Source organism: Hippoglossus stenolepis, chromosome 11 (genome assembly GCF_022539355.2).
Source record: "Hippoglossus stenolepis isolate QCI-W04-F060 chromosome 11, HSTE1.2, whole genome shotgun sequence".
Classification (NCBI taxonomy): Eukaryota; Metazoa; Chordata; class Actinopteri; order Pleuronectiformes; family Pleuronectidae; genus Hippoglossus; species Hippoglossus stenolepis.
The window spans coordinates 15,905,378-15,960,179 of record NC_061493.1 but is presented as its reverse complement, the minus strand read 5'-3'; the positions used below and the strand labels follow the sequence as shown (position 1 = coordinate 15,960,179).

The following is a 54,802-nucleotide window of genomic DNA, read 5'->3' as shown; positions in this document are numbered from 1 at the left end:
TTTGCTGAAAATTTACACACAAACTAGCATACATTTATGTAAAAGTTTTAATATAGTATTTTGACTTGCCAGTGAGTATTTCCATAGTGTAGTAGTATCAATTTCAAACAGGTTAAAGATCTGAATGCCACTTGCAACACTTCTTTCTTTGTAAACACACACAAGGCCAACATGAACATTGCTAAGCAGTTAAATTATGTACACATGTATTAACTCACACTTTTTTAAAAAATGTGTATAACTTCTTATAAAACGAGTAGAAATCCCCTCTGGGAGCTGCTTAACCAAAAAGCACAGACATTCAGTGATGCTCTTGAACGCAACTCGCTCTGTCCTCGGGGCGCACGGCCCACTGTTGCCTGGCAACCGCCGCCTAAGATTGACAGAAACTCCGGTTGATTCATTCGGAGAAAAACTTTATTAACAAGCAACTTTTTCCAAACCAGACTCAGAAGAAGAGCGAACACAAACCATGACAGACACCAGACCCCAGAGCTGTGGAGACTGAACACTGTGACCACACCAGTAAGTTGATAGACAGACAAATGTCGCTTTCACTTTCCGCCATGACAAAGACCCCCCCCTTCCCCCCCTCACCCGAGCTCATTAATTAATCATCAGCCACGTTAATTAAACGTTAAGTTAACGTTAAGCTAAGAGATCCGGGGATGAGTGAAGGTATCAGCTGCTGACGTTACCCAACTTTGTGAGGGAGTTTTGAGTGAGTTACGATATGTTCTGATGACAGATGGTGATGGAGCTCAGATGATGTGGGTCAACGTGTCTGTGCCTTTCCACAGGCAGGTGAACGGATCTGGACCCGTCCATAATAACATCCACACTCTTAGCGGGGAAGCTGCAGCGATGCCAGACGTGGAACCGCTCAGATATCCATCCAGAGAAGGACGACCGAACCAACAAGGTGAGGGAAGCAACTAGTTAAGGTTAAGTTTAACCGACTCAGCTATTGTTGTTTAGTGACTAGTGATGCTAGTTATAAATAAATCAACTTAATCCTCACACACCTCAGCTGTTAAACTTGATTCATAGTGAGAAATGATGTCTGTGATGTAACAGATATGACAAATTGACATTCTTACTAAAAAACAAATATATATATATTTATATATATCACAGAATCTCGAGAAATGAGACGAAACACGTCCAGCAGTTGAGTTGGTAATTGTAGAGGTTATGAGAGATAAATAATTGAATGTATTCAACCCAATTATCCCCTTCAATATAATTGAATAATTATTATATCAAATCTATGACACTTACTGTCTTCCCACTACATATATATGGATGAAAATATTTAATAAATTATGTAAACAATCAATAAGCTGATTAAAAGTAACATAGTAAGTGTGCTTTCATTTTCCAATATTGCTGTGGCACAAATTCTCTCTCTTAACTGAAATACGATGAATATTTTTCCTCAAATTTAGTTTTTTTAACTTCAACATTTCTCTCAAATCATTGACTTTCTCTCATTTTAAAGAGCCAGATAATAATAGACTGACCTGAGCTATTTTAAATTCCACCATATCGACCAGGGCTATATATTATATATAATATAATTTTCATTAATTCCAATGTAACAAAAGTTGGGGAGACATAGGGGGAACGTATTTCTGGTTTTAATGTTCTACCTCAGATTTTTCAAATGTGTAGCTGTATATCAAGTGTTGGTCATTCTCTGCTGATAAAGAAGAGTTTAAAACCACAACCGTCACTCAGGAGCTAAATTCAGTAGCTGAATCTTTTGGCCATACAGTACAAATGTGCACATAACAAACTGACCCCTCTAGTTGCTATGTTATGATACCGAACCATGTTGAAGACATAACTGTGTAATCTATCACTGTCATAATGGCAGGCGATTGGCCATCACACTCACATGGGCCTTCCTCTGTGGCTATAATACACCCTGGCATTATATCAAGCTAATTTAGCCCACCGCTGACATATTCCCTTACCACTTTGCTGCCCCACCTGGTTCTTTCAGTGTGTATTATTCATCTGAACTGCTCAGCAACAGATGGCCTTTATTTCTGGTCCCCCCCTCGGTGTTCTCTCTTCTCTGCCCCCTGCATTGGTCTGACTCAGCTCACTCACTGGTCATTGGACTAATTAACGGAGAATAATGGTTCTGTGTGTCAACTCAGCTGGGAAGGCTTCAACTAGTTCCAAATAAAGACTTTGTGACCGACCCTTTCCTTCCTGATTAGAGTATGTATTTGTCTGCAGGTCCTCTACAGTTTTTGGTTGTAGCTCCACTGGATGGTATTGGCTTTTTAGTCAGTGCAGAAAAGTGCAGGTAAGGGGCAGAGTAACTAACTACTACTAGTAACTACCTCACAAATGTGATGCTGTGCATAAAAGCTGCCAGACCACACCAAATGTCACTGTCATATGTTCGGCAAGACAGGTATACAAATGTCTGGTGTGATGCTTGAAGATGTTGTTTTGGACTGGCTCTTTTTCCCCCCTGGTAGTGGACCCTACATCCAGGGTTGGTCCTCACCCTGCAAAGTTGAGTACAGGTGAAAAGAAGTTTGGACTTGGATTGGTCAGGTACAAGGAAACACCAATCAACAACGACATTGGAGCAAATTTGAGTTGCTGCTCATACTTTTTAACCATCTACATTTTGGGTACATACTTATGGGATCGTATTGCTGCCTCGCTGGAAAAATAAAAAAAAAGATCAGTATCACGTTATGATGTGATAAATTAACCCTAACCCTATACTATTTAGCACCAAACGTGGTTCCCCTATGATTACAGGTCGGAGAACCACTATTATTGCTGTTTATCATTATCTTTTAGTGTATAAAACTGACACTATGTTTATTTAAACAGGATTTTTCAAAGAACAGACTTGTCTGTTTTTTTCCTACCTTTTTATCTAATAGTGTTTATGGTAGTGCATACTCTTAGTTGAAATAAGATACAGTATAGTGGGCTCACTGCCACCAACTAATTGCTTGCAAAAATTAGTACAGCAATCTGCACATTCATGTGTATATTGTAATACTGCACCACTGTTGTTTTATTACCCTTTTCCTCAGCCAGATGGCGTCCTTTCACCACTAAGAAATGAGCCCTTGGGTTTGTCTTGAGATGTTCAGTTTTGTTCCACTGACGCCTTTAATACATTGCAGTCAATGCAAACTGAATCACAGAGAAAGAAAATATCCAAAGAACATCTCACAGCTAAACACATTGTCCTAATAACTTTTCAAAATAAAGTTAAAGAAGTACATTGAGTCTGTTTTTTTATGATTTGCTCTTCATTAATTGAAGGTGTGTTAAAGGTTATTTACAATATATGTCAGGGTAATTGTGCCATTAGGTAAAGTCAAACTTCAAATATGGTTGTCGTGTCTTTGCTTCTCTTAAAGCTTTGTTTGTGTTCCTCAAGATCAAGCAGATCTTCAAGTCGTTTGCTCTGGTCGACGTCGCACTTGTGCTTTGCTCAACAGTCCCTCACCATGTGTCAACAACGCTATTTACCACATGCAAGAGCTGAGGATGGCTGTGGAGAATTGGTGTCAGCAGGTAAACTGATGTCAGATGCGATCAAAACCAAACATCCTGATAAGAGTAAAAATCTATCCTTTTGTTCTTGTGTGGAAAATGTCCGCCGCCCCAGATCGACCAGGACAAGCACCAATACAGCAAAACTTCAAGGTGAAGTCTTGAAAGGTTTTCATTTCCTGTCAGTTGTATATTTTAAAAAGTACACAAGTTTAACTGCTTTTTAACAGATTTCAACGGAGAGACTCGGGCACCGAATCAATGATGTCTACAGAGCTGTTCGTCGAAGGCTTCGCGATTATGGCAAGAGGTGAATATATATATATTTTTTATTCTGGCATAGAGAAGCACACACTGGTCCTAGCATCCATGCAGACAAAAGAGCAGCACATACTGGTAGAAGGTAGAATAGTTTGGATGACGTTTCATTCCCTGTAGCATTGGTTACATCACTGACAGTAATGGAGTCGCAGCTACCGGTTCACACCTTTTCGTGTCAATAATTACCAATTATTATTATTATATGCTGCCCAGTTTTCAATTACGCGAATGAAATTCAGTGGATGAGGTTTCTGTTTACCTGCACTTGGTCAATTTATGTTAGCATAGCTTTGCAAAACAGTTAATTGAATAGAATGCAACGATATAATGCATTACGGTGTAAAGTTTTCCCCCCTCTAGAAAGTTCTCCATTATCGCCACTATTGAAGAACATAAATGACGTCCTGGGAGAGGTGGTGGGTCTGATTGAGCGGCTGGAGGCTGATCGGCAGTACACAGAGGAAGCTCTCCACAAAGAGAAGAGGAGAAAGAGATTTCTGGAGAGTAAAGTTGAGAGAGTTTCACTGGGGAAGCAACAAGAGCATTCCTCTGTCGTCCAAAAAGGTCGGTAAAGATAAGATGGTTTGTCATCTCCTCCGGGGACCTGTTCCTTGTGAAGTGTTGTGATCTTGTTCTCCTGCACCTCAAACTTCACCATTACTCCACTAATGCTTTTCTAGAGCATGAGGCTTGCAACAGAGACATCAGTGAACTGAAGTGGCAGCTAAAATGGGAAAAAGAGAAGCTGGACATGCTCCAAGAGAAACTATCAGACACAGAGGTGTTGAACCAGCATTTACACGAGGACATCACCTTTGCCAAAAAACAAACACCCATTGTGAAAGAGAACCTGGACCTCCAGAGAACCGTCATTAATCAAATCAACACTGCACAAGCAAAGGTAGATTCTAATTTGATTTATTCTGTTGCCATGTTGATAAAAGCTGGTAACCTGTTATTGTAGGGATGTGGATGCGCTTTTGCAAAAATTAGATGGCAAACATTTACTATAATAGTTTGAGTCCCATTGTGTGAAACTGCACAATGCATTTGTTTGGGTTTTATTCTCTTTTACAACCAAACACAACAAGGTTCCTACACAGTCTCTTTATATGTTTTTTTCAGATTTCAACTGTACTGTCGCTTCATACACACTCGTTTCTCCCTCGCACACTTCCTCTATCTCACTCACCCACTCGCTGCTTTTTAACTCTTTTTCTTGGCACCAGGGATTGTAATAGTTTGTTGGTTTGTTCATCCAGTGTCCATCCAACACTTTTAGTCTGGCGTAAAATCTCTATTTTAACAATTGACTGGACCGACATTAAATTTGGTTCAGACGTTCACCGTCCCCAGACAATGAGTCCTAATAACTTTGACTTTTCTTTTAGCTTTTCTTCTTTTTCAATTCTTTAATTTCTTACAGGATGCATTCAAATTTAATGACCTGACCTCAGCTGTATTTTGAGCTTAATGTTAACATGGAAATATTGTATTCTGTGTAAGTTTATTAGTAGAGAGAAGAAACAGAGGGATCAATATGACACAGCTCAATTTTAACCTGAAAATTTAGCATTTTCATTCTTTCTAAATGAGACAACAGACTGTTTTTTAATCGCATATCATCAAGTCATCGGCTCGAAAGTTCAAATGTGGATCCTAAAAATCAGCCTAACTTAAGTCCAGGGTTAATAGCTAACCATGGGCTAAGAGACAATATAAAAACCCTTTAGTGTATAGCCTCTGTGTTGGCTTGAGGGAGGGAACAGCTATAGGATTGAGAGTATTTAGTGTCAGCAGAGTTTTATAACAGGACATTTAGGAAATTGTTCATCACCTCTTACTCTTTTTTTTTTTTCAGGCTGATGATGTAAACTCAAAAACACAAAGTGATCTCCTGATGGTCCAGGAGGAGTTTAAAAAGATGGAACTGGAAGCCAACAATGAGAAAATATCATTGGACCATATCGTGTTGACGATGGAGACTCAGCTGGCAAACACATTGTGAGTATCGTCCGAACTGTGGTGGAGAAAAAACAAGTTTACTATTAGAGTAGTACAGAGAAGACAGGAGAAATCATTCTTCAGATCTTATTCAGCATCATCAGTGGCTTTCACTGTAAAAACATAGGGCCCAGTTTGAACTCTCACATTAGTGCAAAGGAAATTTCAGAAACCTATTTTGTTTTCATATTAAAAAACATTCAAAAGAGCATCTTATCATATGTAATTTTCATTTACAGCATTTTTATTCATATGTATGTCATGGCCATGGAGAGCACTTGTTTAGGACTGGTCGGCAGATGTCTGAATAAAACAGGACCGTTTAATCAGCATTCTGAATCAGTGCACAAGCGTATATTATTAAAATATAAATATATATTAAATTGCTTGTATCCATAGAAACCCAGACATTTGTTAAAAAGCCTACACAAAAGTGTAGGTGTCCTGATAACCAAAATAATGGATTTCGTATTGTTTTAACAGTAATATTTTAAATGTGCTGTGTGATAAATGTGATAAAGCCAAGATCAGGTGATGATCCATATAAAATTATGTTATAAAACTAAAAGCTCATCAAAAAATTCTTTACTTTTACAGGTGTCATGATGTGTTGTAAAATATAATTTTACATAATTTGATGTACCTTGTTGGTTGTGGTGTCATCACTATCATTGGTAAAACATGATAGCAATGCATTGTGGGTCAATGTGTGATTCTTAATATTCAACCAACAGTTAAATAACTAAAGACACATTGTTTTTCTCTCCAGGGAAGATTTAAACCAGATGACGACGCTTGAGAAAAGTCTATGTGCTGAAATAGATGTTGCTGAAAAGACAGTTGCTCTTACAGAAGACAAGTGTGCAGCCTTGAAGCAACGTATCCCTGAGATGATGGAGCTGGAGAAAACTGAGACAGACCGGGTAACTTATATTGGCCATATTTACATTTTTCAGAAATGTAGCTTTTATCGTGATGTAAAAGTTGTCAAAAATCTAATTTTTTCATTCTCTTATTACAGATTTTTCAATTGAAATGTCAAATTGAGGATGAAAGGCAAAAGAATAAGAAATTAAAAGAGAAAGTAATGGCATTGCAAGAGGATATCGAGAGATCTGTAAGTATCGCAGCATTAAAAAGTCACATCTCCTTATAACGTCAGTGCTGCTTCTGCTACTTTACTTATGTGTTTCCTGAGAGTTCATCGAGTAGAGCGAAGCATGCAACTGCCGACGTTGAGATTGGACTGTCACTGGAGCTATGCATGCTAATAACGTTTGAATCTATGGCACAGCAAGGTGTTTTGGTTAAGTGCATCCACTCAGTGGTGTACTGTATGTTATATTGTCCACAGAAACTTAATGGGGAAGAAGAGGTTTCCTGCATAGAAGAGCAGTTCCATTCCAAACGTAATGCTCTCGCAGCTCTCTGTAAAGAAAACATGGAGTATGAGCAGAATGTTGAAGACTACAAGATGAAAATTACTGAGAGGTACGTTTTCAAGGCCGGAACCGGTGGAGAAACATGCAGCATCTTTTATCTGATATCACTACAGCTGAGGGCCACGTGTTTGTTCACCATTACTTTACTGGGGGATTTTTCTCAGTGAGAAAGCAGTGAAGCAGCTGCGCTCGCAGAGGGAGCAGATGCTCCAGAAAACCCTTGACAATGAAGAGCAGTGGGAAAAGGCCAAGGAGGAGGTGACCCAAGTTGTCGCCCGGCACAGTGTCACCCAGACCAAGCTGGACGAGCAGGAGCAGCTCACCTTCAAGGAGGAACAGAGGGCCAGGGTCAGTGACAACATGTGTACATGTTCTGTGTTCACTGCACGAGTCACCGTTTGTATGGAAATGTGAGATGCTAACTGCTTTCTGCAGTGTTACTCTGTGGCCTTTGTGTGCTCCACAGACAGAGATAGAAAACCTGAAGGAAGATCTGACAGGTCGAATAACTGTCCTGGAACTACTGCAGGTGAATTCACCAGCCGCTTCACATCCTTCACCAAGAGGGAAAAAGTCCAAACAAAGTAGATCTTAGCGGATTTAAATAGATTTCTACAAACCTATTCAGTTTTAAGCTTATAGTTACAGTATGGAAGCATCATACAGTGTGTATGTTAGAGCATACATGTACTCTACACAATATGTATGAAACAGTATCATTAAAAGCAGAATCTTTTATGTTTCATAAAGGTTGTTTAAATTCATAGGTCTATTCAATTGCATATTATTTCCTCTTCTTGTTTTCAGCTACAGTTCATGTTGTTATTAAATATGGATGGTGACATTCTGCCTTGTATTTTTCTTTTGCATCAGGGTCAGTGTGCAGACATCAGGGAGGCACTACAACGACAGACAAGGAGCTCAGAGCTAACCAACCAAAAACTTCAGAAAGATTTTCAAGAGGCATCTTCAACAACAAAGGCACTAGAGACAAAAATTGAGGTACTAATAATATTGCATCTTAGTCCGAAGACGCAACAATTTCTAAACTATTTAATGCGATTCGTTCTTTTTGGTTTGTTAAGAAAATCAAAAAGGTGACGGAACATTTTGAGAAGATTCAGTTTGAGCACAGGAATACGTTACTCGACCTGGAGAGGGAGAAGAAACTCCGAGTTGACCTCTTGAGAGCCGCCCAGGTAAGAAAAGTCCAACTAATGATTACATAAATCAGTTCTTCTGAAGTTGCTCACTCAGGTTCATTCAGTAGAGCTCATTGAGCACCAAGCCACTCACAGCTATTCATCACCTCATTTCTTTCTTCATTGTTCAACAAAATAATCTCTTGCTCGAAGCAGTTTTCCGTCTTTTTTATCAACTCTAATGCTCCTCTTTTCTTTACAGGATTTACACTCTGCAACTGTAAAGAGATGTGAAGACACCCAGGGGAGGATCAGTGACCTCACGACGAAGAGCAAAGAATACCAGGACTCTTCGGATGAATTGGGAAAAATCGTTGCGAGCGTGCCAGAAGTCATCGAGGAACTCCAGTAAGAGGAAACGCTCCAGAACAAGTGTTTAGATTAAGGAAATGATCGCAATAATGGGAAAATGCTGTGTTTTTAAATGTGATGGCGATACAAACACTTTTGAAGAGAAGAATAAACACTGTACTTAAATAAATAACTTAGCTTTTCTCTCAAATATTTTAGTATTTCTTTGATGCAATTTCTTTTGGAGGCTGGATGTTTCTTAAATAGAAGTGTTAAAGTATAATAATAATAATAAAAATGATAATATTAGAGGCATAATATTCCTATTCATGTTTCTTTTCTCCTTCCAGAAGTGTGGTTGATGCGGTGGATTTCAGAAACAAATCAGCTGCTCTCATAATGAGCACCTTGCAGTCTGATATTAATAACTGCCAACGACAAACACAGCGATCCATGCAGACACACACCGCTCACGTTACAGCGAGGAGAAGGGAAATGGAAGAAACCAAGGTAACACGAAAAAATGTTTGTCTCTATAACTCTCTGGAAACACACGCCTTCTTTTTTTGTGTCATATACTGTGAAGCTGTAAAACACATCTCATTGTTTATTTGTTTGTGGATTAGTGTCAGCACATTGCGTGTCACAATACTTCTCTTAAGATGCAGGGAGAAAAGAGCTGTGTGCAATTAAAATTACAAGCCATGGCCATCTTGTTTAAGTGCTTTTCCCACAAATGACAACTCACTGTTGTTATAGTCTTTTGTCTGGACGAATTTGATGATGCGTGTCGCGGTGAGAAGCTTTGCCTATTTTGTTACCTGTGGGCCGACACTTTCGAACAGCAATTTTCAACGCACGCACACGGCTCCCAATATCAAATAAGCATATAATCAGGACTTCTCTGTATTGATGTCAGAAACGGGCTCTTGTGTTATAAAAAAACCCGTGAGAGTACTGTGCACAAAATGGCCTGTGCTTGAACACTCCTTTGTAAGAGAAACCCCTGTTTATTGTAGGTTTTCATCTGCAGGATTATCAGCCCCAGCCAGAGCCTCTTTGCTGATGGGGGTTTCACATGGCTTATCTAATGTGAAATCGCCATGTGGTATATAGTTTCATTAAACGGTGATCAAGAATGCATTAGTTCAAAACAAGAAAAGGCAATGGAGCTTAAGCCGCCATGCATCCAAGTGCAGCAACTTTAAAGAAGTTGTTGGTGTGAGACAGTTTAAGAATTAGAAGTCTTCCTCATAGACAACTCCCATTAGCCAGATAAAAATTAGCCATGCAAAAAAGGGGTTTAGTCTTTTCACTTGATGAAATAAGATGATACAACAACAATACGCCGCAGCAAATACAAAGATCAGAGTCAATCCGAAGTTTCTAAAAGAAATTGGTCACTGTAATCGTCGGGACTGATATAAAGAACACAAAATGCGTAAATTAGCATAACATAATAAGCAGTGTGCATTCGGAAATCACAGGCCATGAAGCAGAATCTCCAGTACGAGATTTCCTGTAAACATGCTGACCCCAATAAGCTCCTGTTGGATGCAGCCCCCCCCCCTTTAAAACACAAACAGATACAGGTTCATATAATTAACAGCCTGATGTATTAAATACAACCTGCAGATGGTTAATTTTAAAGATACAAATACACAGTATATTGAAGTGGAGTGGTCAGCTCTATTAAAACACATACACATCTGAGAGGACTTTCATACACGCATCTGTTTTTTGATTTGATCGGGGCCTTGTCGCTCGGTGAGGACAAAGTAAACAATGCAAAAATGCAGACGCAATCAGTTTCTTATGGGCAATGAAGTGTAATTTGTTCCATTTACACTTCACAACAGCGTCAGATGGGCTTTGTCAGTGCTGCATGGAGTAATTAAACCTGAAATCAATAGCAGGCATTTGTCATGTTTACAGCCCCTCTTTCTGCTGGGTTAAACTCATCACTTTAGTGCTGTTCTGTTTTACTGCAGAGACACACTTCATTATGTCTGCAGGTAGTGTTGGAGATATTCACCAATCACACATCCAGTACTCGGGAAACACAGATCAAATGAAAAGGCGGACATGCAGAGAGAGACACATGCTCGCTGTGATTTACTTGCTTGAATTGCCAGAGAGAAGAGTCCATTGTTTTATGTCTGGTATTTACATTGCGTTAATTAACAGCACGGATACAGAGTGCATGTATTATGTTGTGTGCACACATTGCAGATCAGTGGTTAAACTAATGTTTCTTCTAAATGGCCTGTGTGTTGTTACTGTACAGTATGGACAGGGCTGTACAGTATATTGACTCCACAGTTCATTTTGATGTATAAAAACTCTTCTTTTGGTGTCATGACAACATTGACTTGTGTGATCACCCATTATGTTTAGATGTGAACTGTACATCCTGCCTGTGAAGCTGTGGTCTCTGTATTTAAAGATGGACGACATGAGTGCTCCCCAAAAGTGAAACCAAAGCACCTCTATCACCCCCTGTTGGTTGGCTGCAGTATAGGTCATAAACCCTGCCTCCTCCACGTAATCGGACAGGACCTGGACCGAATTAAAAAGTCAAAGTACACGTTTTTCACAAAGATGGTTTCTATCATTATACCGTAGCTGGTTCTTATCACACTAATGTCTATCCAAGTGTTCATTTTTCCATTTTTATTAGATGCTATAAAAACGGGGTGAAACGTCACGGTTGGCAAATGAAAATAACTCTTGATTTGTTGAGTGCATGAATCGGTGGGACCCGGCTACTGCGGCTCATTCCCCCCCCAGACTCTGGCTCCAAATGCACAAGATGGCAGCGTTCGTATCCGGGATTATATGGCTTCATTTCCAGATAGTGAGAGGAAGGGGAGACACATTGTTAAAATAGTCATAATACTAACACAACACCATTAGTGAATGTTGTAAAATTCAAATTACATTGTAAAAGGACCCTGGTTCCAGGCCTTGTATCTTTTTAGTAAATTATTGACAGTGAATGATGCACCAGTCAGATGCACCGGATCATTATCATTAAGTGACTGATGCACATTACAGTAAATATAGCGTCTTTGTCCATGTCAATATAGAACTCAATGTTTTCACTGTGCGAGTTATTCACTCAGTCCCAGCAGGTTGCTGACTCAAGCTCTCAGTGCCACAGTGATCCATGCAGTGAAGGTACAAAGTGTCAGAACAGAAAACAGGTATCAGATTGGTGCCCGGGGCGACACTCGACCTTGTGCCTGCTTGTGTCTTTGTGGTTATTTAAAGGCTATTATTAAAAATATTGTTTACCTTTACTGTTTGACTTTAACCTTTTTGTTTTGTTTCCACGTGTTTGTGTAGGAAGCACTAAAAACTGCACTGGAGGAGAACAGGCAGCTGGCAACTGAGTACGAGGGTCTGAAGAAGATCCTCATGGAGGCCAGACAAGAGGAGGTGTCAGCACTGAGCAAGAAGAACCATGAACACAGATCTTTACATTATTACACACAGGTAATGTTTATTTAACCTTTTGCTATATTTAGATTATTTTGTCCCTCTTTAAATATCTAATGATTTCACATATCTGCTGGTGAACCTCTGCTGTGTTTCCTTATGTTATTCTTCCGAGCACTAGATAAGTCTTCTTTGCATGGTCAGTAATTTGAAGAAGGTTTCAGCTTGGGAACCAGTGAGGAGGTTACTGCAGCAATCTAATAATGATTAGATAACTTGAGTGGAGGAGGATGATGGATGTGACATAATGTAATGATAACTATTTTGCCACCAAGGGGAGTACAGCAAGAGGTTGATGGTACATGCACATGCTATAACTTGTAGTTTTCCCTGATTATACTTTTTTTGTGAGGTGTTCAGAGGTGAAACGTTTCATTGTCATCTTGTTACAAAGTGTGCTTACCCCAGAAAGTGGTGAAGGATCAGAGGGAAACACAGCTGAAGCTCAGACAATGAACGTGTGTTCAATGCTAAAATAGCATCGGAGGTCTTGACTAGTTGAGGGAGAAAACTCGGCAGCATGTCACAGTTTTACTCTTTGTAGTCTTTGACACTGTTTAACTGGAATAGAATTACACATGACAACCATAACACCAGGAAGAAGGCACGCTGCTCCTGCGAGGAAAAAATACATATTATTTATTCCAAGAAATGACTAATACCTTTACTTGAGCAATTCCTCATCTAACTGCATGAATGTTATCAAGTGAAAAATGCATGCAAAAATAAAATCCTGTGGACAGGATTTTCCACGCTCATGATCAAAGCCTGATTTTCTTTTACTCTGGATTCAGCCTTCACCATTTTTGTTTGTTTCAACTCTACACTTCTCCGGCAGCAGCAGCAGCCTCTCGGCAAGTGTTTCATGCCTAAATTTAGTTTTTTTATAACAAGCTTATAATCAACAATGTTTCTGAAATGTAGGAGCAGGCCTATTACATTTAATCTGATTTATACAGGAACACTCAAGCACTCGTCTTTCCAATTATCCTTATAATGTTTGCATATATGTGTCCCAGTTAGCGCGCACATTACACAATGTGATCGTCCTCAACAATTTAGTCTTAACATTGTCAGGATCACTTGAGGAGAACAGAGCAGTGGTGCATGTGTGTGAGCTGCCTCATACCAGTCATTTCTGTCAGGTGTCTAATCTCTTTTATTATATTCAACTAAGGGACACAATCTTTTTTAGTATCCTTAAATTATCACCATGAGAGCAGGGATCTTAAAACAACCTCCAGCAGGATTTCAAGACACTATATGACCCAAAATGCCCAAAAAATTAAGTACAGACATGCAAAAAAAAAGATGTTTGTCAAATTCAAATGCAGGATTACGTCTCCTGTCATAATATTATGCTTATTTGTCCAAAGTGTTTCGATGGAGGGAATCAAATATTGTCATTTGGACTTTTCCAAACCGCAGTGACGTAGCCTGTAGTTAATATTCAAATGTGAAGGTTCAGTTTATATTTCTGCTTCAAATGTTGAAATGATTAACTTTCTAAAAGTTGTCATATGGTATGAGTGTCAGTCTTTATACCTTGACTATTAGTCAGTTGTGAAATGTAACGAAGTACATGTGCTCAGGCCCCCGGTGTACTTGTACTTTACTTGAGACTTTTAGGTTTTGCTATTTTATCCTTCAACTCCTCTATTATTCAAAACAGGGATTTTGTCATTTGTATCCTGCTGCATTAATCCAATTATTAGTTGGCCTAGTTATTTGCTATTCTACAGATAGAGAATCTACACATAACACACATGACTTTATAAGATATTATGCATTAGATTAAACTGCTTAGCAGGGAGAAAAAGTAAAATGCTACTTTCACATTAACGTATCAATAATAATAGTAATAATTGTCCAACATCATAATATACAATATACTCTTACTTTAATAAACGATGTTGATACTTTGGAATACTTACTATTGACTAATAATTACTATTGTCAACCTGGAAAGTTGTGACCCTAACCATCATTAACAAATCTTTATTGGCATTAGGCACATAAATGTATTTGTTAGTCATACCCCATGATAACAGGTGGGAAAAGCATAACATATTACTTTAAAATATATATACATTATAGTTAGCAGCTTTAATAGACCTGTATTTCAGATACAAATAGTTTTTTTTCAGCCACAACAACCTACAAATCCTTTTATTGTTTGTTGTAGTAGTGTAATGTCCTATTTATTAATTATCTGATTAAGACCCACTGGTTAATGTACAATTACCAATTAAAAGAAAGGATACACGGAAGTATTTGAAGTCAAATGAGCTCATGAATTCATCTAAATTCAACAAGTATAAATCGAATATGCAAAATCCTCCCTTTGTCAAAGAAAAAAAAAGCCTGATTAATTAGCATCTGATAGCACTTGACAGTACGCAGCTCTCATAAACATCCTTTTGAATCTACTGTACATGTAAGCATTGCTTTGTTTATGTGGAGGCTTTCAGCTCTTAGCTTTTAACAGGGTACACCATAAAGTGCATTCTTGTTATTGTCTTTCCTTCAGGAGCTGATGACTGAGCTAATTCGCTTTAGTTTTCAATGCACTGGGGAACACATTGCCAAGCAATGATAAGCTTTGTAGGAAGAGTGGAGAGATGGAGGGGGAAGAAAAGCAACGGCATCTATCAGAATTTAAACCTCTTTGCTTGAAACTGTGTTCAAATAATAAAGCAAGCAGCATGTCTTTCCAAGAGACTAGGAATAATTTCTGGTTTCAGTGGGGGGTTCATGACTCTGTGTGTATGTGTAAAATATGTCTTGAGGGGATTGGTATAAAGTTAAACTGGGTGAAGTAGAAATATTTTACTCATCAGCTTTGCAGTCACAGAGTTTGCCTCGGCTAGAACAAAACTGCTGAAGCATTTAGAGAAAATTAACCCCCCATCCTGGCAGCCAGATGTGACTGGATTCTGATGAGTGCACACGAGTGGGCAGAGAAACCAAGAGACTGTGAAATTCCTGTCAGGCCCGTGTACTGCAGAATGGGCTATTGACTGCTTTCTCTATTCCCCTCCATCATTCTTCTTGAACACTGCCATTAATTTCCTCTCCTGCCTTACCAATTCCTTTTCTCTGCCTTCTCTCCCCCTAGCTCTCTTTGTTGCAGAAGAGGATGCACAAAGCTTTGGTGAAATACTTCAAACAACGCAGCCTCTACAGCCAGGCTGAACTGGACCGGTGCCAGGCGCTCTCTCAAGAGACCAACCAGAAAATAAAAACAGCCCAGGTATTTCTGCATATACATGTAAAACAGGCCGGAAAGCTTCACAACGCGTCACCATTCATTTACAAGACGAGTCCCTTTCTTCAACTTTCCCCCTGGTCTCTTACTACAGTAACTTCTCGTTATGCCTGGTTTTGTTTAAACCTCATCCGGCTACCCGTTTGCCTTGTGTCTTCTTCGCAAAGCTAAGGGCAGCCAGGCAAACAGCCACCGAGGCTCCACGTCTCCCTGCGATGGTGGAGTTAAAGATGCCACTCTTACATTACAGTCTATACATTCACTCTTGAGATCACAGACTGATGTGATGGATGATGTGTCTTCGAGAGGGCCTATGCAGTGACCCCATGTCTGAGGTTGGCTCTGCCTCTCTGGATGTCTCTATATACACAACACATTGTGTTTGGTCACATCGCATTAACATCTGAGCCTGTTTGCTGTTTAGCGGGGGCATTTTTTTGACTCCTCTTTTTTCGGAGTGAGTGCGATGCAAATGGTGGATGTCTGTATTGCAGCTCCTTTTCTTGTATGCAAGGGGAATAACCTTCTGTCTGCCGTGCACACGAGCAGCAGCAGCTTATTCTGCAAGGTTGAGAAGTAAGGATCTTCAATTAGAGGATAATCGGTGTCTAATCTGTGCTGTGACGTGAGATGAGGTCAAAGCGGACGGAGGGACAGTGATGAATCTTTATGAAATGTTCTGTCCAGCATTACAGCAGAGCCAGGCAGCATGCAGTCATACTATGGATCACTTTATCCCTTAAGTGTAGGGCATCGCAAACCTGTTGGCCAGCCGTGTCTGTCAGTTATCTTTGTGAAAAATTAATATTTCGTTTTTTTTGTTGGTTATATAAAATTATAATTCATCTGCGTTTATCAGATATGCTGGAGGATGTGCAAAAATCTGATTAGAGGTTTTCCAGGGTGAACCTAGTGCAAGCGCTATTAAGTGGCCTCCTTCTCAGCTCCTCTTCCTCTGGCTGCTGACATGGTTTTTTGATAGGTCTGGTCCAGACATTACAGGGAGCAGCCATGTCTCAGCAGCCCAGCCTCAAAAGGCCCCAGCAGATCACAGCTCAAGGCAGGGAGGAGTGGGGCACAGGGGGAGGAGCTGCGGAGCTGCAGAGTGTGAAGGACAAAAGAGCTGGTGTATTCAAGCGCACCACACCGTCACCCGTCACAGCTCAGCACAGGGTCCATCAGAGCAGGCAGCATTCACTTTAAACAGGCTCCTCATGAGCAGCCCAGCTCAGGGTCTACACACACGGAGAAGGAAAACCTTTATGAGTAAAAAAGAAAAAAAAATTTATGAGTTTATGAGCAAGCATAAACACGCAATCTGCATGATTGCCTAAATATTAAGACCTTGAATGTGATCCATAAAGAAATGCACTGCCAGTGAGAATGCACTTGGTCTTTTGAGTCGGACAGAAGTTAACACGGAGACGCAGACGGCGAATATGATGCACAGATTATCAGTATCAGTTGCCTGTTTATAAGAAAGAAATGTAGAAACGTATAGAAATGATACCAGTTGTAACTGGAGCTAAACCAGGGTGAATCCTGATGAGGCCTGTGCTAATCCATCATGTCCACTTAACCCCACAAGCAGAACATAAGAGAGGTCAGGTTAGCGCTTTCACGGCTAAGGCGTGCTCGAATCAGAAGCCAAATGGCAGTTTGCTCAAAAGTATCTTTAGGGGAGGAAGGCCTGGGGAACCCTCGGGTGGGTGGGTGGTAGTGGGAGTGGGGGGCGGGAGTGGGAGTGGGGGGCGGCGGGCTGTCATCCTGTTACACTCCTGCCAGAACTGGCAGTTCAGCTTTGTGTTCTGCGAGTTTACACTAGGGATGGCATAATTGACAATGGCTAACAGCAGAGAGCAGTGCAGAGCCTTGTTGAATGGCCAGTAATGATTGGAGCAGACGCCCACTGCCCCAGTCCCGGGGGACAGTAATCCAAGATCCTGTTTCTGATATAATTGTTAGTCAGAGAATTTCTGCATGGCTAGTCTGGTTCAGATTCCCAAGCTGGTTGACAGTGCCAGGCAGTTTAATAGAAAAACTGGATGCTGAGGTTTTTAAAACAGAAGAGCACTGAACCTGGACATGGTTCACCAGGAGCCTCTTGTTCTCCTTCCACACAAAAATAAGAACAAGATGGTACTTTAACTCTCACAATTGTTGGATGCACACGGACGTGGTGTTATTGCCTCTTAACAAAAGCTACATTTTCTTAATTAGTCTCTTTTCGTTTGTGTTTATCCCCTTATTCAAACAGGAGGGGTTGTCAGGAGAAATTCAGCTCCTCGCTGCCTTCCTGAAATCCCTGACAGATGACTCTACTACCGCCGATGATGCCGGGGTGAACAAACAAGCTGGCCCAGATGCCGCCAGATCGAATGAGTAGATGCCTTCAGTTTAAACAGCAGTGTAATTGGACATTCACCTGTACCAGACAACTTACTTACCCTAGCACGCTTCACTATTCCCCCCTCTTTACTTGCAGCGAATCCATAACAATGAAACAGGTGACTTTCATGCTGCTGTCAGGACTGATCTAATTTTAGCTGGGTGAATGATTGCAATTGGCTTTGCCTCATCAGATAATTAATCTATGTCACCATTAATTGGAAAAGAGAATAATTACAGGCAGTGTTGACAGAAATTCTACGCTCCTCCAGATTCCGAGATCTAATTACAACTAGTGAAACCCTGTGACCTTAACTAGCACTTAGTACACCTTGACCACCTTGACCAGGCCCAAGAAGACCACCGTCTCCAGAAAGACCCCGTTTTTGTAATCGCCCCGCGCGCTCCCCGGCTCCCTTCACTCTCCCCACCCTCTGAAAGCTGTCTCCCTCAATCACTTTTCAATATTCAATCTTAATTTTGTGGAAGTTTAGCATTTTCAATGAGCTGGAGATGAATGATTAATGAATAAATTTAAATGCTTCATTTTGTCCATGGATCATTAGTTAAGTCCTTTGTGGGAAGGACCTGAGAAAGGAGTGAAAATTATTGAGACATTAGCCTGAAGCAATCCAGGGGTAAATAGTGTGCACAAAAGGATGTTGTGTGTGCACTATCCACTGGCTTTTCTAAAGAACCCTGGGGAAACACTGTTTTCAATTTGGAATCTTAACTGAATCACATTTAGTACTTGTAGAAAATTGATTTTTGTTTCATCGTGTTTCTGCAATGTCATACTAATGGAAGACGACCCTAGTGTCTGCTCCATATAGACTCACTCTATATAAAAAGTTAAGAAGAAATGTTTCTGTGTGAGCAATGCTTGTCTAAATATTATCAAATTCAGATATTTATATTTTAATCAAGAAGAATATATAATACATATAATCAATAATGATCATAAACATCTTGAAACAGTTAGTGATATTGATATTCTTTATAATGTGTTGGTGTAAAGGTCGGTGCTTCTACACTGCTCTTTCTATTGCCCTTCTGCCGGTGTCTGGCTGATAGAGATGCTGTTGTTTGGGTGATGCCTCTCCCACTAGTGGAGACAGAAGGGGGCAGCATGGACAGCACAACCTTGGAGAGACATTATTGACTGCAACATGGTCCATTTATTTTACTTATCATCCTACTATGACTGTAGCGTTTCATCTCAAATTAAGGATCATTATTATCTCGTCAATTGAAAATATAAACTTGAATTAAATGAGTATATATTGTTTTTTCTACAGATTTGAACTTACAAATCCAACTTAATAGTACATGTACCATATTATGGCACACGCTATACTATATAATATTGTACAGTGACACGCGCTCTAACGTGATGCCTCATATCGACTACTCGCAAAGCTGTGATGCTACGTCTCCAACAGCACCTTGAGGAGAAAAATGTCCAGTCAGTCTCATATTCCTTACTGACTTTAAGGCGATATCTCAAAAAGAAGAGCCCCTTCAACCCATTTATCTGCTCCCCTTGCATCTAATCAATCCCTGAAATAAATGAAACCGAGCCACAACTAGATGTCATCACATTTATCTGCAGGCGTGCCTCAAAGTGGACACACCTTAATGCTGCTTTAAAAGAGGCTGACAGCTGAGATGTATTTTCTTTCATTTAATATACGCTTGTTTTTCGCGGTGATGAGAATGGAATTCACAGCGCGGGGGCCTCACCATGTTGTTGTATTCTGTGATACATCAACGCCGCTTTAGATTTTTTTTTTTTGTAGTTTAGTATAAAAGCATATATTGCAAAAAGACATGTTGGGAGGATCTGATTTACAGGCAGCATGATTCTCAAACCCTGGCACCGCCACGCAGACGATGGGCCCGTTTCGTGTGGATTCACCTCAGCGATCACTTCTGATCGTCGAGGCGAAGCCAAGTGAATCAGAGCAGCGTTCTGACTCCTCGGGCAAACCAAAATTCTGTTTCAGGCTCTTTTTTAAAAGGCAGGGAAATGGAGGTGTCCACTCAGAGCCGTCCCGTCTTTGTTCATGAGCAAGTGCAGAGTTGAGCCATGGAGCTGACGGAGTCAAGGAAAGAATGTGAGCGGAGAGAGAGGTGCTACTGTGTCTAAAATATCAATGAGGGAGATGCTGCCAGGTTTTGGATCACACTGGAGGGAACAGCTCTTGTGTTGACATAGAGAGGACCAGGCAGTTCTACTCTGCTACATGTGGTCACCGTTAATATCTTTTATCACATGGAGAATATATTTCTCTTTTGACTAAATCGTTTAAAAACCTTATCGACTGTTTGTTCCCCCGACATAATTCATACACCACAGTAAGTTATTAGGGAGTGTGTTCCTTTAAAGTTTAGGTAACGACAGCATCTGTCACTCAGTCATACTGTACGGCTAAACAATACACTGGAACTGTGTTTGCCCAGGTGAGTCTTTAATGTGGGACTGCACAGAAAACATGCCAAACAAACCCATCAGTATAACAATACATGTTCCTTGTGTTTTCACGCCCGTTTGATTTCAAAGATATTTATCTTAACAGGATAATAATTTGTGAAAGTCTCTGACATTTGTGGCTAGCTAGCATGATAATAAATCCATGGCTTGGAACATTTTTTAGTTAATTAGAGTCAATCAATCCAAACTTTTCTCACTTACCGGTGTGAAACCAGAGTATAATGAGCAGAAATCAGCATGGTGATTGGAAAACACAAATTACAGCTGTTAAAGAGAAACTCATCCACTTTTCTTCTGTTGATGCCAATGCCTGCTGCGAGGATTTAAAATTAGCATGGCATCCCTTTAATGGATGTAGGGGGAATGTGTGCCTCTATAATTAAAAAAAAAACTGTTAATATCCTCAAAGGCTAAAATAAGAGAGGTAAGTATTATTAAATGACAACTCTTTAAAAGCACATATTGGTCAGTTGACTGTTAAAACCAAAAATGTGCCTGTGTTTATTTATTTTCTGTTTTATTATGTTTGTTTGTTTCAATTAGAAAATATCCACCTCAGTCACGTAGCATTTCTGCTCACATACACTATATGCTATTTATATGATATATTAGTAATGTAGTTTCCCTGTTTATATGTATTATGAGGAAATGAAGTAACACTACATAATGGTGTGTGACCGTAGCAGTGAGGTCGTCAGCACTGCTGCCTCACCGAGATCATGTGGCATATTAATGAACTTCCCTGATACATATATGGGACGGTCTTCCCAGTTAAAGCCTGTGTATCTCTCCCTGTGGTCAGGACGACGTTCATATTATCCCAGACGTATCCCATGCACCTTACAGTCATGGTGTAATGATGTGAGTAATAACCTGATAATGTTAACAGCGCCCTACAATAGGACCTTTATCTGATCTAGGCTCCCAGACGAGCCGGAGGATGTGACCCGGCTGCCGGCGGTCGCGACGTATGTGACCTCACTGCTGGATGTAATTTCCTCTCAAGAGTTCTCGGGAAAAAGGCAGAGCTTATGTTGTCGAGCTCATGTCGTCGAGGCTGGTAACAGCAGCTTGCCATTGTATTAATTATTGTCAGGGAATCCAAGGGGTGTAGATAATACAGAATGCACTGGTTGGTCCCATTTGTTTCACTTGTCAGTGGAGTGAATAATTGGGAGTGCTGACCATATTAGACACAGAGAATTTCTAAAAGATACGACTCAAACAGTAGCAGCACAAAAGTGTGGCTGGGAAATTAAAAAGCTTAATGTCTGAGAATTTCAAATCAGTATGGAACAGTTTGCTGGCTTACCACTGCCAAATGAATTTACTCATGTTTAACTCTAAAAAAACCTTCATTCAGATTCACAATGAAACATATAGTTTAGAATTAATTACTGATATTAATTGACTAATTATTAAATTACAGAAATTATGTGTGGAAATGATACATAATGCTTCAGCAATAAAAGTTAAAACCACACTATATGTTGCTTTTCAGGTATGTGTCACCCCAACTTTTTCTTACAGATCCGAGCCCATTGATACATTTTAAGTAGAAGGGGTTTGCTAATACAATGGGGCTCATCTTGCAATTCTCCCAAGAAATAACTATCAGTCCTGCTACAGCAGCTCCAGCGTCCCTAGGTGACCGCGCCACTGAGCCCGTGCTCGCTCCATCGCACCCCACTCCACGCCTGCTGCCACCCTGAAGGTAGATGCATCACGCTGGGGAGACTGCGCAACAGCAGCCCCCTCTCCCTCCAGCCCCCCGAAACCTCTTCCACGGCGCGGTGGCCTCCCGCGGCCCCTCACACATCTCCTGGTCTCCACTGCAGCCCCGGTCCCACCAGCCCTGACTCTCCCTCAGGTGAGTCTCCATACCACCTTCATGTCTCCTCCCACCTGAACTGCACAACTGGTATCCTTTTGTCATTTGAGAATGCCACGCACACAAATGCTGTACACACACACACACACAGAGACACACACACATGCTCCTGTGCTCACTCTGGAGGGGACACCGCCTGTTCCTTTCTGCTCACCTCCCGGCTGCCGGCTGACTCTCTGAGCCGTGTCTGTGGTGGCTACGCCATGTGTGGGGATCTAGGGGTTTAAAACAGCAGGCCTCCCATACTCCCTGAATGGCAAATATAAGTGCCTCCAATTTGTTACACAGTGGACGCTTTATGAATCATCTCTGGCTAAGTTTGATCTGAGATGACAAGCACGCGCTAATCACTCCTAGGATCAAGATATATGTCCAAAAAAGAAAAATTAATCAAGTTAACAGGTGACTGCACCGTTCGGATTTCCAAATTCATCACGATCAAGCAGTAGATGCTATTAGAAATGTTGAAACGTTAGAGATATTGCACTTTATATAAATTAAACCTGTGCTGCAAGTTAACTCATTTGCTCCTCTCGTGTTGAATCTACTCTTTGGATATGATAAACTGGAATAACCAGTTACAGGGACAGTTTACTGGGACCCTCACACAGGAATTCACAAATCAAAACACTGTGTAGTGACTGTTTCACATCACATTGCAGTATCTTTCCTCACATAACTGTATAAATCCAGGGAGACAGAATAAAAGTGGTCCTGCTTGTGTTGAGACAAACTGGGATGTGTGTATGGGGGGTGTGGGGGTGGGTGGGGTGGGGGGGTATTTATATATTTAATTGCAACTGCTGAAAGCTTTTTAATTCAGTATTTACTATAATCCGTGGTTTGCATTAATTTTCTATTTCCTAACGTCTTATTTAAGAGGCTCCTTACAACATTTTCTGTTTTCTCTCTTTTAATACATATTTTTTTTATCGTAAAAAAAGGCTTTAAACGACAACATTTTCACTAAAACACAAATTACAACTTTCACTTTATAGGTCGCTTTACCACACCGCACTTAGTTAACAAAATATTTTTACAAACAAGATGATATCGCCCCTCTCCATGATATTAATATGATATGTTCTCTGATCTGTAAACAGCTGGTTATCTTGCTTTTCCACGATAAGAAAAAGTGCTGAGGATTTACGCTTGGTGAGCACATTTGGGCTGAATCTTTCACACGTCACAAATTGCAGATGGGAAGCAGTGATCTTGAACAGCCGATCACATTTCCGTGACCATCTGACACCTTCCATTTAGGAAAATAATACTTTCTATCTTAGCATACCCCCTCTGCAGCAGCCAGCAAAAAGGAATTATGCCTGGTAGACTTTGGTATTCACAACTTTGGAGCTTCTCTTTTTGTTTTGTGTCACTGCTCTGATTAGATTGAATGTTCACTATTTAATCGGTGTATTCAAGGCCACAAAAACATTGTTTCTGTTGTTTAGCTTTATTTTTGAGGTGTTATTATACACGGTGTTATAAAGAATGGGGAAAATGTGCCATGCTGCAAGCGTTACAAAGAAAGTTAAAAAAAGGAGCTTATTATACCACTGGACCTGATAATGTGAGTGAACTGCAGTTTTTTACGATCTCATGTCACTGTCGTTATTTACTCTTTATAATCTTTACCTCTCATGTTTCCGTGATATTAAGGACCCCCCCAAAAAAAAGATGTAGAGAGACTTTTTCTTTTTTTACCCATAGAGGTAGATATGGTATCTGAGTAATATGACAGATAAATATGAGTCGGGTTAACTGGTACAGAGAGTTGTAAATCACTGTAGTGTGATTCTTTGTCTCAAAGGGTTTAATTAGTCTAGAAATTCTTCTCTTATCTGATGACCCCCACCCCTCTCCTCTTCTCCTCCCCCTCCCCCTCCTCCTCCTCCTCTTGCACACTGCAACAACTTACAACCATAAACGCCCTGCAATCTGAAGACCAGTGGCCTCGGGAGACTGAGTTGCTACAAAGAGCTGAAAGAGTTGGAAATGGTCATTTTATTGCGTTGGAATAGCTCGCTCGAGACTTGGGTAATGTAGTGCTAGCGCGGGGCTGGTAACGATAACAGTATGCGACTGCAGGGAAACTATACTGTACCGGCCTGGAGTGACACGTGGTTCGAATACGAGGCCCCGCGATTGATAACGACGATAATATTGAACAACAATGCCAACTTGCTCTCCTGCTGGTTTCAAACCACTAATTAATTATGAAATCTTTCCTTCAGTGACGATGAGGATTTGAGGATGCAGTGCACAGATGTAATCAGTCGTCTCACACACATGGTGTAGGATGACTTTGTGCAGGATATGCGCAGCCTTGTCAAACACCCCAACACTCAAAACATTGTTCTGGTCCCATCTATTATAAACGCTGCCTATATATATGGCCTGTTATTGCTTCAAGCATAGCATGGTGTTGCTCTATTTCATAGTACATGAACAAACCCATTTATCCTTATCTGTCATTTCATAACTTGTGAGGTATCTGTCACTTCGGGTCCCGCGGGAGTTCTGCGTGCAAGTTTTTTCCTTTAAGCTCTTTATTTAATTGACAGTTTATAAGTCATTTATATATATAACTGACTTTGATTGGACTTGCAAGTACGTTATCTTTGGTTGTTTCCGAGCAGGCTACAGGAAGCGTCGACCTCCTAATGGTCAGGGTTACATTACCTGATTATTTATGTACAGGGTCAGAGGGGAGATGCAGTCTATAGATGTCTTTGTATGCAAGTTTAAACGGTTCAGGTTTAAATTGTCCTCAGAAAGTACCTGTAGACATCTGAGAGGAGTTTAGATACATGTGGTGGAGGTTAATAAAGTAACTAGGCTTATAATAGAAGACTGAAACTACCGAGTGGCTCACAGTTGATGTGTTTATGACGTAATGAGGTCAAGTGGACGTTCACATACGACGAAGAGGAATCTCCTTCAGTTTTTTTTTTTTACCACGTCTTTTAATGTTAGCCGGGGATTTGTTGGAGCATATGTGCAGGTAGGTGGAATCTAAATATGCAGCCAGGGACTTTCACATGCAACACACCACTGTGCACTGATGGGTGTTGTATTAGGTTTCAAGTCTTTTGTGTTTCCTGGCCTGCAGCTGGGCCTGCAGGTAGTGAAACAATTAACTGACCAGACAAGATAAAGAAAACAGTGAATAATGTGTTCAACTTTATTTTTCTGCGCATAACTTCACAATACTGAAGTTGTGTGTTGTTGTGTAGTCGGCCTATGTGCTTCTCTCACGTGTGGATGGAAAGGGAGGTGTTTTATATATATTCTGCTTTAATTCAACATATAGTAAGGACATGATGGTTTGCACAGTATTTATAATAACACATGCAAAACTTGAGTTTGTGTCAGAGCACCTTCTTTTGAAGGACTAGCAGGAGCAGAATGAGATGAGGGGTTATTTTGGCGATGGAGATTAAGGCAGGGGCTTTTTGTCATTTGTGCGAGACAAGCCATTCATCCATCCAGTTCACAGCCAAAAAAAGGCTGGTCCCAGAAATTAGCAGTTTCAGCTCAGCAGCAAAGTCGTCGGGCTGTGAAGGCAGAGAGAAATTGACTAATTAGCAATGCGCACTAAAACTTGACGGTTCTCTCTATAACAGCGAGGGAAAGACTCGGTTTTTCTCCCCCTTTCTCCTTTTCTTTCTTCCATAGATGTTTGAAATCGCAGTCATTTACGCTCGACAGTTTTTACAATAGCCTTGAGCCATAATTTTGCGAGTCTCTCCAGCATCCATACCCCTGCATGGTCTCTCTCCACCGGCCATGCACGACCGTTTCTCTCCCCAACCGTGGATTTCCTATTACTCTCGTTACGACTCACTGAGCCCCAGGCCCAAGGATAATGATGTGTTGTTTCTTGGTAGCATAATTTGTCACACGTATATTTCTTCTTCTTCTTCTCTTGCAGAAAGCACAGCTCCCTCTCACACACTCACACACTTCTTGTTAATTCAGAAGAACAAATGATCAACGTCAACAAATAAGCTGAAATTGTGACTTTATGAGTTGGATTCAATGGTTATTCTGAGACGCCACCGACCGTAGACTTTGAAGGAAAGGAGGACATTTCTTTTTTCTCTTTTTTTTTTTTTTTACAAAAACAAAAGGAGAACAAAGGAGAAATCAAGTGAGATTATTTTGGGAACCTGAAGATTTACTTTCTTTTTTTTTTGTGGCGAAGAGCTGAAGTCAGGTAAGTTTGGAAAGCTGCTCACATCGTTTAGTTGTGACAGGCGCTTTTTAGTGGCACGGCTTGTGTCAAGTTTGCGCACATTACGCACATAGAAAATAGCTTTTTTCTGTGCAGCACGACAAACACCGGAGATCGCACGTCGCGTTTAACTTTAGCCAGAAGCTGCATTTCGGGGGGGGGTGAAATATTCGTTCATACTCACGTCCGCGTAACTCGGGCAGACTAAAGGCGAAACGCACCCCGCGCTGCCGGATGGCTCTCGGCGGATTTCGGGGAGAGCAAACTAATTGCTTTTGTATGAATCTGTGCGATGTGTAATGTCCTCGTCGTGGGGGTGTGCGGCAGGGCGGCAGAATGGATGAGTGTTAGCTGGATGCTGCGTGTTATCCGTCCACTGTGGCGGCTGCCTCTCTCCGTTCTCTCTCCCCCCCCGCGATCCGGCAACTTCAGCCGCGTAACCGAGCCGCAGCATCCCCCGGTCTCCCGGTCGTGTTTTGACGGCGCCCCTCGCAGCCTCCCTGCCTCCATTTAGATCCCCTCGGTTGTCGGTGTTTTAAGAATGAGTAGGAGCGGCGCGCCGTGGGAACTACTGCGTTTTTGTTTGCTGCTTTACGACCGGAGCGCAAAGTTGAAGGCGACCGGAGCCGCGTCGGACGCAGGATCGCCGCCGGCTGCCGTGGCGTGGACCCGCGAGCCGCTCCACAACTTATTCAATCAGAGGGGAATCGTCTCCCGTTGTGATAGTTTGGGGGGGTCTGTGGGGCTGCTGCGTGTGTTGTGCAAATAAATGACCTGAGGTAAATGGCTTGCATGGTTTATTTGTTGCCTAGGTGGCGTTCACAGTCAGGAAGTCATGTCCAGATCGGGTGATAGAACATCCACCTTTGACCCAACACACAGTGACACCCTGCTGCACGGGCTCAACCTCCTGTGGAGGAAGCAGCTTTTCTGTGATGTGACTCTCACTGCCCAGGGACAACAGTTCCACTGCCACAAAGCCGTGCTGGCGTCCTGCTCCCAGTATTTCAGGTCCCTCTTCTCCTCCCATAATGTGATCAACAACGAGGGGAGCAAAGGGGACCAGGGCAGCAGTGGGACCCCCTCATCCTCTCCTGATGACAAGCTGGTGACCCCCAGCGCCAGGCCCATCAACAACCTGGTGCTCCAGGGCTGCTCCTCCATTGGACTGCGATTAGTGCTGGAGTACCTCTACACTGCCAACGTGACTCTTTCCCTGGACACAGTGGAAGAGGTGCTGTCAGTCAGCAAGATCCTCAACATCCCCCAGGTCACTAAGCTCAGTGTGCAGTTCCTCAACGACCAGATCTCCGTGCAGAACTACAAGCAGATCTGCAAGATCGCTGCACTGCACGGACTGGACGAGACCAAGAAGCTGGCCAACAAGTACCTGGTGGAGGATGTGCTCTTGCTGAACTTTGAGGAGATGTGCGCCATGCTGGATGCTCTGCCACCCCCAGTTGAGTCTGAGCTGGCCCTCTTCCAGATGTCAGTCCTCTGGCTGGAGCATGACCGGGAGACTCGCATGCACTATGCCCCAGACCTCATGAAGAGGCTGCGCTTCGCCCTCATACCTGCCCCAGAGCTGGTGGAGAGGGTGCAGTCTGTTGACTTCATGAGGAGTGACCCGGTGTGCCAGAAACTACTCCTGGATGCCATGAACTACCACCTGATGCCCTTCAGGCAGCACTGCAGGCAGACCCTGGCCAGCAGGTGAGCACGACACACTCACACACACACTTACACACACACACGAGCTGCTTGAGAAGTGGATGTAAGGTGATTAAATGCCTCCCACTTGTTAAATTTGAACAAATTACATTTCCCACTCAGTCAAGGTTTGGTCCGGCTGCCTGTGTGGGTCAGAGGTGTGAGGTCTGAGGCCCAGGTAATGAGAACTGTTAAGGGGTTTTCCTGTTAAAGACTGCCAGCTGTCAGGGGGGGGGGGTCTACTCTGTGCTGCACTGTACCCATAATTACAAGGTTACCTTATGTTTTAGTGAAGGAAAGACAACTCTTTTATTTCCTAACACATCTGTGTAATTGCTCTCCAATCAGTGTAGACAAGATGCAGCAAACTAGACAAAGGTAATGTAATATGATTTGTGGCAACTCATGAATCCAATTTGAAACGATATAATTAGATTGTTACCAGAATGACATGGTAATTACATAACGGTTCTGATGCAAGTGCAGTGATACCCTGTCACTGATATGAGAGGAATAATGCAGTCAAATGGAATTCAGTGCATGTGGATGTGTTTTTATATTTGGGAAAATGCAGCATCGATTTTCATTTAGAGTTAATCGGGGTGATGCTCCTCATTCAGGTGAGGTGCACGTGTCTCACTCTCACAGAAACAGGCCAAGTGGCACAGTTTGCTCCCACGTTTGTCCTGATCAGCACTTTTAGGGGCTGGTATGTTGTCGCTAAGTTGATTGATTGACGGTGCTGGTGTCAGAATTAAGTTTACAGAGCTGAGTTAGAGGCTGAAAATGTTTTAGGAGCATCGATATTCAAATATTTAAATCCCTGTGTGTATAAAGGAGGAAAAATAAAGCTGTGGCATCAGAGACCGGAAACTCGACGACCCAAAATTTGCACAATAAATCTATCATTTCTGTGTCTGCTCCTACATTATCCCAATAACATATCTATTCCCACATATGGACCCAAATGAGCAGGGAATCAGGAATCCTCATAATTAGTTTCACATGCCACTGTTTCTCTCCTCTCAATTAATCACTATTATCTATGTCCAGGGGCTCATTTGCATATGAATAACCCCCAAACACTTCCGAGTGGGCCAGTAGCAGGGAGAACGCACCGAGACAATGGTGATCTACCCAAGCGTAAAAAAGTAAAATATGAAAAAGGGGGAAAAGGTGTCTGAATATAAAGGCCAGCTACTCTTAATCTATTCACTGTATATTGTGATTAATTGGTAGGTTTGTGTTGAAATCCATTCGGAGCCAGATAGTGGTCATTAATGCGGAGTAAAGTGTGCAGCTTTGAGGTTATATATCATACACAAACAGCAGGAAATATCTCACGACTGGCTCAGCCATGTCACATGAATCACCGCAGCCAATGAAAGGGAGACATTGTATAGGCAGGTTTATCTACTCAATTGCGCTTTTTGGCCTCCAGCATGGCACCCTGCAGGATCGTCCTCGCTTCACAGCTAATTGAAAAGATATCTTTAGAGTACAATAACCGTTCAATAACACATCAAAAGGATAAGTGCGCCGTGGAGCAATTTTTTTGTTAATTATAATAAACGTGGCCACGCATTGCCTAATAGTAGTCTCAACTTCTGTACTCGTACAGGAGACATTCAGGTACAGATATTAATTTAACCATGCATTTAGTTTTATTTCACCCACTGATTAATTCATTCACACACTGAGCGACTGCAAAGTGAAAGATCAAAATACGCAGGGGCGAGAACGGTTTATACTGTCGGTGTAATTATGTAAATAAAGAAACACAAAGGTGTCCAGGTGCTTGTTGTGTTTATTTTACCCTTTGGATGTTTAATTTCAAGGCTTCATACCTGTTTTGTTCTTTGTTTCCTTCCCCTTGTCAACACACCCACACTCTTGACTTTACAGAATCCGTTCCAATAAGCGATTGCTGTTACTGGTGGGTGGTTTGCCTCCTGGACCCGATCGCCTCCCCAGCAATTTGGTCCAGTATTATGACGACGAGAAAAAGACATGGAAGATCCTCACAAGTGAGTGGCAAAAAGGCTCGGCTGCCTCCTTTTCTTTTTACCTGGGGCATCTTGTGTTAGTGAATTTTATGATGAGAAATAGTTGTTCCTATGGATGACTTTAACACAGGTTAATTTCCAGGGAAAATGAGGGGAAGGAGTTCCCTAAATCCTTCAGGTAATAATGTATCACTATCACTTTTAATATAAGTTTTGAATCAGAGCGTGACTTTACAGCACTGTGGAGCTTCATGCCCGGTTTCCCTTGTTTTTGCTGAAATATGCTGGCAGGATGCATGATGAGATTTACTTGAATCTAATGATCTATTGTGGCAGAGAAGGAAGCGTAATGAATGGCGTCTTCCTGCCATAGCATTTACATGTAGCTTGATCATTCGCATATTGATCAATGCATAACGTTGACTTGCTCCCATCCATACTAATACTCAGCAGGGAATTAACCTGTTGACCTGGTGTCACTATTGATGTGGGGGTTTATACCAGGTAAAGCAAAATGCCAACAGATAAGGTCAGGGAGACAGCAGCTGTAACGTTTATACAAACAGTCAATAGATGGATGATTTTAATTGACTAAACAAAAAATAATACCAGTAATGAAAGGAAATAAAGACGTATCCCGTGACCCGTTGGGATTTATACCACGATACAGTTTGCAATATTGATTTCAGGATTTCGTAATGAAAGCAAGTTGTCACAATTTCACGAAATACACCGTTGTATTGAAAGAAATGTGGCGTCTCCAGAGAACATATCTGAAGGGGCTTCAGAGACACGTCCCTACACCTCGGTACCATGCTCTTTCTCCTCTCTGTCTTCCCTGACCTTTTGAGGCTCACCCACTACACTATATCGTTGCCATGTTGCAAAAGGTCAAAGAAGAGCTAATGGGAAACCATATTTGTCCTTTGTATCATCATCGCTGGACATATCGAGTTTTTGTCCTTTTGTTTTGGTCGCAGCCATATCTCAGCAGCGTCTCCCCATCCGTACACATTAGCCATAGGTCTGTCTCCTGTCAGCTCGGCACGGTGCAGTTTATATTCCCACTGTATGGCATGAGTTCTTAATTCAGGTGCGACAATTCTGTTGCTGGCTCTTAATTCCATGCAACAGCTTGGTTTCTTCTTGTGCTTGAATCATAGCGTTTGCTGTGATTTTTCATTTTTTTTGTCTAGCTCCTGTTTGTCTAAATCTTTCAGGGAGACATGCATACACAACAGCCTGAAGCTCACTGGTGTTTATATTGTCATTTTCTCATTAAACTCACACTCCTGGGTATAAACTGCACCAAGCAAAAGGTCAATAGGGATTTCCATCACTCAAAACTAAAAAGTTAACACTCAAATGGTCCGTGGCCAAGTGGAAGGACAAAACTGCAAAATCATCCCTTAACACATCAGTGACCATCTGATGTAGCCTCCACACAATGGATGTGGAATAGAAGATTATTAACATTCAATCATAACTTTTCAATGAGGCGAAACCTGAGAGGGACAGCCTTTGATTAAGACATTCATCAACACAATTTGGGGAGAATCTGATCCCTCTCGTTGTGTCAGATGTGTCTGCTGCTCGCTGATTCCAGTGCAAAGTTTGCCATCTAGTGTACCCACAGCAGCGTGGTCGAGCACAAGACAAAGGCAGGCACCGGCTCAGCCACAATGCCAGACTGCTCCCTCCTCGTTTCCTTTTAAAATAACCTGATATTAAAATGTCACACTACGGAAATGGACCCCATCCACGCAGCGTGGCCCCAGAACAAAGGAATTCAGCTCAGTGGGATGCAATTGTGATGGTGTTGAAGGCACGTCAGAGCTCGAGCAGCAGTGGTGCATTAGCTGTGGAGTCATTCATGCGACCCCGAATGTGCCTCTATGCAGAGGTTTCTGACTCCCTCTAGTGAGCCCTGGAGCTCACTGTAGACTGGAGTGATGGCGTCCATCTCGTGGAGGACGTGCTCATCCTGCCCTCCCATGGCTGCTCACCTCTGGGGTGAGCGGAGGATTTAGGGGAGAGGGGACAAAAATGCAGCAGGATTTCATCCTCTTTCTGATAGGTGATAATGAAAAAGGGGGGAGAGATGTGGAAAAATTCAAGCCTTTTTTATTGTTTGCACTACACAAGGCTGGTACAGTGGACTACAGCTATTATAGCCTGTATTTCTCCCCCTGTTCACCTGCATCTGTGGCACCTGTAGAAGCCAAATCCTCCAACAGTCAATGCTGCGACATACTGTACAGCGATAATCTTCTTTTCACACGGGTACGGGATGATTTTTACTTTGAGTACAAGTCACTAGACATCAAATAAAAAGCCGCTCATCCGTGTCCTATATACTGCTGACGGAATGATAATGTAAATAGCATGTAAGGGAATTTGGCAGTCATATGGCACTTGTCTTTGAGGTGCACTGGAGGCAGGCAAACTAATCCCCTCATTCGAGATAAATCTGTGTTTAGTGTATGTAGTATTAGTTCTCATCCGAGACTCCCCTCCTGTAGAGGGGGACCGGCACATGTCAGCCAGCCCGAGTGAGATCGCAGGGGGAGACCACTAGGAAAAGAAATGAGATTCAAGGCTGTCTAATTTTGCTGCAACTGTGATCCATCAGGCGGTGGGGAGGTGACAGTGGAAATGACTGATGGAGACAGACAGGTGGGCTTTAACATTTCACTGATTTGTGCTCAAAAAGCACCGGGCCTGAGATTTATTGAGTGAACACGATCATGTTCATTATGACTGTCACCTAGGACCATTTCTCTACATCTCAATGGGGTCACTTCAGCAAAAAAATAAAAAATATAAAAATAGATGGAGGAGGGGGCACACAAAATCATACACAAGGGGATATCCTGTGTGAGGCGTCCTACTGTGTCTGTGGGCTCATAACAGTTAATAATAACAGACAGACAGGTAGATAGACAGACAGATAGATAGATAGATTGACAGACAGACAGGTAGATAGATTGACAGGTAGACAGATATTGTGATAACAAACAGTCGACTCTTCGCTCTGCCTCATACTTTGATTTGTTCCAGTTTCAGAGTCAACAGGTTTGATTCCCCACAAGAAATCACTCCGTACAGATGAATGAATGGTTAGATCCAGGGAAAAACGTAACTTTCTCCACAAGTTGCCAGTTTATTAGGTACACCTGGCTAAAACTGACGCTGTCTAATCCAACAGTCCTGCAGTAAATCCTCCTTCATAAAGCTTTTACTGTCCACTTTTCATCACAATTGTTTTGGAGGTGTGCTCATTCGACTGTGTGATTATTTTACATGATGCCCTGTCAGTATGAGACAATGCGATTCATCGCCACCACAAATTGCAGCCTCCAAAATGACTGTAAAGTGGAATCGGCAGCTTTCCCCAAAAAACTGTTTCAGTTACAAACTAAACATTACAACCGTCATTAAGGTTGGATTTAATGCAGGACTGCTGTGTTAGACTCCATTACTTTTAGCATTGTTTACCTAATAAACTGACAACTGCTTGTATTTGCGTTTGTGAGACACGAATCTTAAATGGTCAAAGAGGCTAAAGTGCTGGAATTAAAACGGTTTGAATTTATGGGCGACTTTATACAAATTAAACCAGGTGTTATTTAACTGTAAGTTTAGTAGATTTATTTTATGACTAGAGGTTAGGGACATTAATATTAGAACATGTTGACGTTAATGGGATTTAGAGTAGTTTGTATTTATATTTTGTTATCTACAGTAGATCGATGAAAAATGATTCATCAAAGGGATACCAAATAATGATGTCGGAGATCCGGGTTTAACCCTTAGTTTGCAACCTGCTCGCCACTGACCTGTATCACCCTCATTCCGTGTCTGACACCTTTTATTTTTGTGTCTGGTCTAGTAATGCCTTACAACAGCGCCCATCACTGCGTGGTGGAGGTGGAGAACTTCCTGCTGCTGATGGGCGGAGAGGACCAGTGGAACCCCAACGGTACTGAAACGCCACGCAGTCAATGTCTCGCTTTCACAAGTCAAATTTGTAAAGAGCGCTCTGAGCCAGCGTATCGGATCCATCGGAGCTGGTGTAGAAATTTCAGAGAGTTTCAAACACTCATCCTGTAGAGGCAGATCAGCTCTGAATGGACAAACAACACTTTAATCAGTTTTTACTTTTAAGACTGAAATATTTGTGGTTTGGAAGTTTTAAGAGTGTTTTTTTTAGAAATGGTGGTAACATATAACATGATAATGAAAAATAGATCACTGTTGTCCTTTTGTTCTTGTTCCACCAATTCTTATTATCATACAACAGAACAGTAGCAGTGTTCTACACATGGGGAAATCAGTGCAGTCTATTTAGCACTGAGGGTCAACACACACTACCACATCATCATCATAGATAATATCAGACTCTTTGAAGGACACCAGCTCACTGAATGATTTGAATCACAATCCTCCAGTCAACACTTGTTTAACTTGTTTCACACACACACACATTAACACAGGAAGTCAGCACGTGTGGGAGGTGATTTTCAGATAATATGTTTATTTTTAAATGAGGACGTGCAGAGTAACAGTTGTGCATTTTATTGGTATGTAACAAAGACTTTGGCAGAGACTTAGCTAATTAGATGTGAGCACGGCCATATTATGCTTAAACTTTATTTTCCTATAAAATTTCATTGATCTTTGGTTTGGATGTTATTTTGCAGGAAAGCACAGCACCAACTTCGTCAGCCGCTATGATCCCAGATTCAACAGTTGGATACAGTTGCCCCCCATGCAGGAGAGGTGAGCCTTTTGAGTACATCCTTTTCATTCATACATTCATTTATAAAGCTTTTTATTTTATTTTGTATCGCTTTTTATTGCTAATGGATCAATGCGTTGTTCAAATGTACTCCCGATTGATGTTTTCCAAAAGGCAATATACAGTAAAGGTAAATACATCTGGTGATGCGGAACTTTCAGGGGACTACATAAAAATTATTGTTTGTGAATCAATAGGATATTTTTTCAGTATTTTTTTGTGCCTGTTGGATTTATCGTATAGTGACAGTGGTGCTGTAAACTGTCCAACAGGCCGGGAATCATATCAGGGACCTGCTGCTTGAGGCCATGTCGGCACACGCTATACACAAATTATCAATACATTTATGGCATTTAAAATTATGTTAATCTTTAAGTTCTTATAATGAATAAGAATGATAGACAGTATAGCGCATAATTCCGCTAAGGCCCAATAGTCCTCTTGCAATCCAGCTCCACCAAATTACACACACTCATAGATATCCGTTCCCTGAATACACCAGATTTTTTTCATCAAGATCTGTGAATTATTTCCTGGGAAATTAGTGAAAATGTCGAAAAACGTCCCATCTTGCAAAGTTCCCTGATCTGGATCCGAACCTAAATTCAATAGGTTCTTTCCCAGAACCATACCACATCCTTCCATCAAGTTTCATGGTAATTCATCCAGTAGGTTTTGTGTAATCTTGCTTTCGAAAAACCAACCAACAAACAAATGGAAAAGTGTCTCATGAAAAAGTAAGATCACCCTCTGCTCTGGCATTGAAACCAGTGATCCCAGTTGGCCAGCATGTGTAAATCTTCAATCAATGTACTGTAACTACTGAATTCCTAATTCACAATTCACCGATTACAAGACCGAAGAGAAAGTCGCAGTTTCCATCTCTTTCCTGAATAATTTCCTCCTTCCGCAAAAAAACTACAAACTACAAAATCCTACAATGAATCTTGTCACTGCCGTTTTAATGATGTTGTCTGGTTGAACCCCCCTCAGGAGAGCCAGCTTCTTCGCCTGCCGCCTGGAGAAGCACCTGTACGTGATCGGCGGTAGGAATGAGACGGGCTACCTCTCCAGCGTGGAGTCCTACAACCTGGAGACTAATGAATGGAACTACGTGTCGTCCCTGCCGCAGCCTCTGGCCGCCCATGCAGGATCGATACATAACGGCAAGATCTACATATCAGGTCAGGAGAGAGGCTGTCACTCACTCACTGTTCTCCTGGCGTCTTGTTCCTGGTTTCTGAAAAAGACAAATACATCTGCAGAATTAATTATGTACTTCATTTTATTTAATAAATTTTTTTTAGGGCGTAACAAGCTCGGAGGCTGTTCTGTTTGGTTATTATGCTCATTTTTTAAGTCATAAAAAAACCTCTTGTAATCTCTGTTAACTGCACTGGCATCTATTAAGTGTTGAGAAGTAGCCAACAAGCTTCTCTGTAACCGGATGTAGCTGTGCAGTATTAAAAGTATGGAAAAAAAATAATTTGTGATATATTTCAACATGGAAACCCTGATAATTACTAGGTTTAGTAATACATCAATACATTTTTTTTATATATATATCTACATATTTATATATATATTTATCCTAGACCAATGTACAAAGCCATGTCAGTGGGTCCAATGTAGTACTTACTATGTTACATAAGCAGCCATGAGTGTGTACAGACAGTATTTATTTCGATTCAGTATAGAAGTCGTAATGCCATGTTTACTCGTTGCAGGAGGAGTACACAATGGGGAGTATGTGTCCTGGCTCTACTGTTATGACCCCGTAATGGACGTGTGGGCCAGGAAACAGGATATGAACACAAAGCGAGCTATTCATGCCCTGGCGGGAATGAACGACCGCCTGTACGCTATTGGTGGAAACCATTTGAAAGGTAAGTGCGTTTCAGGAACTGAACAGAAAACAGGTCAGGGTTCATTTTTCCTTTTTCAAAACTGTACAAAAGAGATACTGTCATTATGATCAGTTTTATTATAAAACACTCTGAGTCTACTTGTAATGAAATATTGATAAAACTGCCCTCAGATTTTGGCAGATCGCAGGCACATGGGGAAAGCTCGAAGCTCGCAGATTTAATCAAACAGACTTCAGAGACCCCGGGAGACGACAGGAAGAAAAATGTTTTTTGGGCTGATCCATGTGTTCATGCTTTCTACTGGATTTAACTGAATATAGTGGCTGTCATGTTACCTCTATTACGATTTAAATGTTGCTGAATTCTGAATTCAGCTCGCTTAAAGACCAGTAAGAAGAACGCTGAGAAAACCACAGACACAGAAATAAAACAATAATTCTGATCACATGAAATCTTATCTCTCAGACTCAGAAGAAGACAAATTGGAAGATATATTTTCAGGCCTTAACAGTCAAACATCCAGCTGATCACTGTTACTGAGACATGCATGTGATACACAAACTGAATTATTTGAACACAGTTTTCTTCGTCCTCTCTCAGGTTTCTCTCACCTGGACGTGATGTTGGTCGAGTGTTATGACCCGAAAGCCGACCAGTGGAACATCCTGCAGACTCCCATCCTGGAGGGTCGCAGTGGCCCGGGCTGCACCGTGCTGGGCGACAGCATCTTCCTCGTGGGCGGATACAGCTGGAGCATGGTACGCTATCTTTTTCAGATCAGATAAGATGCTTTTACATTAAAGGAACAGGATATTAATGTTTTATGTCTTTGCTACTGTCAACAAATCCTGTGGAAAAAGAAAACAGATACTGAGTGTGTTTACATGCTCGTCTTTTTTTAATGGTGTTTACATGGAACAGGAAATACCTTGTTATTCATATCATTGTATTATCATAACAGCAATAATGTTTCTTACCATCTCAGCCACTGTTTTCTGTTCCAACAAAGACTGTTGATAAAACCTGGGTATGGGTTCACATGCCAGTTTCCTGGTATTATACTCTAGATATTATATTCAGCTCTAATAATGCTTATCCAGGTTTCTGAAAGCTGGATGTTCTTTTAACAAGCACGACAGATAACCAAGACGCCAGAGACTCCTGACTACATCCAGGTTTACATCCAAATGTACTGGCAAATTGTAACTTACCTTTTTGAGAAAGACTACTGAGGAAAATGCGAATCAATACAATTCCATTATGTGAATATTAAGAGTTGGTTCATCAAGATAAACAGCAGGTGATGCTTATTCTCCAGACTGGAGCCGTAAAACTATTGCAGAAATTTTATGGCTCAGTGATTAGAGGAGAAACAGTAAAACCTCAAACATGATTTAAACACATTTTCCCTGATCTGATCTAAATGTTTAATGAAAGTTTAGGTCACATCCTTCACGTATATCATGTTTTACATTTTTGCAATATATAAAATTGTTGGTATAACTGCTCTAGTTTTTCATTCACATTTAAAAAATTGTATTGGGTCGTATGGATGGAAACCAACCTAACATTTTAGTCCATCTCTTAATGTGAAATGTCATGAATATATACTTTTATTTTTGAAAAGGTTATACAGCTGGGTACAGTTTTCTTCGACCTAAACAGGAATAGATAGTGTATTTGTGGGGGAACTATTTTTAAGCTGTGGATGGATAAACATTTGCCATGAGTGTACAGTACGGCAGCAGGAGGGTACACATGAGGGGAAGATGTCTCGCAGTGCTACAGTGTGGCTCACCCGTGTGTTTTTAATCATTTTTGGAACAGTGCAGCTCTGTGGCACAGAGCAATAAGCTCCATCCGGCTTCAGAGGCCTCACTCGTTATTAGGATCCGTTAACTGGGTTTGGTCCTTTCATGGAATCTGTTGACAAAATGTGTAAAAAGGAAATCACCAGACTATTCCTTTTAATAATGAAATGTGTATAAAAGATTTCTCCGTCCCCCCAGTTAGAAACCCAAACAGCCACTGAGACTAATGAAGAGAATGACTTTATTTATTTTTTTCCTCAGGGAGCCTATAAGTCTTCCACCATCTGCTACAGCCCAGAGAAAGGAACATGGACAGAGTTGGAGGGAGAGGTGGCAGAGCCTTTAGCGGGCCCAGCCTGTTCCACCGTCATTCTGCCCGCCTGCCTCCCTTTTAACAAATGACAACTAATCCGAACGCCGGGCGGGCGTGGCGGGAAGCGGCAGAGAGACTGGGGGGAGGACCATCAATAAGCAAAACAGTTGTCAACTATTTTGTGATGAACCCTGCGGTCAGACGACGAGCGTGTGTATAAATTATTTTTTTACAGGTTTGACCAGAGCACTTTCGTTATTACCTACTGAAGGTTTGAGAAAAAAAAAAAACAAAGAAGAAGAAAATTGTGTAACTCATGTATTTAAACTCATCTGTGTTATGAGAAAAATTTGTCAGTTTCATATTTGGTTTGATTTAAACTGATAGTAAGTGTTTTTTGGCTTCTCTTCTATAGCACGCATAGTGTTGAACTGAATTATAGCTTTCAGATCCATTGTATCTTGTATTCAGTAGACGCATAATTCCAGCAAAATGCAGTGTTGCTTCACGGGCTGACGCTGGGTAGAAGGTGATTCGTCACCGGGTTACGTTAAACTAGAGCTGGGTGAGTTACATTCATTGTGATGATCCAAAGTGTATAAATATTCCCTCATAGCTCATGTTATTAGTCATTTTTCTCTGGCTGGATTGTGCACTTACCCTGCTGCGTCACATGGTCAGATCATTATGCAACTGTTTTGTTGTCTTTCTCTGCAATTGAGCATTTCTGTGGTTAAATGGGGACATTTCCAGAAAACCTAACTAGATCCACAAGCAGGAGTCCCGGGGTCCAAGCAACCAGGTGGACATTGTTAAAAAAATAACACAATGATCTTTACGACGATGTGTCTGCATCACCCAGCCCTAATTTTTGACTAATAATTTACGCCCAAGCTAAAGTCATGTTTCTGTAATATCTTGCTGAACAGAGAGTTTCCTTACAGGTCATCTGCTTGACAGAAAAAAAAAAAAAATCTTGCCAAATGTTCATGGCAGCTAATCTTCCTGCTGCAAGCAAAACAATTTAAGAATTTACCATTGATTCTTAATGTTCATATGACGCACTAATGTTAATTATACGATGATGGTACAATCAAATTGTAATTGCTAGCCAGTGTATTTATGGGTAGCATGTTTGGGTAAACAGATGGTGAGGATGTTTGTTGGGTTTGTTTCTCCTTTACAAGTGAATGTTAACAGGTCTGTTTATGAGGCCACACAGCGTTACCTTGATGGGATATTAATCTTTAATGTACGAAAAGCAAACAAACAAACATAAAGTGGTCTTTAATGCACTAAAAGTGAACTTTTTGATTCAGCAAACAAAGTTCCACTCAAATGTAAATGAAATTAATGTGATGTGTTTAGAGAAAAGATATCTCCAGTGCAAATGAATCTAAGTCCAGTGTAGTCTTCGTTATTAGGTTCGAAAAAGTTGACTCTAAATATCGATTGCGGTACCTGTCGAATTCTGTACAGATTTGCTGATTTCATTCTTGTACATAATCGCTTGCAGTGAAACATTTTTGTGCACTTGACCTTGGATTTATTCTCAAATCCTGTTATGTCCTTTGAATTTTAGAATATGAAAATAAATTGACTCTTGATGATTAAAACACCCTTTTCCAGTTGTTTTTTTGACGTTTCAGAAAGAAAAGTGGCTTCATTTAAAATGTTATTGTCAATCCCAGTCACGAGATGTGAACAGTCCACTGACGGTTTCTACTGAGTTAAGTTTGATGTTGAGATTTCTTCAACTTCCAACTTTATTGTCCCTGAGCTGACATTCTTCTAGCAGCCAGAAAAAAAACTGAACTTAAAATATACACCACTTTCCACACGTTATTAAAATATAGCTTCATATGTTTGGTAGAACGAAGCTCAGACATAGAGAATATAATTTTATATTTTCAAGACATGAACAGCAGTTCACTTAATACTAATAGCTTGCAGTTATGTGTGAAGTTACTTCTTTCATGCGTATCTGCACTGGTGGAGGAAGATGTCGTCCTGTTCAAGGAGTACACTGCCGAACCCCCGCCATGGCCCGTTCATAGTAAGTGTTATAATGAAAGGATGGATTGATGGTGAAGATAATGGACGGATTAATGGATGGATGGACGGTATAAATAATGGAAGAAAGGATCTCTGAGTAGAATGGAAGAAATGTAAAAAAAAAAAAAAGGAAGAATAGCTTAGATAATTTGACCACTTAATATAGGTTAAAAAAAACTTTAATAATTATATATTTAATTATGCTTTTTATAGAAAAATGTCCTATAATTGTTTGCTGTGCTAAAGTTATTGTGTAAATCTTACTATGAAAGTATTGTAGGATTGACTGATAATGGCTTAGTTAGAATTACTTAAAATGATTCATGCAAATTCTTACCTTAATTTTAACCTTAAAAGTTGAGTCAGTGTATTCTTCTTAGTGAGTAGTAGTAGTAGGGGCATGTCAAGAAAGGACTCAAGTAAACTACATGTACCTAATCTGAGTACATGTACTTAGTTACAAACCACTAGTACCTTGGCTGTATAACAGTAATGTCCGCTGTGTGTTGCAGAGAGATTCCTCTAACATTCCTCTTCAGCTCCTCACACATTGACCGTTGTGGATATATTTACCCATGAAGATTTGCCTCCATACTTTTATCCCAGAAAAATTAAACCGCATTACACCAAGCAGGCGTCTGTAAAACCGGAGCCAGTAAGCATTGAAACCAGATCTGATGTCTGCCTGAGGGCAGCTTCTCATGCCAGACCAGATTTGATTTGCCAACCATTTACTACCAACTGTCTCATGCACCGAACAGCATGCACGTCCCCCCAACAAATACATACACCTGATGGTTTACTCTGATGTCGTTTTTTTTTTTCTTCTTCTTTCAATAGCAGCAGTTTCTCAGCTTGGCGTCTTCACTCCATGCATCCACTTGGCCACGTGCCTAGAGGATAAGACTGCAATTATTTTCTCACAGAGATGATTCTTGTAGATCACATAAATCCATATCCAATTCACACAATAAGGTATGGGGACATTAGAAAATACTCAGTGTTCTTCATGTCACATATTCATCAAACTCGTGTCTTAAAACAGCTACTGAGATGCTGCGGTCTATAGATATCTATATCTTCTTCTGTTCAGAGACAACTTGACGTCATCGCTGCAAATACACCAGCTGAGGGGACTGTGAAAGAAAAACGTCATCTTGATTAAGACAAAGACTCATCCCAGGACAATAGATGAAGAGATATAGGCAAAGCAACACAGACTGAATACTAGCGTGTGGCACGTGTGTGTGTGTGTGTGTGTGTGTGTGTGTGTGTGTGTGTGTGTGGATTTGAAGTCTTCATTTACCTTCCAGTGTTGGTGGCAGCAGATGGTTTCCACGCTGCTCCCAGTCCCTGCGCTAACACCTCTTCCAGAGCTCAGGGAATAATGGGATTGGTTAAAAAGGAGCACAGCCGACCTTTTAATTAACTACACAGACCATCGTGGCCGTGTTTTAATCACAGAGGAAAAACGATTCTCTGTCCTGGGCTCTAGTTTGTGACCTGGGAAAGGTACAAAAGAAGCTAATCAAACTGACACTGTGAGATACACAAAACAGTGTTGCATCAGAGTTTCAGTATAATGTGATGTTGGCTTGAGTCACTTGTTTTTCTTCCACCCAAAATTATACTGTTACGAAAATCTGAATTATATTTAACACTGTATGTTTTTTAAATTAAAAAAACAATCCTCAATTATGTATTTCAGCCACAACTGGTCCAGACGCTGACGCACTCAAAATCTAAAACAAAACCAATCAATCAGTCATCGGCCTTCTGATTTCCTTTGTCTCCATGTGATTACGACAGAGTAGTGACATCAGTCACAGCAGCTTGATTTTCAGCACCACAGGGGACGTTGCAACATATGCACGCAGGTGAATGTTTCTGAGAACTCGCTCAATGGGACAATTGGGGTTCATAAGGTGAACAGTTTGGGAATATATGCTTTAGGGTTAGGGCAGAAAAGGGGAATACTGTAGTGAGGAGAGCAGCTACTTAGGGCCTCACAGCCACCAGGGGGCCCCTGTAGTCATACATCATTAGCTGAATTAGAGTTGCCACTGTATTGCTACTGAGACTCTTGTATAATTGGGCCACAAGCAAGAATCATCACATTTGTTTAATCCCAAACTGGCAGCAGTGACATTAGTAGGTATGTAACACAGGGCCCCCCCAGACACAGGCAAAAATATAATGTTAATTCATTTAATATTTACCAGATGAAGAACATCTAGTATTTGTTCTTTAATATTGTATTGTTGTTAACACAATACAATATACAATCTTCAACGGGTCCTGCCTGTCAATAAATCTTTTTCCCACTGAAAGAAATGAAATGTCATACCCATTATAAAAAAAGAGACCTCATGTATGATTTAATTGCAATAGTGAAGAAAATTATTGAATCTAATGGGCTTCAAATGAATAAAGGTTATAAGTGAAAGCTGCACTATCCTCTGCGAGACAGGTCCCCCCCCTGCTTAGGGCCCCCATATGTCCGGCCCTGCTTGTGAATAATGAAAGGACGGAGGTGCAGGTAAACAAACACTGTTCCCTCTCTGTCCTTCAATCTCACTGCGCACACCTTCTCCACCTGCTGTGTGGCAGGCATGTGGCTGTAGTCCACCATCTAGTGGTACAAACCGCACCTGAGCCCATGCATCTGGTGGCCACAGCGTCTCAAACGTGCTGCCAGACCTGTTGCATCCACTTAAAACCATCTGAGGTAGAGTCGCACAATGCTAATGAGCCCTCGTGTGCGAAGTGGCTCCCATTATGACGGCAGCCCGCCCGCAGGAGGAGAGGAGGACTGGGATTGTCTCCATCGCGCCTCGCTCCTGTCCCCATGCCTGTTTACGTTCCTCTGAGCCACACTCCCCTGGCTCCCCGCCACCCGGCAGTATTTATAGCCATACAGCGGCGATCATCACTCGAGGAATCCACGCGAAAGCCTCCTCACACCGCCGAACTTGGACCGGGTGAGAGGGGCTGGATTTAACACCTGGTCGCTGCCTCTGTGGACGATGAAGGAGCGCGCGTCACGTCAAGGTAAATCCGTCTATTTCATTCATTAATCCTTTCAATCAGTTAATTGATATTCTTGCTTCCTGTCGCTGCATTCACCCTCCAGTTTAACATCTGAATCATCATCTTTCTACTTCTTATTGTGACTGCTGCTCCTCTTTCTCTTTGTTTTTTCACTTGTGCATCAAGAACTGAACTCTTAGAATAAACGAGACAGAATTAGCAGTACCTGTTAATGTGAATCTGCAGCTGATGTGCACACATAACATTATTGCATGAGACGAGGGGCCGCCTGTTGTTCCTGTGCGTTCCTACAATGTATTGCTCTAAGATTCTGGAGGAGATCAAAGGCAACACCTACAAATATGAATTTGAAATTTAAAAGCATCTTTAAGCAAGTGTTTCTACAGGTATACCTAGTTGATAAAACATCACCATCTAGTTCAATAGTCCTGAACTAAATCCTCCTTTGATGAGGATTATATGGCTCAGATTTGGTTGAAAATTATAGAAATACCTTTTTATATAACTACAAATATAAAACCATTATATAGAAATAAATACGCACCTTCAAGCAAGTGTTTTTACCCGTTAAAGAAACAACAGAGCCTAGTTCAATAGTCCTGCTATAAACCCTCTTTTGATGAAGATGATCATTCTTGGTTGAAACTAAATTACATAAACACCTCTTCCTATAACTTAAAATATAAAAGCATCATATAGAAAATAAAAAAGCGCTTGAAGCACATGTTTTATCTTTATTGATTAAACAGATAAGGTGTTTACTGCTGCAGGAGGCTCTTATCTGTAAAAAGCTGATTAATCACTGCTGACATCCATGATTCATTTTATTATTTTGTGTTTGAATTAGTGTCATTGTTCCTCCATGCACATCATCCTACTTTGTTCATCCTGCTGTTTTCCTTTCTCGGTGTGCCTGTTGATTCAAGTGCCTTGACATTTAATATCCCATCATCCCTGGCTGCAAAAAATGAACTGATATCTTTTCAACTTGATGTGCTAAAAGAACAAGTGGCTGGTTGAAGCTGACCTCGCACCCTCCTGCCCCGGCTTTCTTGCGTTTTGAAGGGCAGAGCTCAAACTCAGACTGGGCTCGGTTCATATGTGAGGAGCCCTGCTGCTGATGAGTGAGTCACTGTGCCTTTTGCTTCAGCTCTCCCACACTCAGTCATCGTCCTCTCTGCTCCGGCTCAGTGGAAAAAGAGCCTCGTCTCGTCTTGTCTCGCACCGGCTCGCCTCAAACTCGTTGTTTCTTCCACCCTCACCGCCTCATCTCCCCAATATGTTTCTGTCCTCACTTGTGCACATGCTATACTGGACAGTGGCAACAGCAACAACAGCATATGTATGTTGAGTTGTGTGCAGTATTCTGGAAACAAAGCATGTGACTGAGCAGAGATATTCTTAAAAAACTGGACCCCTCCTCCTCATTACTTTCACTATAGACCTGCACCAAGTCTTATTCTGCCCACTAGTATGATTACTGTTACTATTCCTGTATGGCTGCTGGTTCAAAGCTTTTGTTCCTCCAGTCATGCACGGCTGCAAACACAGATCCCACTGGCTCAGGTGATCATTGAGAAAAGTACAGACAAATGGTGGCACTCACTTTGAATTAAATTGACACTGTTTAGAAGGAAAAAGTGGATTTATTTTGTAGGAACTGTTCATTTTCTATGTTTCTCAGCTGTTTTCCACATCCACCCTTTAATACATACATTAAAGACATTAAGGCTTAATCCCATTCTAGCTGAGACTGCTCAGCTAAAATGGTTCAGTCGTTAAATACCAGTTCTAGAGGGTCACTTGGATGACAATGTAATTTGCTTTATAGCGATAGAAGACCATGAGTCACAGCCATAGCCGCTCTGTGAAGCTCTAGACTGTATATGACGCGTCTCTTTGTCTTTGTGAAACCACAATATCCTGGATGTGAACGCTGCCATCTTGCCATCAAGGTCCAACTGAAACACAGGCTCCACCAAGTGTGAGTCAGTCTCAGCTGTCATTCATGACGTTTCACCAGTGGGATAAGAACTACCCAAAATAACACAAACCATCTCTGAGAAAAATGTATTGAATGTGTACTTGGACTTTTTAGTTTGGTCCATGGCCCAACATGGAGGAGGCAGAGTTTATGACCTATACCATAGGCAGCCACACGGTGGTGAGCGAGACGCATTGGCTTCACTTTTGGAGAGATGTCATATTGTCCATCTTTAAAGGCCTACACAGTCTATGAGCGGTATTTTAGCGCAGCTGAATGAGCTAAATGCTAATATTAACATGCTAACATACACATTGTGCTTACATACCGATCTGACACAACATCATAACACTTACTCATGAAGCCATTAAAGATTTCAAAATAAGTTTTGCATCATGTGAGAGGTTCAGAGTGAACGGATATACAGTTCACTAATCGGTGATGGATGATGTGAGCTGATATTCATGAAGGTTGAAAAGGTTTCCAATGTAGAGTTGATGCTGATGAGAGTTTTTGACCATCCTTCAAACATTTCCCTAAAACTATATACATTAAATAAGTTAATTGTTCAGGGGGACAAGTACCTACTCTATGTCTTTTTGTTATCTGTGGAACAAGTTCGTGGAAATCTAATAGTTGCTGAGATAAATCATTCTGGACCAAAATGGCAGACATCGCCATCCTTAGAGTCACACCACTAGTGGCCAGTAGATTACAGAAGATTACAGACATGATGTCAGTTGTTTTCTGAGCAGTGTCTCATCTATTATTATCTTGCTCTACCATTCACTAAACACATCATTTTTTCTATGTCATTTTTCTCTTTTGTAGCACTATGCTGAAGCCACCAACTACCAACCCCTGTAGAGATGTTCACCAGTTCGGACCAGACCCTCTCCCTCACACCCAGCCCCCACTCTCCATCCAGCTGTGGTAAAACAAGAGAGACACATGCCCAGTCCTCCCTGTCCCTCCCCGAGCCTGAGGCCTGGAAGCCCAGCCCCACTCCGCGTCACGGCCTCGCTCAGGGAGCTCGCTCCAGTTCCCTGCAGGTCCCTCATGCCGTCCCCGAGTACCTGGGGCTGCCACCTCGAGCGGCCAGCTGCGATGTGCCTTACGGTCATGATGAGGGCTCGTCTGATCAGGGCTCAGGATCTCTGAGCCCCCATGGTATGCTGCGGCGGCGTGGGGGACTCGTGGAGCAGAAGGACATCATCATGGCTCACCAGGCTCACAAAATCCAGAGCACGCCGCAGGCCCTCAGGAAGGAGTGGGAGTGAGTATAAAAGAATTTCTGAGGCGAAGGAGTCCTTTTAAATTGTACGTGTAAAGATGCTAAATCTCCATGGGGGAGGATGAAAGTGCCAGGGTAGAAGAACACACATGCTGTATTGTAAATGCAGTGAAGGTTTTCAATCTCTTGAACCTGTCTTGTGGGTCCATTACAAAGGCATGCTGGGAAGTCAAAGCGAGTCAATAGACCTTTTTCGTGGCAGACATTCTGACTTGTCAAAGCAGAGAAAGCTCAGTTTTAACATTAATGTCGCAGTAAACCATGCATACTAAAAGACTGGAAATGGAATCCAGCCAACACATGTTTACATCTGTGCTTCTCCTTCTATGATGCGTCAAACAGTCGGTCATGAAAATGTACGATAGGAGTGCGACAGCCTATAGCTTCAATAATATAATGAGCAGATACTGAGCACATTACTGTTTCTTTAAAGCTGCACCGATCAATATTTTTGGATTAAGTGGATATGTGTGAATGTGTCCTTAATATTGACCAGTCCACAGTTAATTACCACAAACTCTGCAGTTCCCTTTAGATTTACTGAGCAATCTAACGTACGCTTTGCTTCAGCAGTGGGCGTGATCCTCATAGCGACAACATCCAATCACAGTTTCCAGCTCGGGACATTGCTGACTTCTCAGCTAACATCCCATGCTAGCTGTCCATGTTGATTTTAATGTCAACCTGTGTTTGCATTAACACGTCATTGGCTTTGACCTGCGCTTGAATAAACGCGACTTGATTGGTGGGTGCCTGCGTTACTGCTTGAAAAGTTGAGCTGGCAAAGCGACGCAATGGAACCAAAGTGCAATTCGGGCCTGATCCAGTGACCAGAATAATATTCTACCATGTTGGTTTGAGTCTATTGAATGTAAAAGTTGCCAGGTTAAGTTCACAGGTTAGCCATAACAAATAATAAACCAAAAGCACTGATAGCACGCCATGCAGGATGGAGTCTTAATTGCCCCAAGTGGTCAAAACATGTGTGACACAGCTTTAAAGAAAACAGGTTAAAGGTAACCTGTGGAGTTATTTGTAAACAAAGCAGCAGATTCAGAGTTTCTCACCAAACACATTGTGGCTCCTTTAGGTCTAATAAAAGCTTAAAATAGATTTTGTCTTGATAAAAACATTTGCTGAAGGACATTTTGGAAAAAGTTAAAACCTACATTTTTACATCCATGTTCATTTGTGAGCAATTTTCTTCGTCTTTGCCTTTGTTGGCTCGGTTCTACATACTTTGTTGTGTTACTACCACCGACTGTTGATCAGCCGAATATAGTGGAACCATCAAAACCAGGCCCCACTCCTAAAATCATACTAGTAATGATCAGAAACTCTGCAGGGGAGCATTGTTAACACAAGGGTTCAAATGATAAACCTTTACAGTATGAAACTCAACACTTTTAACTTGTTGCTTAGCTACAAAGTGCTTATTTCAAAGGGTGCTCCATACAAGCAGCATGCAGATACAATGCTTTTGTCACAAGCATTGTTATTGTTCCACCAATGAATCACCAAATCCTTTCCCACTGCTTTCATCAGCTGATCTGATGGTTTTTTTTGTTTTTTTGTTCCTGCCTGTGTAACATTGTTGGTTTACTGAAATCCGATGCCAGATAGCGTTATTAATGACGGAGCTGAGGGTGCTTGCTTGTGAACTTCTGAACTCCAGCGTCACATCGCTCTGAATATCTGCTTCCCACCACTTGAATGTGGAGTGGTACTCCATCAGCATGACCCCCCTCCCCAACCCACCAACCCTTCCTCCTCCTCCTCCTCCTCCTCATCTGTCCATCCATCCTCTGATTCCTCTTTACTCTACTGTACCTCCACCACCCACTACATGTCCACTTTACTGGTATACTGTCATCCTCTCTTATGGCTTCCATCTTTTCCTCACCTATACAGTTACACATACAGCATTAATCTAACATGTACATGATTTACTTTTTTATCTTCAGCCTGTAAATGTCGTCACAATGAGCATCTGTAGCATATAATAAGCTGAAATATGAAAAATTTGACCAAACATTGAGCAAAACATTGATCTCAGAGTACTCCTGTACATGCAGTGTGGTTCTTTGTCCATTAGGGGATGCTAGGGACTCAAAGTAGAGGATCAGCAGGGAGGCAGCAGAGGATGCCTGTAGAGCTGCAGCAGAGTTTGGATATTTTTTAATTTGTCCTCAAAATGTTAAATGTATTTTAAGGTGACAAATTTAATATCTATGAAAATTATCAGTCTTTAGGTTTGAGGTTCAGAAAAATCTAAAAATTACAATTCAGCATGATTGAAATTTTTTTTTTATATCACTCTCAAACTTTTCTTTGAGGGCCGTCTGTAGCTGCTCGACATTTGGAGCTTGTTCGGTTCCGGTTCAGACGATTGCTCTGAAAACCACAACCAGATGCAAATAGGTAACCTGGCACAGATCTTCTGTGCTATAAGCAGCAGTTATTGGTAGAATCAAACTCACATAACTCAGAACTAGAGGATGTCTGTTGCTAGGGAACAGAGAGAAAAATAAAATGCTAAAACCACTCCAGTCAGTGTTGGGTGAAAGCCTGTCTGCAATTATATAAACGCTCTTCAGAGTCCTGGCACAAAGTACACCCATTAACGTTTTAACTCACAGCGCGTGTCACCTGCAGCCTCGCTTCAGCTATCTTCTCCCGATGCTTGTGTTTCTAAAGATGTTGTTTCTTTTCTGCTGGACTAAGGACATTCAAATTCAAGCTGCTGTGCTCCACCACATCTGTTTTTCATTAATGTGCCCCTCCCGTACATCTAATCAGCTAATCATGACCCTTTCTGCTCGAGATCTGCTCCCTCAAAGTTTGCTCAGGCCGGGGAAAATTGATATGAGCCGTTCTTGGTGTTTCTGCTGACAGTTTATACACAGCTATTTTCAGAAAGCCTTTGAGTAGGCAGCAGAACAAAAGCCGGACAAAAGCAAAACCCTTCTAAATCAGACTACATCTGGTCATCTGTGCGGTGCAGTGGGTCATCAGTGCGGTGACGGTGACGTAAAGTAGGAGATGTGTGATGACCTTGTGTGTGTGTGTGTGTGTGTGTGTGTGTTGGGAGAACCACATTTCTGTAGGAAGAGGTTGCTCCATTGTGCAACATGGCTTTTGTTGGCAGAAATGAAAAGAACGGAGCAGGAATGCAAGAGAGAGAGAGAGCTATGTCGCTATGGAAACAACAGCAAAGAGAGAGACGGAAAATATGAAACCGAATGTTTGCAGAGATGGACCAATATTTATGTTGAGTTTTTATTTTTAAGCGTTGTTATGTAAGACTGAATGAGAGATACCACTGCACAGACACTTGTGTTGACTCCCAGCAAACTGTACACATGACGTGCTAATTAAAAACCGGCTGCTATTTTTACATCCTCCACTCAATAGGTCATTGTAGCCTTTTTGTTGCTCTCCTGCTTTGCATGAAGTGACACTCCCGCCTGCTTCATGCACATTAGCAGAATCAGGGCTGAGTTTTTGGAGCTCGGTTTGGGACTTATTCATAGATCCTGTGAATTTTTTTTCCCTCCCGTCTCCCCCAGACTTCGACTTGTTTGCCAAGCATGAATTTGTCACTCTCTCTTGGATCGCAATCACAATCCCCCCGTGTCTGAGTCCTCACTCACTGCCCGTCTGTGCGTCACATACCTGCACTAGTGGAGTCTAGTGACATTTTATGATCTGGACTGAAGCTGCAGTGGTGTTTTTTTAAATGTGACAAACAGCAGGTTAATGCATTTAAAAGAAACAAGCCCCCGCCCCCGGCTGAATGATGTCACGTCAGTGGGGGCTGAAGTGGTCATCCTCGGGAAAGCAGTGGGGAAGGGAGAGAGCAGCAGATGGAGCGAGAGAGCCCAGTTGCCTAATGAGGTCTCACTTGTGGCACCGAGTGAGAAAAAGACCCGGCTTTCTTCTCCTCTCCCTCAAAAAGGGAGCAGCCCTCAGATCTATTTCATGCTCTATTTTTACTCCTGACTTTTACTCCAATATTAGAACAATGGCCTAGTTTTAAATGTTTTAATAGTGCAAGTCTGTCTGGATTGATGGAAATGTAAAATATGACACTGACTGTGGAGGAAGTCAGTCGAACTCATACAGACGGAGCTAAAGGTTATTTCCTCTATTTTCTTGCCCTGTCTCCAACTTGTTGCCCCTTTCTGTGCACTATCCCTGCTTCTTTGATTTAGTGTTAAATGGATTTTTCACACCCCTTTATCATGCCACAGCACCCACAAACACCTTTATGTAATTGCTTTTTGAATCACATACCCACACAGCCTTCTGTATATAGGCTATATTGTCTTTTTTTATTATTTTTTTTAAGTGAAAAGGTATTTGTTCATCACCAGCAAACTCTAATTGCTATGGTAACAAAACACATGTCCCTCCTCTCCACCAGCTTTCATTCAGATGCATTTTCAAATCGCCATCGTGAAACGTTGTACAGTGGGAGGAGGGAGTGGGGGTTTGCCGCCGCTTATGCGTGATCATTTTTCCTCTCCCCCAGCAGGTGATGATAAGATTGTAAGATTCCTGCAATTGTCTCATGCAACATTTACGCACAGATCGGAGACGAGGTTCGTGCGGGTTTTTTTTTTTTAAGAATCAGGTTCAGACGCGTTAAACGGGGCTTGTTTTTTCAAGTTTACCGGATCGAGAAGATGCGTAAAGTTTGCGAACACTTCCCTCGGATCTCTGCGTCTGTTGAGCGCGCGGTAGATATTGATGACGCTGCTGCCGGTTTGTCAGATCAGATCCAAACGAGCTTGGATGTTGATAGAAAATTGTGAGATAGGAACTCGGTGGATCTTCTTTATTTTTAATTTTTTGCCTGAGTATAGAAACGCGTGCGTAAAAGTTATCCAGAGCTGATTGTAAGGCGCAGTTAGACCGATGGGATAACAGAGATGCTGCTGAGTGTTTGCAGTCGTTTTCTTCCTGAAGTATAAGCCTGCAGCTGAATGATTTGATTCCCCTTGTGGATGTGGAGCGATACGAATCTGCAACTTTTTGGGGAGGAATCTTGGTGCTCGAAAAGCTGTGAGAGGATCGAAGGTGGACCATTTTACGCACAGATCCAAGAACATTTCTCATTATTTAGAAGTCTTCCTGTGGTGAAAACTGTCTAAAGCCGAGCGCCTCCTCGTCCTCGTCTCTTTGTAGGATGGCTCGGTTCGGAGACGAGTCCGCTCCCACCACGGTGGACTCCGGGGACGGGGACATGGAGCAAGGCGGGGACCCACAGGACCCGGCGGCGGTTCTCTCGGCTTCCATGAAACAAGCCAAGGCGCAGCGGGACTGGACCATGGCTATGTACAACCCCGTCCCCCACCGGCAGAACTGCCTCACCGTCAACAGGTCGCTCTTCATCTTCGCAGAGGACAACATCATCAGGAAATACGCGAGGAGGATCATTGAGTGGCCATATCCTTTCCATGAAAAACACGAGTTATGTGTGTGCGCTTCATGGTCGTAAGTTACGTGTGTGTGTGTGTGTGTGTGTGTGTGTGTGTGTGTGTGTGTGTGTGTGTGTGTGTGTGTGTGTGTGTGTGTCGTGTGTTTGTCAGTTCAGCACCATGGACAGCGAAGGCAGCATGTGACCAGTTGTTACTCCTGAATGTCTAAAGAAGTTCAATCTAAAGTGCATTTTCAGTATTGTGCATTATTTGTAATGTTTTTCAGGGTCTTTTCTGAAGCTGCTTTGCATCCTACTTGTTCACATCACCTATTTGCATAACCATGATTTTCCAGTCGTTGTTTAAATCAACATCTTCCTCAATATTTTACTCTACATGGTTGATTTGAATCTCTTCTGTAACTTGCCCTGGTTTTATTCATCGGCGGGCTCCATGTGCTCCGGTGCTGGCAGCAGACAGAGAGTTAGCATGTGGTGATCATTAGAAGCAGAGCTGCTCGCTGTGGGGGTGGCATGTAGGCACATCTCTTCTGCCTTAGTGCTCATTGGAATATGAACCCGGCCATGAGTAGGTGTCAGTTCAAATCCAGCAGGCAGCTCTCCTCTGCTTCCTGCTGCAGCATCGACTTCTTTCTATAGTGAACTTGCACTGAGCCGACAAAGATGATCAGGGAAGTTAATTTTTCAAAGCAAATCAATATACAGTGCAATCACGATCACTAATTTCATCCAAATCCAGCAGTGCTACTCATTTACCCAATTTATCATTTGTGGACTTGCAGACAAACTGTGTGCATGTTTCAATGTTTTCATAGCAAATATCAGCTCGATAACATCCCTCAGTTGCCATATCTACCCACTGCTCCTCCTGTCTTACACCCCCTCCAGTGCAGCATGCCAGTCTCCCACTGTTACCTAACCACAGGCTCTGCGGGTGTGTGGGAGTGGGGGCTACAGTGGTCAAGACTAGCTGGCCACTGGCAGCGCGGAAATGTGACTGCTGGTATCATCGAGGCAGAGGCATGTGGGAGAGAGCTGGGCAGTAGTGCTGCGGCGGATCGTGGGCTGTAAAAGCAACACATGTCAGAGTATCGACCGGGTGAGACCCAGATATTTGCAGAGTGTCCAGGCTCCGAGGCTGCAAGTTAAAAACCGATTCATATGAATTCATGGCAGTAGTCTTTGACTGTGTGTTGCTGCACAAAATCCATTGAAGGGTTTCAACAACTTTCATAACTTTAGCAGTTGCCTATTCTCTCCATCTCTGTACCAGCTTCCCTGTGAGTTATACTAACACAATGTCTGTAATGAAGCAGAAACTATGAGAAATAATTGATTAATTAACAAAAAATTATAGTTTGCAACTATTTAAATGTTCTGCTAGTTTCAAATAGATGTTTTTATTAAGCAGCTTACTTCACATACAGATGGAAATAAAACCGATCAGTCGTAGACCGAAAATGTATATTTTGAGAATCAGTTCAGCCACTTTTCAAAAAGAACGCTTAATAATTTATGACATTATTTGCTGCTTTTCTTGAGTCTTATTGATTATTGATTCTACAAAATTATATATTTAAAAGACATCGCCTTTGGCATTAGGAACTTGTGTTTGATGCTTTTTTTCGCTTTTCTAAACCTATGATGGACAAAGTGGCAAATCTTATGCTATATCACATTCAGTCAATATGTAAAAACCATAGAAACAATCATATTGTTCTGAAACAAATGTAAGTCAATAGCTGTGGCAGGTTTAGAAAAATGAATAAAACAGCAGCACTCTGTGAAAGATGGTTAACAGCAGTGTGTGTGTGTTTTGTCCTAAACAGTCGAAAACACACACAATGCATAATAATCCGTTTGCATGGTAATGGGTTGTAA

General features: G+C 41.7%; 3 protein-coding genes across 6 annotated transcripts; all 3 read left to right on the top strand.

Annotated features, from left to right (window-relative positions):
• Positions 1-342: 342 nt before the first annotated feature.
• LOC118118206 (coiled-coil domain-containing protein 178) lies at positions 343-18,775 on the top strand. Of its 2 annotated transcripts, none has more exons than XM_047341898.1 (20): positions 343-525; positions 801-922; positions 3,428-3,564; positions 3,659-3,696; positions 3,774-3,853; positions 4,225-4,428; positions 4,545-4,765; positions 5,726-5,868; positions 6,638-6,791; positions 6,890-6,985; positions 7,223-7,359; positions 7,475-7,658; positions 7,777-7,839; positions 8,184-8,312; positions 8,396-8,509; positions 8,715-8,860; positions 9,154-9,313; positions 12,152-12,301; positions 15,423-15,557; positions 17,830-18,775. In XM_047341898.1, exons 2-20 carry the CDS (start codon positions 865-867, stop codon positions 17,956-17,958), a joined length of 2,478 nt encoding a protein of 825 aa, XP_047197854.1. In that variant the 5' UTR covers positions 343-525; positions 801-864; the 3' UTR covers positions 17,959-18,775. The 2 variants fall into 2 exon arrangements, with proteins under 2 accessions (XP_047197854.1, XP_035027087.2); XM_035171196.2 differs by having other exon boundaries at positions 4,210-4,428.
• Positions 18,776-21,872: 3,097 nt separating this feature from the next.
• klhl14 (kelch-like family member 14) lies at positions 21,873-40,710 on the top strand. 3 transcript variants are annotated; one of them, XM_035169300.2, is made up of 10 exons: positions 21,873-22,324; positions 26,283-26,567; positions 27,398-28,298; positions 30,201-30,322; positions 34,194-34,283; positions 35,005-35,083; positions 36,096-36,286; positions 36,830-36,988; positions 37,571-37,728; positions 39,043-40,710. In XM_035169300.2, exons 3-10 carry the CDS (start codon positions 27,421-27,423, stop codon positions 39,181-39,183), a joined length of 1,818 nt encoding a protein of 605 aa, XP_035025191.1. In that variant the 5' UTR covers positions 21,873-22,324; positions 26,283-26,567; positions 27,398-27,420; the 3' UTR covers positions 39,184-40,710. The 3 variants fall into 3 exon arrangements, with proteins under 3 accessions (XP_035025191.1, XP_047197829.1, XP_035025190.1); XM_047341873.1 differs by lacking the exon at positions 21,873-22,324 and having other exon boundaries at positions 26,044-26,567; XM_035169299.2 differs by lacking the exons at positions 21,873-22,324; positions 26,283-26,567 and adding an exon at positions 26,588-26,862.
• A 3,149-nt stretch (positions 40,711-43,859) lies between these two features.
• On the top strand, positions 43,860-52,981 carry LOC124854441. The gene is made up of 3 exons (XM_047341864.1): positions 43,860-44,200; positions 47,016-47,460; positions 52,669-52,981. The coding sequence occupies exons 2-3, from the start codon at positions 47,054-47,056 to the stop codon at positions 52,979-52,981; spliced, it is 720 nt and encodes a 239-aa protein (XP_047197820.1). The 5' UTR covers positions 43,860-44,200; positions 47,016-47,053.
• Positions 52,982-54,802: the final 1,821 nt, after the last annotated feature.

What these genes read in the sequence shown, in the direction of transcription:
- LOC118118206 (XM_035171196.2), top strand. Translation starts at nt 865, where the DNA reads ATGCCAGACGTGGAACCGCTCAGATATCCATCCAGAGAAGGACGACCG. An exon ending in TTCCTCTGTCGTCCAAAAAG is followed by an intron (nt 4,429 to 4,544) that starts GTCGGTAAAGAT and finishes ATGCTTTTCTAG; the next exon opens with AGCATGAGGCTTGCAACAGA. An exon ending in CTGTCCTGGAACTACTGCAG is followed by an intron (nt 7,840 to 8,183) that starts GTGAATTCACCA and finishes CTTTTGCATCAG; the next exon opens with GGTCAGTGTGCAGACATCAG.
- klhl14 (XM_035169299.2), top strand. Translation starts at nt 26,820, where the DNA reads ATGGCTCTCGGCGGATTTCGGGGAGAGCAAACTAATTGCTTTT. An exon ending in GGACCAGTGGAACCCCAACG is followed by an intron (nt 34,284 to 35,004) that starts GTACTGAAACGC and finishes GTTATTTTGCAG; the next exon opens with GAAAGCACAGCACCAACTTC. An exon ending in TGGTGGAAACCATTTGAAAG is followed by an intron (nt 36,989 to 37,570) that starts GTAAGTGCGTTT and finishes GTCCTCTCTCAG; the next exon opens with GTTTCTCTCACCTGGACGTG.
- LOC124854441 (XM_047341864.1), top strand. Translation starts at nt 47,054, where the DNA reads ATGTTCACCAGTTCGGACCAGACCCTCTCCCTCACACCCAGCCCCCAC. An exon ending in GCCCTCAGGAAGGAGTGGGA is followed by an intron (nt 47,461 to 52,668) that starts GTGAGTATAAAA and finishes GTCTCTTTGTAG; the next exon opens with GATGGCTCGGTTCGGAGACG.